This window comes from Pogonomyrmex barbatus, unplaced genomic scaffold, assembly GCF_055798465.1.
Source record: "Pogonomyrmex barbatus isolate J1 unplaced genomic scaffold, ASM5579846v1 scaffold7, whole genome shotgun sequence".
Classification (NCBI taxonomy): domain Eukaryota; kingdom Metazoa; phylum Arthropoda; class Insecta; order Hymenoptera; family Formicidae; genus Pogonomyrmex; species Pogonomyrmex barbatus.
The window spans coordinates 148,260-220,348 of NW_028297171.1; the positions used below are offsets into that span (position 1 = coordinate 148,260).

Consider the following 72,089-nt stretch of genomic DNA (forward strand, 5'->3'; position numbering starts at 1 on the left):
TTTACATGTGGCAGATGTTGGAAGTGAATATGGCAGCAGTTGTCATAAAAATGGAGAAAGACGAATTCCGTGCAGTGATTAAACATTTTTATTTAAAGAAGTGGACGGTTGCGCAGATTAAAACCGAATTGGAGAACGAAGTTCACGGAGCCAGCGTTAAAGATCGTTTATTTTGTAATTAATGAATTCAAAAGAAGCCAGACATCAACCAAAAATGAAGCACATTCCGGACGTCCAGTGAAGTCACTACGCCAGAAATGATTTAAAAAATCCATCGTGATGGAAGATCGCCGAATGAAGGTGCGTGACATAGCTGAGATTGTATCTCAGTAGATAGAGTGCATAATATTGTGGCGGTCACTGCTTCGCGAACACACCATCGACACACCGTCGCGCGCAGTCCCGCGCCGGATGGTGGTTCGTGCGCCCGCCACTAGATGGCAAGTCGAGAAATCATTTTCTCGTGTTTGAAACGCTACAGCGGACACTATATAAGAGCGGTACTCGGCATCGCTCTTCGCCTCAGTCGCCTCGAATCAAGTCACTGGTAAGAGCTACACTGCGACACCCTCCGAGCTCTGGAGGCCAGCCTTGGCCTTATTGCTCGATAAACGGCAGTTTTTCCTGCTGGCAATTACCGACCTATATTCGGTCGTACTCCCCGCGGCAGTTAACGCCGCGGTTACCTCTCCGGGCTTAAGTCTGACGGCCGTGAACGCCGCCAAATCGGCCTTGCCCTTGACGGCCGTGAACGCCGCCACTTCCTTCTGGCCCACGTCTGACGGCCGTGAACGCCGCCAAACCGGCCACACCTCTGACGGCCGTGAACGCTGCCAAGTCCTTCCGGCTCTGCCTCTGACGGCCGTGAACGCCGCCACCTTCCTGGCCTGGCCTCTGACGGCCGTGAATGCCGCCAGCGTCCCAGCCGTGCCTCTGACGGCCGTGAACGCCGCCATATCCATCTCGCCGCTCTCCTACGGAGGAGGTCCTACCAGCTGTGAACACCACAGCCACATCACGTCCCGGAGGGTCTCTCGCGGCCAGCGACGCTGCCCAATCCGCCCGTGTCCGGGCGACCTGCTACAGGCCGCAGCCGCGGCCTGCCATTCTCCATCAGCCCGGGGAGCCGCTGTTCACCCGGAGGGCCTCCGCCGGCGCATCTCATCTCCAGGGGCCGCCCACGACGCCTCGCCATCTCCGAGGCCACCGTCGCTGTCCACCATCCAGGAGGCGCCAGCACCACAACGCTCGCCGCCGTTGACTGCGCGGCCAGGACACACACCTCCCGCACCGCGCACCGGCCAGGAACGAGTCACCGGGCGACGAGCCAAGAGCTCACCCGAGCGCAGGCAGCAACTCCTGGACCTGTTCGGCTCGGCTTCCTCCTCCGAGAACAGTCTGCCTCGGCCGCCGACTCCGCCCGCAGGGGACGCGACCAGTCCCTCGGCTTCCTCAAGCGTCTCCACACCAGAGCGACCACCGACGCCTGGCCGTTCATTGGGGCTCGGCGCGCAACCGGACAGGCCGTGGCAGCTCTGCACAATTGAGCTCGGCCACGTGCAGCATCGACCGCCGCGCCGTGACACTCGCCGGTTTTTCGCCGAGGCCGCCACGCAGACCACCGGATTGCCTCCGACACCGGTCAAGCCCGCATCGCTCACCCCCCGGCCGCGCCGAAGAGGAGCCGGAGCTCGCGAAAGACGTAGGAAGAGGCTCCAGGAACTGGCGCGCGCACGCGCAGAAACAGACGCGACCGACTCGCCTACGCGCTTTTCCCGCGGGACCCAGACTGAGTCCCGCCTGCATATGTAGCATTTCTTTTGTTTCCTTTTTCTAAAATATAATGGCTTTTATTTAACTCCGCATTCCATGATTGTTAGCGTGCATGCAACCTTCCATATCCTTCAGCTTGCGCTCCTATTATCCAACGCATCGCGATACTTGGCTGCTACCCTTCCGCATTGATTGGTGCTGACACTCACATCGCTGGTCCGCCACACCGCTGGTCGAGGACAGATATCCTCCACGGACCGAGGACCAGTTTCCACGGCCGATTGCGAGCGTCGCAGTGCAGCAGGCCACACTCAAGCGCGAGACGCGCCACACGCACTCGCAATCGCCATCCACGCCACCAAGTGTCACACCACACCACAAATTCGCGACAATAACGGGCGATACACGCATCCACCTTCCCCATAATATCATGCACAAAGAATTAGAAATAAAAAAACTTTATGCACGATGGGTGCCGCGATTACTGACTATCGATCAAAAACGCATGCGAAAAGACATTTCGCAACAGTGTTTGTCAATGCTTAAGCGCAATCCACAAAATTTTTGGCATCGATTCGTGACCGTAGACGAGACTTCTATCACTATACACTCGAGTCAAAACAGCAGTCGAAGCAATGGACAGCGCCTGGTGAATGTGCATCGAAGAAGGCGAAGACTGTTTTGTCGGCCGGGAAGATAATGACCACTGTTTTTTGGGATTCCCAAGGAATCATCTTCATGACTACTTACAGAAGAGTCAAACAGTCACAGGAGCATATTATTCTACACTTCTAAATCGTTTGTACGAAGAGTTGCGAAACCGAGATTAGCGCGCAAAAAAGTCATCTTTCACTATGACAATGCTCCGACTCACATCTCCACAGTCGCAATGGCAAAATTGCATGAATTAAGATTCAAATAGCTGCCCCATCCATCCGATTCTCCTGATTTGGTCACTTATGACTTCTTTCTATTCCCAAACCTCAAGATCTGGCTCGGGGGAAAGAAATTTTCATTCGATGAGGAGGTCATCGCTGCTGTAGATGCGTATTTTGAAGGTCTCGAGACTTCCTACTTTTCTGAAAGGATTTGAAAGGAAAGGAAAGGAAAAATTGGAACATCGCTGGACTAAGTATGTAGAGCTCCAAGGAGACTACGTCGAAAAGTGACAAAAGAATTTTCCGGAAAATAGGTGATTTTATTGCTTTTTTATTTGACTTATCAAACGACTCTCGTACATAGATAAATGTTTCAAATTAGAAATTGGAATAGATACTCCACACCGTGTTCAACTAATAATTGCGATATGTAGGCAATATTTAACAATAAGAATGTTTTCATACTCGAATAAATTGAATAAGGAAATTACTTCAATTAGTCAACATTGATTGAAACTCATTTTATTTTATAACAATTAATTTTTTAAATTTTTGTAATAATTTTTATTTTTTTAATATTTTGCTTATTTCTTATTTCTTTTTTTATTATGTTAAACTACATTTCTTTATGTTCTGCACTCTTCATGACAACAAATGTTCCATAGCTTTTTGTGTTTTTTTTATATTATAAATATATATATAATGTTAGCGTGATATATAATTTTAATACATGTTAAGTTTAATGTATGTTTTTCAGATATTATTTACTTTTCACAATTAATTGGGCTTTTTGATTACTTAATAATTAAAATAAATATTATTTTTGTAATTTACACAATTTGTTTGAGTGAAACAATAATTATTACAAAACTTTAGTGAATATCACACGCAATAATTATTTTAAATATGTGGCGGCAGCAGCCATTTTCTCGCATACACCGGAAACTCTGTCAGACGCAAGCCACGCTATCTCGATAATGACATGTTAGCTATCTAGTTTAGTATAGGATGATTAGGACAAATGATAAGATCTCTGATCGGATAAAGCAGTGGCACTCAACTAGACTTTCGAAATTTCCCTAGACTAATCCGGATCTCTGTGATCTCTGTCTCAGCATTGATTGGATCAATCATCGTGGACCAACGAAGCATAAAAGCATTTTTGTTGAAAGGTAATCCTCTCTTTATTGTTTTTATATGAAATATTAAATAATTTTACGAAATATAAAATAAAATTCGTAATAAATTTGAATGTATGTATTGTAATGTTTTTTGTAAACTAAACATTTCTTTCTGTGAAAATCCATTTCAAAGCTTGAAGTTATATTGAAAAAGTGCAAAGTCGCGCAAAGTTAATAAAAAAATATCTTATTAAAAAATTGTTAAATAAAAAATAGTAATAAAAATAAAAACACCAAGTTAAATGTGCAACGCGTACTCTTGCAATACCCAAGTTTTTATCATTTTTTGTAATTTTAATTGTTACATGTGATCTTCTTACAGCAAATTAACACACGTTTTTATTTTATAGAAATGTCCAATAATACTTTTGTTTATCTATTCTTTTTTTTAAATTGAAAGTATCTTTTTAATCTTCTCACATTATTTTTTTTACAGCAAAATTTAAATTTTATGCTATACCTTTGCAGAATATAACAAATGGATGTTATGTTATTAGTATGGAATATTTTTTTTAAAACGATGAAGATTAATAATGACAAGTATGACTGGGAAATAACATGCCATAAAGAACAATATCTAAAAATCAATAATTTCTTTGAAGATATTGTTGTTTTTTATTCTTTAACAGATAATAATAAAACTGTATGCATTATTATAACTTTTATTTATATTATCTTATAATTTAATAACATAACATCCATTTGTTATATTCTGCAAAGGTATAGCATAAAATAGTTAAATTTTGCTGTAAAAAAAATAATGTGAGAAGACTAAGAAGATTACTTTCAATTTAAAAAAAAAGAATAGATAAACAAAAGTATTATTGGACATTTCTATAAAATAAAAACGTGTGTTAATTTGCTATAAGAAGATCATGTAACAATTAAAATTACAAAAAATGATAAAAACTTGGGTATTGCAAGAGTACGCGTTGCATATTTAACTTGATGTTTTTATTTTTATGGCTATTTTTTATTTAACAATTTTTTAATAAGATATTTTTTTATTAACTTTGCGCGACTTTGCACTTTTACAATATAACTTCAAGCTTTGTGTTACGTCCGTGGTTCTGGATGAAAGATAATATCTCTCGTCAGGAGGAGGAGAACTCGGGTGGACACACGGAACCTCTTCTGTTCTCACGGAACGACGTCGTGAAGTCGATCCGCGAGTCGAACGCGCAGGGGACAGGGATCGGGTCAGCGTCGGTGACGTTATTACCCTTACCTGCGCCCGCGCTATCGGTGATCCGTTTTTAGGTCAGAGAACCGAATCTCTTTTACCAGGGATGGACCTAGTGCGATTCTCAGGGAGCCGGGAATGGCCCGGGGGCAAATTTTAGGGTAAAGAAATTAAGACGGAATTCGGATTAACTAATTTAATAATAATAATAATAATATGAATTACAATGTTTTCTTAGTGTACATTAAAAGGGTTGAGATACTGGTTACAAAAAGAAAAGAAAAAATTTTATACATACAATTTTGAAATATAATAAATGACAACAGAGAAAGGAAAATCTGAATTTATATACCCAATTGTTCCAATTGGGGTAAAAAATTGGTGATCGCGAGCATGTCGATGGGATCGGGTTGCAGGTGTGGCGGGGGATCAGGGTGCGCGCTGCGGAAAGCCTTGACTGGAACGAGGTAGGGAAGAGGATCACGGGAAATATACATAAGGATGGTATCAGTGATTTGAGTGATTTTAGTGTTTTGAGATCTGATCCCAAAACTGGCTGTCGGGTTTGAACTTTCTTTTGATGAAGAAGGTGCCAGAAGGTGGATGGGTGGGAGAGCGAGGAAATTGGCGGACGAGATTAAAGAACTTCTCCACGTCGAAGTTCTCTGGAGTGCACTGTTTTTCGAATTCGGCCGCGGAGTGGAGGGCGGTGGCGTATTGGTGTAGCGAGATGTTGGCTAGCCCCGGTTCTATTTTTATCAATTGCTCCGCGAGTTCTTCGGCGTGGCAGGTTTCGCGACGAATCCGCTTATTCGACTTCTCCCGACGGTGTCGCAATGCCCATTTCGTTCGTCTATTCGGGATGGCGTTCGTTTGGTTCACTATGTAAAAGAGAGTTAGATGAAAGAGAAATTGAGGAATCGAGATAAGGCAGCTTCACCGAATCAATCGGCGGCTTGCCAGGTTGGAATGTTGTGGAATCGGGGGAGGCAGCTTCACCGAGTTAATCGGCGGCTTACCAAGTCGGAGTGTGAAGAAATCGGGGAAGGCAGCTTCACCGAGTTAATCGGCGGCTTGCCAATTTGGAATGTTGGAGTGTTTTAATGAGACAAATATGTAGAGGTCGCGAACCAAACTGGCAGTTACCGCGGGAAAAAGTGAGGGAGTAAAGTTGGATTTACTTTTATTGTAGCGGACGCCGGTGATGGTCGAGAAGTGTAATGGCTAGGCTGGATCACACGAAAATATAAGAATCGCGCACAGATTCTAACTGATAAAAGAGATTAGTTAACAACTTCGGATGGTCCCGACCGTGAAGGCGTGGAGCGATGAGAAGCGGGAAGAGAGCGATCCGCTCCAAGTCGCGATTTTTAAAGGGTTCCGAAGGGGTGGGAATATCTGAGGGCGTGATGGATTTCCGCGTTGGCTTGTCGAATGATAGGAAAATTGTGAATATAGAGGAAGGAAGAGAGCGGTGTTCTGTGAATTGTGGTTGTTTTTATATTTCCAGATTTCCTAGCGAATGATGGAATTAGTTAGTAAAAATTTTCCCGCCAGTCCACACCCTCAATCGTTCATTGGTGTGGCCGCCAACGGCCACTAATCGTTTCTTCTTGACTGGCGTTTTTTTTTAGTTTCTCCACCAATTTGAGTGTCACTCTCGAACGATCCGACGCGTTTCTTATTCGTTAGGAATTTGCTTTTGTTAATGTTAATTTTTTATTGGTAGGTCATAAACTTGTCGGTGTCGACAAAGCTGTTTATCCTAATTTTTTTTGATAGTGAGACATCTCGAGAGGAAATTTTGTTTATTTAGGGTTCCCTTAGATCGTTCGAAGCGCTTCATTTATAGACTAGCAGCCGTTGTTTTTTCTTCCCGAAAGAGAAGAATTCGTGAAGTCCCCCGGACGTAACACTTTGAAATGGATTATTTTCACAGAAAGAAATGTTTAGTTTACAAAAAACATTACAATACATAAATTCAAATTTATTACGAATTTTATTTTATATTTCGTAAAATTATTTAATATTTCATATAAAAAAAGTAAAGAGAGGATTATCTTTCAATAAAAATGCTTCTATGCTTCCAACGGGTCCACGATGATTGATCCAATCAATGCTGAGACAGAGATCACTGATCCGGATTAGTTATCAAGGATTATTAAGGAAATTTAGAGAGTCTATTGGTTGAGTGCCACTGCTTTGTCCGATCAGAGATCTTATCATTTGTTCTACACACCCATAGACATCTGTGGGTCTATCTGACGACACCTTGGCTGCGTTCCGTAACTTATTGGCAGTACTGCCAGCATGACGTCATTATAATATGCTATGCAAGCGTTCCGTTTTTACTAGTTCACTATCGCTGTACTGTGAAATTGTGGAAACGGAATGGGATTGAACAGTACTGCATATGTGGTGGACGATGCGTTGCCAATCTATAGTTTAGGATGAGGCTGCCAACTCTGCCAGGAATGTAAGACAGCTGGTCTCTGAAAGTCGAAGAGGTAGGAGAAATTCTAGGCAAATTGAATTTATTACCACAATTTGATGTTCGACCGTCGCCAGCAACGATTCGCGAAGTTCTGACTCGGTCTCGTTTATTTCGAACAGACAACGGATAGAAAATCTAGAACATTCAACTGATTAACAAACAAAACGTGAATGCGATGTTTACACTTAATATCTTACAGTTAATATCACGAAGCAAAGAAAGCTCGGAAACATATAATGCCAGCAAGGGCACTGCGGACTATGGTGGAAGGAATACATGATGTGTGCAGTTTGGCCAAACCACGCCCACTTTCGCTCTAAACAGTCTATAATAGGAAAATGCTACCAACTGTGAAAAATAAAAGTAGTTTAGTGTTATCAAATTGATGTTGGATCTACTGTCCTTGTTTCACGCACTTTCTTCGAGCAGTTTCTTTTTCTATCTGTTTTTGTGTGTACACACTACTTCGTTTTGCACGTGGACGATAAATGTAAACGCTTACGTCTCGTTCTCTGTCATCAGCCTAATATTATAAAATGGTGTAATATTGTATAGTGAGTGGTTGCAACAGCAGTTCTGATAAATGTGGTAAACAGTTTTTTTATAAGTTTTTTTAATTGCCGACAAACCAAATTATGTGTGAAGCTTGACTGCAAAGAATCGGAGAAAACCGCACACATTATAACGAAAAATTTGATAAGTTTATTCTCAATTCATTATATTATTTAAATATTTAAAACATCAACTGTCCTGTATATCATTCCAAAATAAATACGAAATAATACGGTGGCTTTTGCTCACTCTTTGCTGTTGAAAGTTGCCTTCATAATTAATTGTAGCATGTATTGTATGCATTTACATTCTTTTAAGTAAGTCCCCCTCATACGCGGCCGTAACAGCGGGCACAACGGTGACGAAGAGGTCGTCGCCGGTCACCAGCGGTGCCCGCGGATCGGCCGCCACAAGGAAGGCCGTGCCCTGCCTATCACCAACGTCCGGAGGAGAAACCGCTGCGAGAAGGACGAGGACGACGACCGCCGCTTCAACAAGTAAGTGTCGAGTGTTGTTGGTAGATAAGATAGACGCGCTCATCCGCATGGCCACCATCACCACTAGCGCGGCGCCCGCGGTGCCCAGTGCATCGCGGTCGACCGCGCGCGGCCAGCCAACCACAGCGCGGCCCGCGGTGCAAGGGGCACCGCGAGCGAAGACGCGCGTGGTGGCCAAACCGCCGCCCGCGACAAGGTCGACGCGCGTCCCTTCCCAAACTTCACCACCATCCGGAGCAGACAGCGACGCCAACTCCAGCGGCGAATTATTCGCGTTTGGGAGGGGGAGCAGCGAGGAAGAGGCCGCCCGTGACCCGCAGTCCACCTCAACAGGCACGGGCGGCAGGCGCGTCGACCGAGAAGAGCGGCTCCGCGCCCAGGCTGAGACCATCCCCCCCTGTCCTCCGCAAGAAGGTGGCTCAAACTCCACCCTTGAGCGGGGGAACATCCACGTTCGGCGGTGAGGGGGGGCCACGCAACATCAGCCTGCAGCGATCACCCGGCATAACACCACCGATGGCCAGGACATCTCCACCGGTGAGAAGGACGCCAACAACATCCGCGGCGGTGGCAGAAATGGCAGCAACGACAGCAGTAGCGATTAGCCGGGTGATCGCGGTCTCGGTCGAGAAGATCGCGGAAATAACGCAGCGGGAGATGGGCGGCGTGACGTCGCGAAGCGCGGGGGGACCTGTGCAGAGGACACCCCCGGAGAGACCCTCCGCGCGGGTCCCCAGCCTGCCGCAGACCATCCGCGGCAGTCCAACGGGGACCCCACCATTGGCCTACCCCGCGACGTCGATACCGGCAACACTGACGACATGCACGGTGACAACGTCGGTGTGCGGCAGACCGATGATGTCCGCCGCCGGGGAGTGGCACACACCACCCATACGTCACTCCCCTCCCCAGCCTACAAGGGGAACGTCACCGTGCACGGCGGTCGTGCGAAGGACGCTCCCACCAGTGCCAACATCACTGGCCGAGGGGGCAGCAGCGAGACGGCAGCGGGGTGCGGCCGCCACAGCGCCACCACCAGCAACCGGTGAAGGGGACCAGCTGGGTGGCGAGTGGAGGGTGCACCTGGGGAGAAGAGCGGGGAAGCGCCGCTCAAGCGGCAGTTATGTCGGCTCCGTGTCACCGGCGACATCGGGGCCGCGTGAGTCGCGAGTCATACCGCCACCAGCGTCGGCCACAGACGGCAACAACAATGTGAGGACGGCCCACAAAACTCCACTATCGACAAATGAGGCGGCAATTTGTTACGGGACATCGCCGGCAGAGCGTGAGGGAGATATCCGGGACGGTACTGGAGTTGAGATGAGTGTCATACATCCGTGTGCTCCCGTAAATGTCCGCGGTGTTATGGCTCGGCGACGCGCACAGGCGTCCGTCGTGGCACTCCGTGAGGAAGGCGGGGCGTCTCCGGCCTCTGCCGGTGGAAGGGGGGGGTGGGCGACGGGGTCGCGAGCCGCGGCGCGCCGACGTCGCGGGCGGTCAGCCGTCGCGCCGTCAACCGGTGCCTGCTCCCGCAGCGATGTGGGTCAGGCGTGGGCGGTTGGCTGTGCGCGACGAGCTGGCCGCCCGGGCGCCGGCGTTCGCTACGTGCGCCGAACTGGAGGCGTTCGCGGTGAAAGTCGCAGCGTTCTTCGGGGAGGTCGTTGCGGACATCCTGTCGGTGGCACACGCCTTCCGTATGCTTACGGCTGGCGATGCCACCGTCAGGCGTCTCACCTGGGAGTCGCTGATGAAGGTGATTCAACGCAAGATCGGCCACACCCCTAGCTGCGAGGATATCGCCGCCTTCCTTTCTGGCTCGCAAGGAAGGCTGAAGGGCGGAAGGGAAAAATCCCTCTGGTCGAGGGCGCGGAATGCCGCGCGAAGGCTGTCCGAGCGATTGTCTCTGCGGTGGTGATGGGTGCTGGAGACCAAGGAGATGATCGTCGAGTGCCGATGGCCCAGAGGTGCCGCGGTTAAAATCCCACCTGGAGCGCGTAACCAGGTGGTGAATCGGTTGCGCTCAGCTGTAGCCGAGTACTACGCGGAGCGTTTGCTCAACAAACCGGACCAAGGTAAGGTCTTCGAGGTGTCGTTGCGAGTGCCAGTGAGCAATCACTTCGTTCGCGACGGCAGCTTCACCCGCTTCGCCGACTGGCGCTTTATACATCGAGCCCGTCTCGATGTCCTTCCCCTCAACGGCGCGCGGCGTTGGAGGGACGGCGACAAGCGCTGTCGGCGTTGCGGGGGGGTATCGGAGACCTTACCACATGTCGGTCACTGCGGCGTCCATGCTGCCGCAATACAGCTGAGGCACAATGCATTTGTGCACAATGCCTTTTTATTGCACCGCCTCTGAAAGACTTGCCGTCTGCCCGGTGACAAACGGGTCAACCAGCGGATTGAGGGCATCGACGGGGAACTTGGAGGGCTACGACCTGATCTTGTGATCAGGCACGAGCTCTCCAAGAGTGTCGTCATATGCGTCATATCACGGTGCCCTTCGAAAACCGCTGGATGTCTTTCGAGGAAGCCAGGGGAAGGAAAATCGCCAAGTATTCTCCCCTGGCTGAGGAGCTCCAGCGGCGGGAGTACCGTGTCCTCATGACGGCCTTCGTCGTCGGTGCTCTCGGGTCGTGAAATCCGAGAAACGAGGCTGTCCTAAGGGTGCTGCGGATTGGCGGTCCGTAGGCCTCGATGATGCGGCGGTTGATCGTCTCGGATACCATCCACTGGTCTAGGGACATTTACGTGGAGCACGTGTCCGGCGTCCGCCAGTAAGCTCCCTCTCGCCCCGCTGGCGATGGAATGCTCGCGACGCCGCCTCGAACCGTCCGCCGGCGCTGGGCCGTCGCTGAGGAAGAAGTTGCGACGCGCCGCGTATCTCCGTGAGTATGAATGTCGCGTAATTTATTCTTGTCTTTGTCTTGGTCCCCCCTTCTTATCCAAGCAGGCAGGAGCGGTCGATGTCCACATCTCAGTATTATAATCTTTCTAATTTAGTTTTTTTATTTATTTATACATATTTTCTCTTAGTATTTTAATTTTTTAATTTTGTATTATTTTTTCTTTTTTATTATTTTATTACTCTTTTTTTTCGAGCTATGTAGACAGGGCTCCTGCCTGCCTCACACTAGTCTCAGGACACTTTCCTATTTTTTGTATATTTATTTCGCTAATTTTATTGTCCGGACCGTTGTTATTTATATTTCTATTTATTTCTATTTATTTATTTTCATTTTTATTTTTATTTATTTTTATTTACTTCTATTTATTCATTTTTATTTTTATCTATGTTTATTTATTTTTATTTATTTTATTTTATTTTCTTTTCTGTGGGGCCATGAATGTTCGAGTGTGAGTGTCGCGAAAACTTTATTGTATTTTAAGCGAGTGTGAATGTGCCACATTGACCATCATCTATCTATCTATCTATCTATCTATTTTATTTTTTATTAATTAATCTTTTATTAATGTCGCGCGCGCGCCCTCGGGGTCTTTTATCGTTTAACTTACTTATCTGTGATACATCCCGAGTGCCGCCAATTATTACTTGCATCATCCCTCCAGCACGCGAGCTGGGGGGATCATTTAATTTTAATTTGCGCACGCTGGCGGGGAGCGACCCCGCCAGCTACACTAGTTTTAATGCCCACAAGGCGGGGGGGCTATTGTCCCCCGCCCATACATTATTCTAATTTGCGCGCGGCCTAGCCGCTTCTCTTTTGTATCTACCCCGGGGAGTGAGATGCCTTCCGGGGAACATTAATTTTAAATAAAGTGAGCTAATCTGTATTGTATGCATTTACATTCTTTTAATTAAGAATACAACCATTTTTTTTGCATTATTTCAACCATTCTTTTGCAGGTGGTGTTAGATATGTAAATGTACCTTAAATACTTTCCTCCTTGTAAGCGCGTAACATGCACGATGTACACGGGAGAGCTCTCGGGAGAGAGAGAAGAAGGAACAAGAGTATGAAAGTAAGCGTACTAATAAAGAATGAATGTATCCATAAGTATTAAATAAATAGTTAAGCATTAAATTCTTCCTACAGTATTATTTCATACAAAATTACTTATTTACATACATAATATAAAATGGCGACGAGGATGGTCGAAATTCTGCAGTAATCTTACAAAAATTCTACAAGGAGGTTATGATACATGCACGTGTTCAAGAAAAATACTTCTACAGAAATAATACGAAAATAATTAATACAAGCTAAGTACAGATTTACAGTTTACAAATCAAAAGTACAAAAATGTCCAAAATTACATTAAATTTGGAAAATTTAAATCCCGATGTTGCAAAATAATAAATAGATACAAAGATTAGGATAGATTAAGATAGATGGATACAAAGATTTAAAGGTGCAATCAAAATTATGGATGTAAAAGACGATAACAAGGTAAATTATCTATTACATTATTGGTATGCCAGTAAGACGATAACAAGGTAAATTATCTATTACATTATTGGTATGCCAGTATTCGAAAAATTGAGTGATCAGTTAAACGCAGTAGATCCATATACAAAGGAATACAATACGTTGAAAGCTAGTTTAAAAGTTTTATATGCACCAGTAGCTTTAGAAATTGCTGAAGCAGTAAAATTTCATTTACGCAAACAAAAATCTGGGGAAAGCTATCACGATTACGCTACAGAATTAAATAAGTTAAGTCAAACATGTAACTTTGATACATTTCAACAAACTGCATTACGTAACCAGTTTGTAGCAGGATTGCATAATAAAAGAATACAGACTAGATTGCTCGAAGTAGATAAATTAACCTATGAAAAAGTTACAGTCTGCTATGACAATAGGGGTATCTGAAAAAGAATCTAGTAATATATACAAAAATAATTCAGCAAATGTTGATTACATACAGGCTAGCAATAAGAAGCAGCACAATAATAGTAAAAATAAAGCATACCATAATAAAAAGAAAATACAAAATGTACAAAATGAAACTAAACGTCACACAGTAAATAATATTAATACAAATATAAAGTGTTATAGGTGTGGTAGTCCACATTTAGCAAATAAATATCAACTAAGTCATAAAATTACGTGCAATTTCTGTAGTCAAAGAGGACATACAAGTGCAGTATGCTTCAAGAAAAATAAAGATGATACGCAAATCTTGGATGAATACAAATTTTACATGAATCAAGTAGAAGAAATCTCAGTCGTCGATACAAAAGGAATGTTGTCAGGACATATCGATAACAGAGAAAAATTTACGACATTCGTGATGGTCGATGAAAAAGGGATTGAATTGGAAGTCGACAGTAGAGCAGCAGTTTCTTTCATTGCTGAAGAAGACGCACATATATGGTTCCACAGGAAGAAGATTCAAGATACAAACTTGAAACTAGTAACTTATTGTAAACTGTATTAAGCGTAGTAGGATATCTTATTGTAAATGTCAAGTACATGAATTGTAATTTTACGTTAAATTTATATATTACAAAGGTGCAGCGCAAACCAATTATCTTATTAGATGAAGAATGGATACGTAGCTTTATGCAAAAGAAAAGTTTAAATGCATTATTTCTTCCTGTTTCTCAATTTCTACAAATTGAGTGCAATAAAATTGATACTAAAGTTGCTTTAGATCAATTATTACATAAATACAAAAATATTACACAACAAAATTTAAACAAAATTGTTGGATTTCAAGGTAGGTTAACCTTAAAAGCAGATGTAAAATCTATTTTTAAAGACTAGGCAAGTTCCATTCAAATTAATACCATTGATCGATGAGGAACTCAATTTCTTAGAAAGGGAAGGAGTAATTGAAAAAGTCGATATATCAAAGTAGTGGTAGATTTAAGTACTGGTAGATAGGCTACGCCTATCGTACTTAAAAAGTACTTAAAAAGAATAATAAAATAAGAATATGTGGTGATTACAGCGTCACTGTCAATCCACAATTAATTGTCGATGCACATCCTTCACCAACCGTTGATGAATTATTTGCAACAATGGCTGGGACAATTTTTGCCAAAATTGATTTAGTGCAAGCATTTTTACAGCTTGAAGTGGATGACAGTAGCGCTATTGTATTTACACTGAATACGCACAAGGGTTTATACAAAGTGAAACATCTTATGCAGGGTATAGTCTCAGCGCCTGCTATTTGGCAAAAGAATATTGAAATTATACTACAGGGCATACCTGGCGTTGCTATTTTTAGACGACATTAAAGTAGCTGGTAAATCTTACAGTGAACTTCTACAAAGATTAGAATTAATATTTGAAAGATTAAATAAGTATAGAAAGATTAAATAAATAACAATATTAAGATAAATTTAGAGAAAAGTGAATTCTTCAAAGATAAAATAAAGTATTGCGGATATGTGATAGACAAATGTGACATACATAAAGACAAAGTAAAAATGGAAGCAATTAACAGAACGCCCTACAAATAAATCAGAAGTTAGAGCTTTCATTAGTATGATCAATTATTACAGTCATAGAGAATACAAGTCTGATTTTAAAGCCTTTAAATGATTTATTACATAAAAATAACAAGTTTGTATGGTCTAGCAAATGTGAAGAGGCATTCATGAAAGCAAAGCAAGCTTTTCAAGTTGATAAGTGTTTAGCACACTATGACACGAAGATTCCTTTAGTGTTAGCAACTGATGCTAGTCCTTACGGAGTGGGAGCTGTACTGTCACACAGATACAGTGACGGTAATGAAAGAGTTTTACAATACATTTATACAATTACAATACATATTTCATACACTTAATGCAATGCAACAAAAATATTCACAAATAGATAGAGAGGCTTATGCTATAACATACGCGATTAAAATCAATTATACGCGATTATATCAATATTTATATGGTAATACATTTATTTTAATTACGGATAATCGAGCTTTAATGCAAATATTTGATAAAAATAAAAGCCTCCCTGTCTATAGTGCGATGCGAATGCAGTACTATGCTATATTTTTACAGGGGTTTAATTTTAAGATAGAGTTTAGAAAAAGCGAAAGTAATGCGAACGCTGATTGTCTTTCAAGATTACCTGTAAATAATGTAAAAGATAGTATAGATGTTGTAGATTTGTATTATACAGAGATTATAGAAATTTTTCCTACTACTGCACATGAGATTAGTATAGATAGTAAAAACGATACAGAATTATACAAAGTAATACAAGCCTTACAGATAGAAAAGAGTTTGAATGCGAAAAATACATGGAATGTAAATCCAAATGAATTTAGAGCAAAATGTATTAATACGAGAGCCCAGAATTGTCATTCCTAAGTCATTACGTGGTAAGATTTTAAAAGAACTACATGTAGGACACTTTGATGTTGTAAAAATGAAGAGATTGACCAGAGGATACTGTTGGTAGTATCTCCAATATGCATACTGATATTGAAGAATTAGCAAGAAATTGTATAGAGTGTCAAACTTATAAAAACAATCAATAAAAGTTAAAAAACATGCATAGGAAACACCAGCAGCATCCTTTGAAAGAATCCATGTGGATTTCGTTGGGCCATTCATAAACAAAATGTTTTTCATAGCAATAGATGCATTCTCCAAATGGTCTGAAATATTTATAGTCAAAGATATTACAAGTGAAACCACAATACAAAAACTTCAAGAAATTTTTTCACGATTTGGAATTCCTAAAGTTATAGTTTCCGATAATGGAAGAAGTTTTACATCTGAGATTTTTATAAACTTTTTAAAAATACATGGAATAACACATAAACTTACAGCTCCATTCAACCCAACCACAAATGGCCAAGCTGAACGGCACGTCCAAATCATGAAGAACTCCTTGAAAAGAATTGCGGATAGCGCAAATGTACAAACCGAATTACATAAAATGTTATTACAGTACAGAAACATGCCTCATACAGTTACAGGCATATCGCCTTTTGAATTAGTTTTCAATAGAAAAATTAAAATTAAATTAGACTTAATAAGGCCTGCAAAAGAAAATTTAAATAAAAATAATACATTCAAAGATACTAAAGGCACGTATTTTCCTATAAACCAAAGAGTAGCTGTTAGAAATTACAGTGGAAAGGAAAAATGGTTATTTGGAAAAGTGAACAAAAGATCAGGAAATTTACATTATGAAATACAACTAGACAATAATAAAATTTGGAAAAGATGTAAATCAGATGAGAAAAATTGGCAATAAAAATTGCAAGGAGAAGACGTTACATAATAATAATAAAAATTACAATTACAGAAATTGTAATGAAAACTATAATTACAATAACAGTGAACTTGATTATCATGTAGATTTAAAAAATCAAATGGATGTTTTACGAAAATCAAACTCGTCTGAATCTGCAACCAACCAAACTAAAACAGACACATCTTCAGGATCATCAAGTTCAAGTGTTAAATTAGAGACAAGTACAGACAGAGGCAGACCTGTAAGAATAGTTCAATTACCTCTAAGATTACAAAATGATTATGAAATTAATATCGATTAAACTAAAAATTTATAAAACTACAATTTATAATACAAGTTTTGAAATTACAAGGGGGAGTGTTAGATATGTAAATGTACCCTAAATACTTTCCTCCTTGTAAGCATGCGCGTAACATGCACAATGTACACGGGAGAACTCTCGGAAGGGATTGAAGAAGGAACAAGAGTATAGAAGTAAGCGTACTAATAAAGAGGTGAATTGTATCCATAAGTATTAAATAAATAATTAAGCATCGAATTCTTCCTACTGCATTAATTCATACAAAATTACCTATTTACATACATAACAGGTGGAATCATATCAAAATGGATTAAAACTGTCTCCAAAAGTTACCTCACCAATCCTTCAGCTCCTAAATACGACCAAAATTGTTGAAAAATATTTTCCCTATTAGCACTCGTCTATTTTGAAAACGTTCCACGAGATATTATATAAGTACATTCGAGATATTCTCCGAAATACGTACTGCGATATATTGTGGAATGTATTTAGATCGTTACTATCGTTCACTAATTTAATCTCTAGTATGTACTGGAGAATATCCCGCAGTATGGTCATAGGATGGTTTAGAAAATGGTTTAAAAACAATATATTATGTAGGGCATACATAAGAGTATCCCAGACAGTCATATAGATCGTGAAAATTTATAATATACGTGACACCTTTTATGGAAAATAAGTGAAAAAAATGAAAAAAAGTAATGAAACATTTTTTATCTTGTATCATTGGCATGTTTCTAAAACAGTCACCCATTCTTCTTGGGATCCTGCTCGATGCTGCTTAACTTCTATAATGGGATGAAACTTGCAACTGAAATGATGATATAAGTGAATATGGAAGTTTGACATAAAATATGATAGATCCAGTTAATGAATGTTGTCATATAAATGGTTTCAATATTAAAATTTCGATTGCACATGTAATTCTTAAGTAGATAATTTAATTATATATTTAGAGCCATGAACTTATATTATGTTAAATGAGAATTATTTTTCTTATGAAAATTGTTTACAAATTGTTGTATATATTTTATTTACTTTTTTAAGAATTTGTTAATAATTGTATTAAATATGACAAATATTTTGTTTATTTATATATTATAGTTAATTAAAAAAGATAATAATTAATAATTTTATTATTTTATTATTATTTAAAATTATTTTATTATTTATTTAAAATTATTTAAAAATGATGATATGATGATATTTATGACGATAATATTTTGCGACAAAGGTTACGTTTATTTTACGTCATTATTTTACACAACGTCAAATTTATGACAAAAAATAACTTCGAATCATCGTCATAACATTCAGTATAAATACAGAATATTCGTATATCATATACTGTTAAAGTATTAGGTGTACAAAAAAGTTCTGAGCTTTTTTTGTAAAATTCAATCTTTATTCAAAAATAAACAAAAAAAATATTAATCAGCGAAATATTTCCCGTTTGCATCAACGACCTTTTACCATCTTTCGGGTAGCTTGCGAATTCCTTGACGATAGAAGCTCACCGGCTTGGAAGCGATAAAGTCATCAATGCATTTTCATATCTCTTCAAATCTCACGAAATGTGTATCAGCCAAATGATGCTGCAGCGACCGGAATAGGTAGTAATCGGAAGGCGCCATGTCTGGACTATACGCCGCGTGCGGGAGAAGTTCCCAGCCTAACGCAGATATGGTCCTGAGTCGCTTTCGTAACATGTGCTCGAGTATTGTCATGAAGCAAGATCACTTTACGACGTCCTTGGCCAGTAAATGGCCTCTTTTCTTCTAATGCATCGCTCAAATTGGTCAATTGTTGTTGGTAACAGTCTGCCGTGATTGTTTCACCCGGTTGTAACAAGTCGTAATACAACACACCTTTCCAATCCCATCAGATACAGAGCAAAACCTTCTTGGATGTTGAGGCTCTGTGGATATTGGGCTTATTTAAAATCTTATTTAAAATAATTTAATTCCCCAAATAAGAATAGACGGTGTGCATCACGGCGAGACCCGACCACGAACCAGTCGTGAAAACTCGTAATTATTTTGCGAAAAAATATCACCTCAGCCAGGAATCGAACCTGGATCTCCTGTTTACCGGGCAGGCATCTTATCCTTTCGACTACCAGGCATGTGATGATATTTATCGCAATAACGTGTTTAGAACAACAAGTCAACAATACAATGACATACACACATATACAGGGTTATCATAAAAAATCCAGTTTTCATCGCCTGTAATGATTTTGTGCAGAAAATTTTCCGGAACTTTGAAAGCAAAGTGAATGCAGTGTCACGCCGACGATTTTTGTTATCTTCGGACAATTCATGCGGAATCTGCCTTCCTTCTGAACCTATCCCATCGTATGTAAACGTACGGAAATGGTTTGCTGCGTAACGTCAAGCTGTTCTGCAAGCTCCTTTTCAGTATGGGCAGAGATTATATCCAATAGTGCTTGCAATTCGTCCGTTTCAATCTTTTGAGGGCGTCTAGCACGCGGTTCATCTTCAAGACTGAAATCTCCTTGATGAAATTTTTGATACCATTTTTTACATGTAGTATGACTTACAGCGTTCTCTCTATATGCAGCACAAATCATTGTAGTGGCTTCAGCAGCATTTTTTTTAGATGAAACGCGAAGTGGATGGAAAATCGAATATGTTCTTTTGTTATTGACATCATGAACATTACTGATTTTTGATGTTATGTGCATCAAACGCCAAACCGTATGGCATTTTAGAAGGCCAAATGTCAACGCTTTAAAACCGCAAAAGGGCGGGAAGATATATAAAATTTAAATTGTTATCTCGGTTGCATGAAATCTAAAGCTCAGAACTTTTTTGTACACCTAATATATTCTGAAGATGGGTTTAAGAATATACGAGAAATGATATGTCATCAAGATGTCATGTTGAATGTTCTCTAATATATTAGGCAATAGTATGATCACAGTACTTTCAGTACGAGTGTAGAATATTCGAATCATGTGCTATTAGGGTTCATTAACTAGATCTATCATATTCACTAGATCATATTTTATATCAAACTTCCGTGTTCATTTATATCATCATTTCAAGTTTCATCTCATTATAGAAGTTAAGCAGCATCGAGCAGGATCCCAAGAAGGATAGGTGACCGTTTTAGAAACATTCCAATGATACAAGATAAAAAATGTTTCATTACTTTCTTTCATTTTTTTCACTTTATTTTCCGTAAGAGGTGTCACGTATAGATTTTCATATCTATATGGCTGTCTGGGTTACTCTTGCATGCCCTACATGATATATTATTTTTAACCATTTTCGTCCTATGACCATACTGCGGGATATTCTCCAGTACATACTAGGGATTAGGTTAATGAACGGTACTAACGATCTAAGTACATTCCACGGTATATCGCAGTACATATTTCGAATGTTCGGAGAATATCTCGAATATATTTGTATGATATCCCGTGGAACGTTCTCAGAATAGACGAGTGTTATTAGAGTATATAAGAGTTCGAGAGATAAATAGACGATTAATAAAGGATACAAAGAAAAAAACAGAAAAAAATGAAAAAAATCATTTCAAGTACAATTAAACAAAAATTATAGAATATATGTTGTACACGATATATGTTGTATAATAAATCTATATAATAAATTTCATTTGTTCTTTCATATTCTTGTATTTTGTATTTTGTACTTTGTATTTTGTACTTTTATGTTTCAAGTTAGTGTTAATACTTTTATAAATATTGCATAAATGTATGTTATTTTTGTTTTTTTTAATGCAAATTTTCTTTATTCTCAGCAAAATGGCCACAGAATACATGTGAATTCCAAAATACTCCAAATGTTTATCGGAGTCATGCTGTTTTAGAAAAAAAAACCGTTTAAAATGTCATAAAAAAAAGTTTATTGTAATTTTTGTAATTATTACATATAGTATTTTAAGATTTATTGTTATTATTTACACGCAAAGTATCAAAATATTTATTTAATCTGTAATCATTTTTTTCATGCATATCATAAAGATTTGAAGTTCGAAAGAATGATCATTCGGCTGAAAATTCTCCCAAGATTATAAATTATTCTATATTGGTTATCAACACTGTCATTGTTTATTTAATTTTTTATTCAATATTTAATTTAAGACAGAAATCAGGAAGATTAGAAAGAGAAACTACGATGCATTATAAAGTGTGTGAAACAAGAAGAGATTCAGCATACCACCTTTTCGGCGCGAAATATATTCGCGTTTCATAATTGATAGCTGTTGCCTACTACAAGTCGTCAATAGACGGAGAGCGCAGATATTTAGAAAGAAATACTGTCGAACTGCGCACATCATGTATTCCTTCCATCATGCCGCAGATGCGAAGGAACGTTCGAGATTAGAAACGATGAAGAAAGCAGAAAAAACGCTGAAACGATCGCTCGCAAGAAAAGGCGGAGCATCGGAAAACGCACGCTGCGTGGCCACGCAGAACGCTCGCGAAACGCAAGAGATCGCGGGCAGCTGCTGCATGCAGAATGCAATGTGATAAAAGTAATGCACGCAGATAGGACCAGAGAGACGCAGACGAATGACGAGACATAACACGGACGAGAATAAAGCGCGGACGCGGATAAAACGGAGCGCACGCGAAAGAGAAACGCAGAACACGCAGATTAAGACTAAACAGAACGGATGTAGGACACGGATAAAAGGTGTCGCGGATGATGCAATCGCTCACGAGCGAGAGGGAACTATATGGCCGATCGCACGCGAGCGAGAGAGAGCGAGAAATCAACCGGACACACGCGAGCGAGAGAGAAGGAACGGGTGCTGCACTCGCGTCTCGCACACAGGCGAGAGAGGTGGAATCGCACGGAGAGCGAGAAGAACGGCGGACACTCTGCGCAACAAGTGCGGAACGCCGCACGTGGTCGCACGATGCCGACAAGACTGAATTCGCGATACAGCACAGAACTCGGCACGGACGCGGCACTTGACACTGCATTGAGCACGGTCACGCATTTGCACAACACAGTGACGACGATGATACCTCTCTCTCTCTCTCTCTCTCTCTCTCTCTCTCTCTCTCTCTTTCCGCTAGACGTGTGGCTGTCTTCGTGTTCCGATGGCTGGCACGAAGAGACACGTAATGGCCGCTCGATGCAATGTGGCCGATGGAGAAGAAGGTTACCACTCTGATCGTGGTATAAGCGTATGCTTCCTCGGTGAACAGCGCGCCAAGCGACAGAGCAGAAGTGGATGGCAAGGGCGCCACACATACAATTGCATATGACGCTGTCATATAATAATATAAGAAAATGGAAAAAGTTTTTATAATTAATAATATTGCACATATAATGAAATCAAGTAACGGTGAATCTGATAGTGACTCTGATACAATGGAGAAAATATTAATAATATTAAAGAAAAGTAGATCAAATTTTATATCTAAAATACGTTGTAGAAGATGTAATATCTCGATATACAAACAAAGAATTTAAAATTCACTTTCGGTATATTTTTATAATTTTTTATTCTTTGTAGATACGATAAACTGTTTCTGTAATTTTACTAAAATATATTTATTTTAGATTACATCGGAATACATTTTTTTTATATTGGAATTAATAGGGCCAATCTTAGAAAGGGATGGAAAATCAGGTAGAGGCATGATTTCTCTTGAAAAACAATTAAAGCAATAATTTTGTATATAATAATGTTTATACAAACTTGGTGTAGCGCGAATGATCGAATCTGCTACAATATATCAAATTTTATTTTTATTTCGCAATGCTTTTTGTGCATTTTCTTTATTTATTATTATTTTATATTGAATATTTGTTTCTGCACCGAGTAGGGTTAACTCTTCTTTCTCGAACGTCGCCATTTTGTACTATAACTGTTGAGTCTTTTTAGCTACAGTAGCCGCAGCAGGAAGTGACGACAAAATTTATGACGTCATTATTCTATCGTAGTGCTATCGCAGCACACTGGAATGAATTTCGGAACGGCATTACAGTACTGTCAGTACTGGCAGTGAGTTACGGAATGCAGCCCAAGTTTCCTTACACCATGGGTGTAAATGAGTAGGCTTATTTCTGCTGATTCTTATATAATTGTAATTATTTTAATAACTCACAAGACCTTTTAATGACACTTCATAATTTCTTTATACAAAATACAAACAATTCCATATGAAAGCATTGTCTAACTTATCTTCGATTAATTCCTTGGGCTAAGTACATGATATAAAAATGAATTAATTACAATTAACTGAAAGACTCAAACGTTTCAAATACTTAAAAACTCACGTACTTATTCAAGTACTTAAAAACTCTTCATACGAAATACAAACAATCTAAAATAATAATTCTTTAAACCGATATACTTCTCGGGTCAAGTACATACGAATGTGTCGGACAGTGTTACACTGTGTCATCTGTGTATCTTGTTGGAAAACAGCCTTAATGTATAAATTTTAATTGTGAAAAGGGATTTCCAAAATCTATAAAAATAATACGTTGATAAAGAATATCGCAATTTATTGTTAATATAGACAAGTTTAATATCCCTTCAATTAAGAATGATTTTTTTTTATCTTCTAGTCAAATCAGCTGAATTGTTATGTCAACCAAGTATTCGTAGTCAACGATATTGATGACATGCTTGCAATTTTGCTTTACAATTGATCGAACTGATTTGCGCTTTTTCACGATCTATTTTCATAATTTTTCAAAAGATTATGTCTTCCGCGATCATTTCCACAATCTTTCGGAAGACTTTTTGCGACTTTTGCAATTTCATAGTTTTCAATTTCGCATGGCATGATTGTTGTGCTTTCGTATCGTTTTAATTACGAACTACACTAATGCTCGATTTCATTAATGTAGATTAATTTTAATCTCGATTCAACTTACTCTTCTTTTTCTAGTTTTAAGAATTAGAAAAAGATGAAGAATAAGTTAAACCAAAATTAAAGTAAATCTACATTGGTGGAATCGGGCATAAATCTTATAGGACCTGTTTAAAATCTCCTTTGTCAACACGAATACAAATTTTAACTTATCATTAACTCTCGAATGCTGTTATCTTCGAAGTATTATGGATTGTTTCACAGCCTTCAATAATAATTTCATATATTTATTTACTCACAATTTCACAATGTTTCCGAAATAACTCTGCAAAAAATATTTCTAAAACCTATATTCACACTTTTATCCTAAAGTATGAGGAATAGGTCCCCAAAGTTTTGTCATACATTTTAGTTACTTCTCATATTATACAATTGAAATATATTTTTAGTAAAATCGCATTGCTCTAAGGATATGATTTTTTCAAAGAACTTCATAACATAATATTTCAGAGAATTTATCCTTGTAATCATGTAAGAAAGCACATTGGTTAAAGTATGATCTTTTTAGAGGTTTCAACCAATTTTCTATTGAAATTTCAATTAATAAAGTTTTAAAAGTTGTTTCAATTGATGGACGAGTGACAAGAAGTGTTCCTGGTTTCATCACAGTTTTCAGAAATTTCCATATATCTATTTGTATGTCTTTAGATAAATAAAATTCGAATGCATTATTAATGATAATAACATCGCTTTGTTTGACTATCTCTGGAACTTCTTCTATTCTTCTATGGAAAATAGATATACGATCATTCATTTTGAATTTATGTATAATTTCATTCTGAAGATTGCAAAATTCTTCATTCATTTCGACGCCAATAATTTTGTTAGCATCTGTATATACATATGCCTAAAAAATACGAAAATTATTATAAAAATTATTGCTATAAACAAAAGATTTCTTTTTTCAATGATTTATAATGTTAATGTCAGCTAATGTCAACTATATAATAAATATATATTGTCAATTAATATTCTTACCCCATAAAGAACTGCACCTAATCTTGATCCTATATCAAGCACTGTTTTATTTTTCAAAGTAGGTAATAGAATATTAAATATAAAGTATAATCCATCTTGTGACATAGAATGTGATATATAAACTAAAATTATGAATATGAAACAGTATGCTTACAAAATATTACAATTATGAAAAATAGAAGAAAAATAATTATATTTTAATTTTACTTACTCAATGGCTGTATATTTCTTGATCCACAATCAACACAATAGTGTCTTTGTAATTGATCATCTGTAAATTCATTAATATCTTCATCGCTATAAAGAAATTCATCAATATGCAACGTAATTTCAGGATCACAATCCGAATTCTAAAAAATGAAATATATTTAATGTTATTTAAAAGAAAACAAACAAAATAATTGTCTTTATATTTATTTCTGATATGACATACCTCTCCTGTTAAAGGAGTTATAATATTTTCAGATGACAATATAGCATCAAATGGAATTTTTCGTTTAATATCAGAAGCAATGGTATTTAAAATAAATATTGATTGATTCCTTATTTTTTTATTATTACATGCATCATCTCCTATAAACAATTATTTATTATACATTATTTAAATGAGAAAAATTACTTTGCTTTAATTACAAAATTATTATCAAATAATTAGATAAATTAATTGCATAATTAGATTAATTAATCAAATTTATTTGTAATAAAATTTAGTTATAAAATATTTATCTTTTTTAGATAATTGATAGAGGTAGAAATTAACAGACTTAAGAAAAATATAGTTCATTTATCTTTCTCTCTCTTTTCTATTCATTTTATAAAAAATAATGTATAAGTACATTAAATAAAATATAACATACCTGAATTATAATCCACAGATGATTCAAATTTCCATTCCTCTATAATAAATGTTAACAATTTTTGTTGATCAGTTTTGTTCAATGAACGCATTAATTTAACAAAGCTTTGTTTCGCTTCATTTAAATTAACTGACGTTTCCCCATTCATTTTTTGTTTTACAAAGAAAAAATAAATTTTATCGGTATATTTATATATAAAAATTTAATAATAATTTGCATACGCAGAATTTACATCCAAAAAATTTACATTATTTTAAAAAAACTTTTTATGCATACATATCTTATAAATAAAACACATAATATCTTATGGATTATTTATAAGATTTAATCTTCTTTTTTTAATATCGATCTTTTAAATTTCCATCCAAGGTAATAATAAAATATCACGCTTTAGATTAGACCAAAATGCAGTTGATATCATCCTGAGGAATAAAGTAACTAGGACTATTTATTTCTTTTCATGAGAATTTTCATATGAATTATCAATATGAAGAAGTATTTCATGTATCCTCATTCAATTAGATAATCTTTGCAATAATGAAGCTTGAGAGTCAGCGGCCATTCAAATTTATCTGGTCTGATAGGATTGGACCTAAGGAAAAAATAATTCCAAAAATTTGACTCATCAAATAAAAAGAAAAAAATCATATTTATATTAAAAATTTATATTAAAAATATAAAAAATATATTTAATAATATTAATTATATTATAGAAATATACATATTATACAGATACTATAATTATTAACAAATGACAGAAAAGAAAAGCTAGAAGACCAAAAAAGAAAAATGACACCAATAAACTAACTATTAACTAATTAAAAATTAAAATAATTAATAAATTTAATCAGGCATTAGTAATATTAGCATTCCAATTAACTATCTTGTAAACACAGAATATAATTGCTATACAGAATGTCCGGTAATAATCATATCACCTCTTGTAGATAGAGCGAACTATATTGAATCAAAAAGTTTTTTACCATTTTGCAAGTTTCACAATAATTAAAAAGTTATTTATTTATAAAGATTCGTGAATAAACATGCGTTCTATGAGAAAGCATAGCCCAGCGTCTCGCGCATTTACGATTGCAAGTCAGTGAAAGGAGAGCTCTATAAACAGCAATGGCTAATTATGAAAATATAATAATAATGTCTTCCTCGATTTCTTTAAGAAAATATTGTTTCTAGAATTAAAAAAAATTATTTTTATAAATTTTCTTTTCGGAAAACTATGCGGATTTATTTTAAATTTTGTACACATAGTGATACATATTTTATCTATTATTAATAATGTTTGCAAATAAACGTAACGAAAATTATAATAGTTAAATATTAAAGGAATTCGCGTGTCCGAGCGCATATTATTTTATGGCTCCCATGAAACCTAAAATCTCAGATTTGAAACGAAAAAATGAATAACATTATTAATTCACAGATGTTCGATTCGATATCATCGTTTGAATTAAAATTGAAAAAACTATTTTTTCAATAATTTTGATGAAGATATGAAAAAATTGTATTTAAATAATTATATTTTAAAATTGCTAGAAGAGTCGATCATTTACATTAGTAGTTTACATTAAAAATAAAATAAAAAATTAATATTTTAATTTCGTTAGTTTCAGTGATAATTGAGCATCTATATATATTAATAATCATATTTACTTTTTTAGATCATCTGAGTGTTCAGATTTTATAGGAACTATAAAATAATATGCCCTTGGACATGTCGTGCGAATATTTTTATAATTATTAAAATTTCCATTATTTTTACTTATAAACATTATTAAGATAAAATATGTACAATTATTATATATATACAAAATTTAAAATAAATCGTCCACATAGTTTCTAAAAGAAAAATTGATAAAAATAGTTTTTCTTTTAATCCTTGAAATAATCTTCTTTATTCTTCTTTAAAAAAAACAAGGAAGCCATCATTATATTTTCATAATTATTCCGTGGATGTTAGAGCTCTCCTTCCATTAACTCGCCGCACACCTAGCAATTGCAAACGCTGGGCTGAGCTTTTCCATAAAACGCACGTTCATGCGAATTTTTATAAATTAATAATTCTTTAATCTTGCGAAACTTGCAAAATGATAAAAGACTTTTCAATTCGTATAGTCCGTTCTATCTGCCTACGAGAGGTGATATCGTTATTGGTATTATCGGACACCCTGTACAACTCCTATAAAAATAACATGTGATATGTATAATAGATAATATATCTTACTCAGTCAGCAAAATCTGTTCAAATAAATTTTGCCAAACTTGTTACAAATTTTTGTTAGCAGAAAAATTACAAATTGTATACAAAATCATATTAAATAGTGATAGCAAAATGTCAATAGTAATGTTACAAAATCTATTGACATAATTTAACAGAAAATCGGTAACAGAAATTGATTTATTAAGATTTATTTAGAATTACATTAAATTGGTAGAAACTGCGCAAAGTTTAATGTTAGATTGGTGACAGAAATCAAGCAGGATTTGCATAATGTAATTTGACAACAGATAACAGCAGAAATCGAGTAAATTCTGCACAATCATTAAATACAATATATAATTGCACAATATATAATTGCAACACGAAGTTGCGTTTGCTTCTTATATATAAAATTTGTCAGATTCTCTATGTATTAAAATCATTATAATTAAAATTCAAATGTGATATTATTTATGTATCTTTTATGTATGCACTTGATGCAAAATGATTATATATATATATATATATATATATTTACAACAAAGAAGTTAATGGATATAGTAAAATCAGTGTACATATAAAACCTAAAGCCATGGCATCTAAAAAAAAATGCATAATTTATTTATACTATATATTAGAATATATTAATTTTTCTATAAGATAGTTAAAAATTCTTTTCAAATAAAAAATTAAAAAAATAAGTAAATCTAGTAATCGTAATAGAAGTAATAAATAGATAATTTTCAAGATTAGAACTAATAATGTCACAATTTAAATAATCACAAAAGTTTATTTGATTTCTGCTATCAATTTGCTGATAGGCCAATCAAGGCCAATTCGTCATATCAGCAAGTTCTACTTGGTTTCTACTACCAATCTATGTTTGGATGTATTTTTCAGATTCTATAGAATAATTATATAACATGTTATATAATTATTTGATATCATACGTGATTTTATGCCAATTACAATTCCAATTTCTTACCGCTTGTGAATATAATTTCAGATAGCTAAGTTTATTAAAAACAGATCACATCAAATATTTGTTATTATCACTTACTATTATTATATTGTCTGCAAAAAGGCTACAGCAATTGGTACAGAAATTATTATACTAAGTATACTATTACTAAATTGACAGATTGATGCTAAAAACTAAACAGAGCCTGCAGAATAAATTGGTGGTAGAAACCGAGCAGGATTTGTTAATATGATTTGATAACAGATTATTGGCAGAAATCAAACATAATCTGCAAGCGCAGAATTTGATGACAGATTGGCAGTAAAAACCGTGTGAAACATTTTAATGCTACTACATTTTGCTACTGATATAAAACAGTGCATTTAAATGAATAAAAAGTTTTGATGTTATTTTTGTAAGTAATATCAGCAATGAAATGTGTTAAAATTATATTTATCATAAGTAAAAATTATACAGATTAAAATAAAAGACATAATTATGAAATTTCACTCATGTTCTAATGAAACATTTTGAAGATTAGCCATCATTCAACATTTTATCTAACAAATATTTTTTGTACATAATATAATAAAAACCAATTTTATTATCTCAAGATTGATTGATCATTTTCAGATCACATACTCATAAATATACATCACTTTTGTTGTCACCAGAAATTTATGTTAGTTACATGATAATGGTGTATCAATCATTTTTCAAATACCAGTTATGACATTGCTAATGACTGTATTCAAGTCAAAAAACAATTTTGCAACTGTTGTAAGATTATTTAGTATGATTGATTATTATTCTTACTTCCTTGCCTTCTAAATATATAAATCATATTATATTAAAGAAACTTATAACAGTTGCAAAGCTGCTTTCTCTGCTGAACTCAATATAACATGTGACAAATCATAGTACTTGCCACGTACGACGCCAACAAGGTTTGCACTAACAAATGCACTATTTTAAATGATAAAAGCTGCAGACATATAGACCTATAGAGTTTGTGCAGTTTTTGCCAAATCTGTTGTCAAATTATGTGCATACAAATCTTGCTTGGTTTCTATCAACATCAAGCCATATCTTGTATACCATACCAAATCTTGTTTGATTTGCATTGCCAATCTGTTATCAGATTGCGTGAGCAGGCTCTGCTAATAATTTATAAGCTTAATGTGGACATGCTAATTTTCTAGCAATAAATCTGTTGTCTATCTGCTAGTATATTGGATATTTTATTTACTGGAATACGTCAATAAGTCATAATACAAGATTCATAGTAGATAAATTCTGATAACATAGAATAATTGTTATCAGAAATAATTTTTTTTCATTGTATTGAACATTATATAAAGTAATGGAAAAATATTCCTTATATGACTTATATAATATTTGTTAAGTTTAGGCAAGTTTATTAGTTCATTGATTGATTAATTGCATAATGCTTAAATGCTGCTTTTATAGAGTTGCATTTGCACATAACGTGATTTATTAATCAATAAATTAAAAAACTCGCCTTACTTTTGATAAGTTACTTTGATAAAATTATTTTGTTTATAAATTTAAAATTATTCTTGATTGCAAAAATTATATTAAATGTACAGCGTTCATTTTCTAAAAGAGCTAATGATATGAGTTAGATTTTTTTTGGCATTTACAATTCATATTTGTTATAAAGTTTTTATAAACAATGATAATCTTATACTTCGGCAAAAACGGAGTGATTCAAAATCAAAGATTCTGTTAACTTCTTTCTATATAAAGTTTTCTTATATGTCCAAAAGATATAATTAAGTCCTTATAATTAACAATCACATGCACAAGTAAGTAAATTTGGAATATTAATTTTGAAGAGAACTTTACAAGAAGAGAATTTTACATTCGTAAAAGAATAATTCGTAATTATTCTAATAAGCTTACACAAATTTTTCCTTTTAAAAATTATTTCCTCAAACAAAAAAGGCAACGCCAGAAACCAGCTCCATAGAAACAACATGATATAAGAATTTCCAGGCTGCGTTCAGAAATTCCACCCGAGTGCACTATGAGTGCGTTCAGGGAGCTCGCTACCGTGCTACCAACGCAAACGCTACCAAAGACTGTTCGTGGACCACAGAATATATACTAAAAGAAATGAAAGCTCATAAAATGGACAACAATACAGCACTACAATCAGGGGATCGATCATGTAATTTTTCCCCTAGGGCGGAAACGTGAAAAGTGAAAAATTTCACGTGAACTTACGATCATATATTTTGCGGAATCATGTAACTCTCTCAAACGTGAAAATATGAAATTTTTCACATGAATTTTTCGCCATGTACCTTGGCGGAGGAAAGGCGGAAAGCTAGGGAATTAATAAATATGCTTCGGAATTAGAAAAGATTAGGCCGCGTTAGGATTAAGTATATGTAGTACATATACAATTGGTTATTAAAAGATATATATAATACTGTACCAATAAAATAATTTTCATTAGCTATAAAATCTATGAAATTATGTTTCATGATTTCACTTTCCATGCATTCAAGCTACATACATAATTGCTGTACGTGAAAAGTCAAGTTTCACGTGAAATGTCAAGGTGTGAAAAATGAAAAGTAAAAAGTGAAAAATGAAAAGTGAAAAATTTCACATAAAGTTACATGATTGACCCCTAGAGGAGTGACACCGTTTGATCACGTCCTGATTGACCACTAGTCACTTACAGCGCTTGAACAGTGGAAAAATTCTAGGCGCCAGCCCCTGTAAGTAGCTAGTGATCAATCGGGACGTGGTCAAACGGGTGTCACCCCAATCAGAAACTGGCCATGATTCTGATCCGCCAATCAGAAACTCTGATTTGCCATGTTTTGATTAAATCCTACGAGAAAGAAAGAAATATACATCTCACTCCAGCCAATAACGTGTTTTGGTTAGAGTGAAAGAAATATACACCATCTCATTCTAACCAATAGCGATATTTTTTTGCATGTGCATTGATTTAAGTGTATTGTGCATGTGTATTAAACATGTGGAAAGCCTGATAATATATTATTAAATAATAGAAATACTAAAATTACAAAATATAGTCATAAATTAATTAATTGTGATAAATATAAAAAAATGGATGTTCATTTTTTTACTTAAATTTTATTTTATATTGTAATAAAATTTATTTATAATAATAACAAATATGTACAATAATCCTTTCTAAAAAAAGGCATGACATTGATATTTGCATTTTCCTCGAAGTTTATTGTTGATGCTTTTCCGCGATGAGTTCTCTCGCTGCGCTATCTTTGTGAATAGCTGTCATCGTATTAATTTCACAGAGGATCGTTTTGACAATTGTGTATCAAAAAGTTAAAAATATTATAGTATAACAATAGTATAATAGTATTATATTAAATTTTGCTCTTGTGTTGAAAAAGATAAATAACAAAAAAAATAAATAAATAAATTTAAAATCGTAAAAATTAAAGGATATATATTAATCAATTGGTAATATAATTATGTAAAATAAAGTTTTATAAATATACATATTTTATTACCTTTAAAACGCTTATGTTTTTAAATTATAATATTATAATTTAAGATTAATGTAGTTAATATATTTGAAAATAGTGGGAATAGCCAAAAGATGGCGGCCCAATCAAAAGTTGCTTTTTCGTGGCCAGCCTCTGATTATAGTGTCTCTCGGCAACAATAGAAGATAATATAGAAGATATTAAAGAGACCCTTTAATAAGAGTCTGGCCATCAAAAACTCGATTTTGAAGCGTTTTGATTGCCATTTTTTTTCTAATTTAAGAGAGATAGCTTCAGCGCAAGCTGAAGTGATGAAACATATATAACCTCAGAAAAATTTAGGAAACATTCGAATATTATTCAGGCAGATTTTATTTTTCGTAGATTATGACACAATTTTTTTTCTTTAATAAAATCTTAATAAAATTATTTTTAGATTTGTAACGTATGTCTTTATAAAAATCGAATACTGAAAGGTAGTGATTGATTACTCAACTTCAATATTGTAAGAAGTTCCCAAGGCAATCGATGGCGCCAAAAGTACTGTTCTTCGGCGTCAAGTACGGTACGCGAGCGACCTTAGCGCTAGAGTTTGTCAGCTAGATTCATCTGCTCGATTTTGATATGTTACGCAGACCGCTGATGCAACTTATGTTTGTCTAGGAACCATCTAGCTCCGTTTTTCGGAGCAGCGGCGAGCCGATACTGGTGCTGCAACAAGGAGAATTTGATGTTATATAGAGTGATGTGACACAGAGAGGCACTGTAAGACACAGTTATAGAGTTTAATTGAAACGGGTGACACCCGTTTAACTACGTCCCGAGTGACCACTAACAGCGCTTGAACAGCGGAAAAATTTTAAGCGCCAGTCCTTGTGAGTGACTAGTGATCGGGAGGTGGTCACTTGGTGGTCAATTGGAACACATAAATTACTAAACACGCTCACTAGAGAGCGTAAAAGACTGTGACGTAGGAGAAGACAATCGCACAAACATGAACGCAGATTCGACTATAGTAGCTATATAAGACCGGTTCTAACTCGAGAGCTCCGAGGGGGGTAGAGAGGCAGAGGGGGGGTTCCGCGACGCGGGGTACTCTATAAGCGATGGATGCGGGGTCCACGAGGCAAGGGAGGGGAGAAATGCGTCACTAGGCGCGGGTCTGCGAAGCGAGGGGTGACGTCACCGATGCGGGGTCCGCCGTCGCCGCCGCCGCCGCTGTCATCATGTTCTCTCTCTTACCATTTTTTCTTCTCTCTTCCTTCCTCTTCTCTCTTCCTTCCTCTTTTCTTAAGTTCTCTCTTTTTCCACCAAGGTATCTCGTTTTGTCTTGATATTTTTTTGTAATTTTAATTTTTTAAATTAATTATTTTATTTAAAATTAATTATTTATTTAAAATTAATTATTTTTTTAAAGGAGATTTTTTTAAATATTACTTAGTAATTTAAATTTATTATTATGATATTATTAGTGATAAATTTATTATTAGTGATATTATTATTCGCGACAAGATGCGTCGCGAACGCGACTCATTATCGCAGCGCAACCTGAAACCGCTGAATTGAAAGGAAGAATGGAGAATAAATCGAGTAATATTTATCATAATATACATTTATTGGTCATGTAATGCATAGTGTACAATATTATCTATTGCGTATGCTAATGATTCACAATCTATAATTGAAGTTTTGTTCTTAATTTTATGGTTGATATTATTTATTTTTTATCTACTTTATATATCATTTGATACACTCCGAAATTAGATATTACATGCGAAAATATTCCACATAGGTCGACGGTATGAAATATATATCTTTAAAACGGTAAGATCATTTTATCGGACACGTGTTAAAAATTACAAACTTGCAATTTTACGTAGGTCAATGAAATATATTTTATTAAACATAAATAACATAACGAAACATAACGAAATATAAAAAACATTAATTTAAGAATGTAATATGATAGAATACAACATGTACAATATGTTAGAAAATAAATTCTAAAATACTGAAATTTTAAAATATAACATATAAAATGTAAGAAATATTATAAAATATTATTTAGTAACTTAAATTTAATTTTCTTCGTCTTGTAATATATCTATCTCATCTAACCAATAATATTTTTCATTATTAATTATAAACTCTTTAATACACTCGCGACAATCTGAAGCTACATTATATTCCATTAAAAGTTTATGACAAATAAAACATTTTCTTTTTAATTCATAATTTTCTGGCACTACTTTACATAATGTGTGCCAGTTTGTTATTGCTCGAACACGATTAAAGTCTTGCACTTCTGCATGAAAGCAGTCTTCGTATATTCTTCGAAAAGGAGCGTCATCTTCTCTGTAGATGACACTGGCAGAGTTTATAGCTTTTACGCATGTTCCCAGCAGAAGTGGCTCGTAAGTTTCCGAATACTCTTCCGGGATGACTCCGTCTACTGCTTTCACGCTTTCTTGGCTCGTTGGCGGTTTCATCTTTTGATTTTATTTCACAATTAATATTATATTTTATTTAACTCACAAATTTTTTTCTCTTATAATATTTACCTTATAAATTACTCGCACGCACTTAGTATTTAGTCAATAGAACTTGCACTTAATACTTGATGAATCGAGTCTGAACGTCTACTGACGGTTAAGGATGACACTCCTTCGTCTTGTCGCTGATACATGATACGCTTTGCATCTTTCTTATCTTTTAGAAATACGGATTGACGTCGCGAGATTTATGTTAATGTCTTCTTTTTTCACTGACTATAACAAATAAAAACAAAGAAGTTATTTAAAATTTAAAAATTTATTGTAAATTTAAAATAAATATTCGTACCTTTATAATTTATATGTAGCATTTATGTGCTCTATAGTTTTAATTTACACATATAGAACACATAACATTATTTGATATAGCGGAGTTCTACACTCGGTACAAAATACTCCTTCCATTGTGCCAAAAGAGTCAATTTCGTGTATACGAAGAACATTAATGTACGAATACAAGTCTCTAATTCTCACAAAATATTCTGTACAAAATCTCGAATTAGAATTTCCAGCTGAATAGTAAAATGTAACGCGGCACATTCTTCTTAGTTCATTTACTGCATTAATTTCACGTTGATTCAAGAGTTTATGTTTGAAACTCATATTAAAGTCAGTATCATCACTGTCATAATCAAAGTGTTCGAGCACTTCTTTATCAATATTCATTGCATCATCGTCGTCATCACTATCATCATCACCATCATCAATGTCATCAACAACATTATTATCATCGTCATTTTCATCTTCAATGTCCATAACTTCATCCTCAATATTATCTTCATCTACTAAATCAATCACTTCAATTTCTTCTTGATCTGCTACTATCACTTCTTCATTCACTAAATCTATCACTTCGATTTCGTTTTGATTATTTGCCACTACTTCTTCATCATTAATTAATATAACATTATTATCAGCCATAATATCTTTAATTTCTAACAGTAGATTCAGAAGTCTCGTTCTCTCTTCCGTTTATATATCTCAATTACTGACAAAAGTCTCGGTTTCTTTCGTTTATATATCTCAATTTCATATATTATATATCTCAATTTCATATATTATATATCTCAATTTCATATGTTATATATGTGTATGTACTATCATTTGTGTCAAGCTAGCAGTTTTTGCATTTATACTTATATTTAGCATCTAAACTACAATATATACATGGATAGGGTAAAGGAATACAACACATTAATGTTTAAATATTTTTTATTTTAAAAATTTTTCTTTCTGGCGTTGTAACCACTAGTTAAATATTTTAAATACATTTTGTAACGCGCAATGTTTCGAATGTTTTACACATCGAAAAGTATTGTTAACATCTAGATTATTCAACGATTCTAAATCTTTATAATCAATATCCAAGGTTTCGATGATGACATCATTCCTCGCATCGCTATCGAGCATATTTGTCAACCATTCTTTCTTCTGACATCCTTTAAGGTATATGAGAGCTTCATCTTCTATGTCAATCACAGGTATTGTAATCAAACGTTCCGCCATGCTATATGGAATCATTCCGTCTTCCCATCGCAAGCCATGGTGATTTACAATCAACCAGGAAGCACAAGATTTATCGGATTTTGTAAGGAGATGCCACGGTATAGGACTTGCAAAAATATAATGAGAGAGAATTGTCCCCTTTCTCAACACAGCCACTTCCTTCACGACAAATCTTCCGACGACGAATCCTTGCAGATCCGCAAACTTTGGAACGATCATGACGAAAAAACAATTCCTTTGAGACTACGCTTCATCGACAAATACATCGGATTTTTATTCCTTTCTTATATTAAAAAAGACGGGATATTTGCAAACATTGCAGTTACATAATCTTGAGCACTACATTGGATAATGGGCAATACTCAATAACGCGATCGTGAAAGATGAGACAATAAGCGGTAGTATTCAGCGGTACATTTTCTTTACAATCAAATTCTATTCGTACATCTACAGTAGCGCTCTTGATGGACTCGTTTTGTCGCGAGCAGTCAATGACCACAATAGGTCCTTTTGTCAAAAATGTTCCTACGGTGAAAAGCGTAACAATCGTATCCGTAATATGATTTACGAAAATGTGCATACATGTCAAAGAAGATGGTGTATCTATTTTTGTTAAAATCTAGATTTAAGTCGTCGTACGGATAAAATTCGGAATTTAAATAAAGTTTCACATTGGTCAATTTACAGTCATCGAATATCATAACATCTTTAGACACGTTATTCTTTCGGCCCGCCTGCAGAGCAAAGATAACATACCACGGTTTCTCTAGCTAAGTCGACGTTTTTACAGCCCACGAATGTTTGGTTGTACTTTATAATAAAGGATACTCGTATAAATCCCACGAGCGAAAATTCATGCTCAGATATCACCCACTTTCCAAAGCTCGCAACAAAGATAGTTTATTGATTTCATTCAACATTACATGAGGCATTCGCCACTGTACTTTGAATAATTCTATTTTCGGTTCCATCGTCGAAACTTCCATACAGTTGTTGTCGCTGCGCGCTCGTATCAGTATCAATTCATGACGAGTGTTAACAACCACACGTTTGTAATTTTCGCAAAAGCCAAACAACAGATTGAGTGGTACGCAAAAATTAATCCTTCCGATATGGTCGATAAAATATCCCATCCTGCGTTTCGCAAAATTAGCGCCTTGTCATATGTCAGCGATACATAATTCTTGATTGTACTGGTTATTCCGACGTTTCTGTTGCGATTAACCTCCACACCATTGAGTTCGTATCGAATTTCATCAAATATAAATGCTACACAATTGTTTCCAAGAGTTGTCACTGATTCATTATTTTTCTTCTTTATCGTCAATTTTCCTTTGACATTGAGAAAGCTTTCGCATGGCAAGATGTATAAATCTTGCTGTTGTATAGGTATTCTTATTTCATCGTTATGTCCAAACATCGTGTTTGCGTACGGATTGTACGTGTGAGTCTCAATCTTGATGACGCAATCATCAAAAACCACTTCCAATATTTAAGATATCAATCATTTCGAAGGATGAATCTTAATGATCTTAAAAATTTAATGTTGGATATGTTAAGTTTCTTTTTACCGTATGATTTAGTACTCTTAGTCGTCGCCTCAAAAATTGTGTCCTTTATTTGTTTCACCTGCTCGTTCAACACTAGCATTTCATTCAACACCCTTGTTATCGCTGTCGTTTGCGTATATGCAATCTAACGATGATTTCCTCTCCGCGAAAATCGAGCAATCGGTCATCTTGATCCACAATGCGTATCGTTAAATCTGTAATGCTCCGTGCGATGATCGGAAGGTAAATGATTTGCGTCGGTGTTTCCGATATTTTATATCCTGACGGCACGCTCGGTGAAAACTCATGTATCGTATGTACGCACTTGTCGTTGCTGTACGCACCAGCAGTCATATTACATTCTATGCGAATGATATTTACGTTGACGATCGGTACGTCTGATTCGTGCCATTGTTGCGGCTCCAGCATACGATTCGACGAAAATCCAAGCAGCGATTCAATGTTGTCAGGTTTGACGAAATTTATTCGATAAGCGCACTTGATCTCGCTCTTCATCGTATTGTTATTAGTTCGAATAATCAGTGGACACTCGTTCCCTTCATCTTCTCTTTCGAGCATCTTTTTCACAACATCGTTGAGACGAGGATATTGTTGCACGTTTTAAATATCTGCTTATGTCATGCAGTTCGTACTATCCTTCGGGAATGACAATTTTTTTGTCGTCTTGGTAAAAATAAAATTTGTTATTAGACAATGTTACATTCGGTATCGCGTGGTACGTCAAAATCTGCCAGACCGAGTTCGTAATCACCATCGCTCAAATCTATGGCTGGAAAGTAGCTTACCGAGAGCAGACTACTCTTACTGTCAACGTAAACGTTAGTGACATGTTTGATCGAATACTGACTTTATACAACGCAATGTCGTTTCTTAAATTGATTGTCAACTCTCTTCAGAAACTGCAGGCATAGTTGTTCACAATTGCTTTGATCATACCGTTGATATGCTGTGCGATTATATTCGATGTATGTCTTTTCTAGATATCGTACCAATTCCTTCGGTAGTTAAAGATTGCCAAAACTATCAAAATAAATAACTCGATCCCCTCCTCTTTGCATACGCTACTCAATGAGTACCTGGTCCCTCAGCATTATCTAAATTCAAGATACCGCTCTCGTTTCGATGTACTCCTGTAGGTAGTACGCATAAAAACACCTCTAAAATACTGAATGCGCATACGCGTTGCCAATTGTTGTAGTTGTATGTTGGTAGTTATACCTTTAGGAATTTTTAACGTCTCTTTGACGTTTTTTTTTTTTTCTTGAAGAGGCACCTCGTCCACGCTTGTACGGAGCGAGATAAAGTCCATGACCTTCCATAGCACGATTATGACGTTTCAATTCTTCTAGTTGACGTTGTGCAGCTTTGTTATCGTTCACTGCCTTGGCAACTCCCGCCGCTCCACCAACCAATGAACCGAGAACTCCCAACAATGGCAGGATAGATAGGATACCACCGCGTTTCGCTACTGGAAGTATTCTTTTATTCATGGCTTCTTCTTCATTTTCAAACCCATGCCGATTTTTGTCTTGGCCTTCATGGCCGCCCAGACAGCTGCGGCGGCAGCTCTTTCACCCAGAGTCAAATCTCTCGCGGTGATACGTTTTCGCGCTTTTGCGGCGAGTATATTGTCGGCTACGTGTCGTTTAGCGAAATCGTTGCTTTGTGAGTAAGCTATACCGTGTTCGCGGCACGCAGCATCCAATATATTAATTCCTCGATCCTCCAGCCAACTGCTTTTTTAAATGCGTTCCAGGACCGCAAAATTGATATCCGGAGATATGCAATTCGAAAGGAAGCGCATTTATCGCTCGATTTAACAGACCTCTGCCTCTCGCTGACATTCGTCACAATTCTTTATCAACGGTGTCGGACCGTCGATGTGTGTGCGTTGCCACAGTTATAATGTTCAACGCAGCGACGATAGGTTCAAACCTCCAAATCCTTCTTTATATGCTCGGGCAGCTTGTCCCACAAGAGATCTATGCAGTTTTAAAATTCTCGTAATAAAACAACTTTCGGTATATATTGTAACTGTTCGGATGTTATATTGTAAATATCGCAGCTATCTGACACGATAAGAAACATTTTGATTACTGCGCGGTTTCGCTCCATACTCCTCTATAAATAGATCCGCTTTTTCTACACCGTTTTCAGTTATTGTCGTTGTAGGGAGACAAAATGCAATTCGTGCGACAATCACAGACGATCAGAGTGATTAATTTAGACGACAAAGTACAACTTGGAAGGAAAACACGCAAACATGGAAACATGCTTCCTATTTTTATACGTGGTATCATATGTGGACCATCAAATTGTGGCAAAACAAACGTGTTGATAAGTTTGCTGGAGAGTCCACACGGTGTGCGCTTTGAAAACGTGTACATATATTCTAAATCACTGCAGCAACCGAAATATCGATACTTGGAAAATTTATTAACATCGATAGAAGAAATTGGTTATTTTACATTCTCCAATAATAGCAACGTCATTCCATCGAGCGAAGCGCTTCCATCTTTATCTTTGATGACGTGGCGTGCGACAAGCAAGATACAGTAAGAGAGTATTTTGCAATGGGCCGTCATGCTGACGTCGATTGCTTTTATCTCTGTCAGACGTATGCAAAGATACCCAAGCATCTTATATGCGACAACGCAAATCTGTTGATTCTATTTAAACAAGATGATACCAATCTAAAACATGTATACAACGATCACGTAAACACTGATATGTCCTACGAAGATTTCTGTGAATTGTGTCGCAGTTGTTGGCAACAAAAATATGGTTTCGTAGTGATAGACAAAGACAGAACGCTTGCTAATGGACGATACAGAAAAGAATTTAACGATTTTGCGATACTATAATGTTGTTATTGATACGTTAGTTGTTATTGATACGTCGACTAGACAATGTTTACGAACATGGATAATAACGAGGAGATTAGAGATCGCGAGAAGATAGTAAAGCAGATTGCGAAAATGAGCGATTCAATTCGCAAGAAGTATCGCGCCTTAAAAACGGGTAAGATGGAAGAGGCTATTGCTGTGGAAAGACAGTTCAAATTGATTGTCGAACCTTTGATTCAAATTGTTGAAAATACCGGCGGTGAAGAACCTAACTATAAGATGGAGTCTAACGTGACAAGGCAGACAAAACGAAAACGATCGCAAAATTTAGATGATTCACTGATAACTTCTATTCCACGAAAACGATCAAACGCTTTATCGGATGTATCAGTGATGACCTCTATTCCGATTAATGTCACACATCATGCAACACCATATGAACAGCCTTCGAACAATATTTTGTCGAAGATGTTTTCAAAACTACCAACGAGTCACTGGTGATATCTGTTCGACGTCAGTTACAAACCTCGGAAGGTCTAGAAACGTTGCAAAATCATTTCGGTCCACTAGGACAAAAATACATGGGAGTTGTTTTAATCGGAAACAAGGATATAGATAACGTTTATGGTGTTTATTTCACCAACGATGGATTGATGCTTGGTGATAAGTGTTTCGATGTAAGCAAAGATGACAATATATTTATAAATGGAATAAGATACTTGGGAACGGAAGGTCTTTACGAGTTAATTTTTAAAAAAGTACCTGACGATGAATTGTACACTGAAGAAGATAAACAGAAATACAAAGATTTTGCTACTGACAAACGCGAATAGACGTAATCATAATATGCTTAATCCAGTTATGGATAATAAAGGATACAAATACAAGTATGTAATCGCACCCCTTCTATCCCAAAAAGTCGGAAGAAGTATACCACGTGTCATGACACTAAACGATAATGCCATCGATTACGTGCATTGGGATGATCCAAATGAACTTGTAGATCGTCTCCGATTACTCGAGGCTTCGCGCCAAGCTGGACACAACGCTCACGACAACGAGATATAGTCAATTATCGAGGAACTTGTTGAAGCTGATCTCATTATAAATTGAACCGCGTGTCAAGGAAATGAGTCATTTAACAAGTGTCGAAATGCCAATCAACAAGTTTGGATCACTTGGAAGAAGCGGAGCGGAATCATACTACCAATGGAGTGGATTAGTTAGAAATTACGTGCGCGATAACGCTCTTTGCGTGGTCGCAACCGACTTTGATGCAAAGTCACGCAAAATTCGACGTGTAGCGTTACCGGTAGATGATGGCGACGTTGTAAATAAACGGTACGTGGAACATAGTGTACAAATTTTGAAGGATCGACAGAATGAAATCGAGAAGAAATTGATTGCGTTCCAAAAGGACATGCAGATTATTTTAAACGAGCTTCGACAAATGATGATTACTCATCGCACCGAGAATACGTAGATAAGAATATATACCAAATTTTGTGTTATTTGCGTGTCATGATGTTCGAGAAGAAGAAAAATTCTGAGAAGCAGTGGCTAGTGCAGAGGAACTGCACGCTCCGGTGAGAAGAAATTTTCCACGAAGACGTGTCATAGTACGCGGATACGATGATGCAGGCAGATGTAGTCGAAATGCGACTTTATACGCGCACACCCTCCCTTCTTATTTGTAGACCGACAGAGGAAAGGAATTTTATAATGCAAAATACAAAAAGTCATAAAGAGACACGATATTAATCACTATTCGATATTAATCACATATTCTGTAATGAAAGCATCAATCGTCGAACGGTTCAATTGTTGAAAAATGACATGTGGAAGATGTTTACTCATAATGGTAATTATAGATGGCTCGACTTGTTACCACGTCTCGTCTCGGCGTATAATACGCGAAAGCATCGAACTATCGATATGCGACCCATCGATGTTACTCCCGCAATCGCAGACAAACTCTTGACCACAGTGTATAATCACATAAAAATTGCTGCACCCGCACGATTCAAAGTAGGTAATTCGGTACGTGTGAGTAAATTCAAGACAATATTTGAAAAAGATTATATACCAAATTGAACCACGAAGGTGTTTAAGATCATCAAAGTTCAGAAAACTAATCCCGTGGCATATCTATTGCAAGATTCATGTGGAAAATCAATCGCTGGAGGATTCTACGAATACGAATTGCATCGCGTTGTAAATCCCGTGTATCTCGTTGAAAAAGTATTAGGCAAAAGGAGAACGAGGTTTATGTTAAATGGTTGGGATTTGATAATTCGCACAATTCATGGATACATAAAAGTAACGTGTTGTAAAATAAATTTAATACAAATTTCTTTATACATGTATTACAATTTATTATAGAAGTAAAATGAATTTTTATTTACAATATATAAATATATATTATACAAAATAAATGAGTTTTTTATTTATAAGATACGTATTATAACAATATTTTATAATGTCCCCATGGCAGTGTGTCGGTAGAGTCGGGTACAATGTATCGCTTATCATCGAACTTAGAGCAATTTTTGTTTCGGATATCGTATACACTTTATGCAATTTTGATTTTATACAAGACTGCTGTCGTGTTATTTCAATCTCGTCTCGCAAACACTGTGTGTAATCATCAAATGTTATCAATTTTGTTACTACGTTATTCTTGATGCCTTTCACTTTTTTCGTATCATTTTTTTCATCAACACGCACATTTTTGCTCTAAGCCCTACGAATTCAGTCATAATTGCATCATTGTTTTCGTTCTTCATCAAACCTGGTATCTTTTTATTAGCAAGTGGAATACCGTATACATTATCAACCGCATAATCACTTGTGTTGAATCTTTCAATATCACGTTTCATAATATCGTAGACGTAGTCGCACTCGATGTGATAAATTAAACTATCGGTATCCGTGTACATTACTTTACATTTCTCGCCATACAATGGCGACATGTAATCGTAATGAAATTCATACAAACATGTCGAGGATGCACATACCTACATAGATTGGTTTGTCGAACTTCACCTCGAGTTTACGCAATTCGATCGCGATCAAGTTCTCTGAAAAAACGCTTTGAATTGTGGAAATTTGATTTCGCGATTATTGCCTCCGCGCCATATTTTCCCTCTCATTTTGTTAAAAGTTTAACGTTGACATGATTGCGCACATTCTCCATGGTTTTGCCAAAGACCACGTTGTTCATCAATTTATATAAATTTTTCTCGAAATCATTTTTAGCGAGTGTTCTAAATTTCGTATTGAATTCGATATACTCTCGAAGCCATGAAGATTGCGAAAATTGCAATACGCGATGTATTTATGTAACGCGAAGACCGTGACGAATACATTGCTGTAGGTTGTGATAATGTATGACATAACGTTTGTTATCGTATAAGGTTGCGAGGAGTTTGTCCTGTTGCTTACCGGGTGGTTTATCACGCGTTGGACAAAACGGTAGGTTAATGTACGCGTCGTGAAGATGTTCCGGGTACTCTAAATCTACCTCGAGAATGTAACCGATAGGCGAATCCAGTAGCGTTTACGTTAAAATTGGACACGTCGACGATTCATCGAAAATTTGCGTAAAGCAATGGTTGACACATTGCCCAATCGTACAAGTTGTTAACGTCAAAGTACATAAGATACGACGATAGTTTCGATGGATCGTATGACTGCGTATACTTGTTGTTGGCTCGCGCGTATCGGTTGGAACATTGACTTAGACCACCGCGTATACCGCGTTCGATGAACATGATCATGTCGATGTCGGTGAGCAGTTCGAAATTGACGCGAGTATGCTTCAACATTGCGTCTCACATAAAACCCGGTAGGGTATAATAGTACGCAGGATCGAGTCCATAACTTGCGATGCAACTATCACGAAAATTTTCAAAGATATCAGCCAACAACAAGATGTCAGTCTTGAGATATAAATCACTGTATTCGCCGAGCGTTCGGATGGAGAATCGCTGCCATACATTGCCGGCGTGCGCGTAATCGCTCTCGGACACGGTGTCACCTGTCAATGAACTGTAAAATGACTCGTGTGATGGTAAACGTAACTCCTCCAACTTTTCGCAGTCAATGTACTCGCACGGAAGATACCTTTTCGCGTCAGTAAATTAAAATCTTGTGTCGATAAATTTTGAAACTCGCATTGCAATATTCGTAGCTTATCTTTATTCAAGAAGGATGCCAATTTGTCGAGACTGGTATTGAGAAATTTGAATGAATCAATAAATCGTAATTTAACACAATTTTTCTGATCATTTTTGTCTTCCGTATCTTTGACATTTTTTGTAAACGAAATATATTTTTCTTTTGTTATCGGAAGTAATTTTATTCGTCCTTCATATGCCGTAGCTATTTCCGTAATGATAAAATGCGCGTCATAGCCGGATAAATTGTGAAAAACTATGGGAATGCAATGCGAGTCTTTGTAATTTAAATTACAATTTGAATGCGCGGGACCTCTAAATCGATCAGTTAGATGGCAATGATCGCGTACCCGCATGTCATCTAGAGCGAACGGTTTTTCGCACACGTGACAGTACGTAGCGTTATTAAATTTTTCTCAATCTTCTCGCGTAAAATTTGCCATAGGGACATTAGCAGACAAAATAGTTTTTACGCGATGCGCTAAACTTCTGAGTTCCTCGGCAAACCACACGACGCAATCCTTATCGCGACGAAACCGATATGTGGATAGTGAGTTATCATACGAGCAACGTACATAATATCCTATGCTAAATATCTGATGGTGCTGGTACGCATAGCTTGATGTTTTCGGATATTCATTTTCCGTCTTCTCCAGAGTGCATTCCAAGTCCGCGTACATGATAAACGGAAACGGAACTCGTTCTTTCCTGTTATAATTGTTGAAATTGAACCACTTGTTGTCCTCACTCGGTAATCTGATGGCACAGTCGTTCATCTCTGTACAGTCTATAATGTGAGCCTCCAATTTTTCACTCATGCTAAAATAGTGTAAACATCTGCAAGAAACATAATTATTTTAGTTTTTTTTAAACGAGTATAAAATATTTCTCAACTTATTAAAATATGTATACTTACCGGTCACAAAAAAATTTCCTGTGTTCTTTTTGTTGAGTTGCGAGCCTATGAGGCGGGACAGATTCTTGATCCACACGAAATGTCCCGCGTTATCATCCCGCGGATCCTGCACGTACAGCAAATTGACATGCTTTTCCTTCTTCGTATTGGTAAGACGTGTCGGAAGGATCGAAAGTTCTTTCTTCTTTTCGATGCAGTATACATTTATGGATATGTTGTTGAAAAATTCAAACTTTTTAATTTGTTCCAACGTCATCGGAAACTCAATGTTTTGAAAATTGAGTACCGACGTATAATGTGGATACGAGGATTCTCGTTCTGTGTTTCTTTCAATTGGATGCAGAGCCGCGACCATTGACCATGCAAAACACGCAATGTCCGTAGACTGTACGTTGATCACCGCTCTCTTTATCATAATTTCCTGCGGTAACTGAATTTAACATCCCGCGTGCAGAGGATTGTGTTTGTTTATATTAACAGTTAAATTGAGTATACGCGACAATGCCCACCCGCTATCGTGCTCCTGAAATTCTTCTAGGGATGCCAAGGTAGGCTCAATAACGCGCAACTCGTACCACTCGTGTAAATTGGACGAACGAAAGAGTTTATAGTTTCTCGTGTTGACACTTTTATTTGCACGTTTGTTATTCGCAACAAATTCACCATTAAATACTGTATTCATTTTGATATTATTATGTTTCTGCATGATATTTTGCACTAATGATAGAACGTGTCACAGTCTTTTCATTATATCTTACTAATGATGGTTGTATCTCCTTTAGAATATTTTCGCATGTGACATTTAGTTTCAGAGTGTATCAAATGATATATAAAGATTTTATTCTTGATTTATGTGAAAATACAACAATTGCGTTTTTAACACAATGATCTCATCGCAGGACACATTGTGACGTGCCCGTTGTTCTTAATATCATATTTCATACCATTAACCTACGTGAAATTGCAAGTTTGTAATTTTAACACATGTCCGATCTCATCGCGAAAAACATCAATTGTTCTTAAAAAATATATATTTTGTACCGTTGACTTACGTGGATTTGCAAATTTGCAATTTTAATACATGAGGTAATCTCATTGTGACATGATAAAGATATTTACGCGAAATTCATCGTAGCAGCCATATATTGGCGCTAATATTACTGCAAATGTTGCAGTGTCTACAGTTACATCATATATCGAATGATGTACGAAAACGTGCCTAAAGTAAATTTATTCTGTATAATCTCATCGCAGCTGCCATTCGTCGGCGCTTATGCAAAAATGCAAAATTGTAATTTTAATGAGAGTTATATTTCACATCTCACGTAGTAAACCGTCGAAAAAAGAATAGAGGAGTATACAAATTAAAAAGAACTTCAACAATTATTATTGTATTAATCGCTGTGTGAAAGACAGACAGTCTATACTTCTATAAAGAAACAGCTCTTGAAAAAATGTACAAAGGAAGCTCTGTGAATTATTACACTTCGATTCAACAGAATGAGGCGTACAAAAAACAGTAAGTTTCATTACCACAAATCTTTCTTATATATTTTATATATTTTAATATATTAGTAGCTTACTTATATGTATTCTTCTCCTTACAGTATATCTTCTCATAATTCATCATCTACGGAACCTTGTACATCTCGTATCTTGGGAAGAAGATTTGCCTTAATATCCACAACTTATAAATATTTGGATATTGGAATCAACGTGGAACCTGTATCCTATGTGGAATTACGTATTGGTGATAATCGAGGCAATCAAATATTATTGTCTTATGCAATGTGGAAAACCCTCATCGAGAAACGTGTGGATATCGAGCAGCTTGTGCAATCAATTGCTCCTTCATCATTGTCGATTCATGATCTAATTATAGAACTTGTTCAAATGCGAAATACAAATATTGTAAAGTTTACATTGCGCGATACATGCTTGTACATGAAGCCGTCAACCATATTTTTTCTATTTGAACTTGAACATTGCGTCGAACATGTATATTACAGGCTCTATGAGAATATATATGGTGTCAGCGAAAAATTTAAACAATTTATAAACTTTTTACGGCGGAATTGTATCACAGATAAACATATTGCAATAAAAACTTTGCGCGAGAGCGACATTTTTGACAAAATTTCGGTTATAGATTGTGAATTATTAGCGTACGCAATAGATAATGTTGTACACTATGCATTACATGACCAATAAATATATATTATGATAAATATTACTCGGTTTATTCTCCATTCTTCCTTACAATTCAGCGGTTTCAGGTTGCGCTGCGATAACCAGTCGCGTGCCGATGCATTTTGTCGCGAATAATAATATCATTCATAATAATAATAAATTACTAAGTAATATTTTAAAAAATCTCCTTTAAAAAAATAATTAATTTAAAAAATTAAAATTACAAAAAAATATCAAGACAAAACGAGATACCTTGGTGGAAAGAGAGAGAACTTAAGAAAAGAGGAAGGAAGAGAGAAGAGGAAGGAAGAGAGAAGAAAAAATGGTAAGAGAGAGAATATGATGACAGCGGCGGTGGCGGCGGTGGCGGCGGTGGCGGCGGCGGCGGCGGCGGCGGCGGCGGACCCCGCATTGTGTGACGTCACCCCTCGCTTCGCGGACCCCCGCGCCATATTCCACTTCCTCGCCCCGCGCATCCCGCGTTTAGTGACGCACTTCCCCCCTCCCTTGCCCCGCGGATCCCGCATCCATCACTTATGGAGTGTCTCGCGTCGCGGAACCCCTCTGCCCCTCTACCCCCCTCGGAGCTCCCGAGTTAGAACCGGCCTTATATAGTTACTTATGTATTATATAATGTATTATGTATTATATAAATTATATAGTTACTTATGTATTATATAATGTATTATGTATTATATAAATTATATGTATAAAGTGAGATTATTTATTATTAAAAACTAATTTCAAATGTAAAAATAATACATTTGCAACACAAAACTTAAGTTACTTAAATTACTTTCTTTGTGATTTTTTTTACCGAAATATTTAACTTTTCGTGAGATGCGAGAAAATCATAAGCGTATCCAAACTTTTGGTCGGCAGAATATGTATAAAAGTATAAATATGCAGAAATGCATTAATGTGAAAAAAGAACATGTCAAATTGTGACATAAAAAGTGGTAAGTGTACACATGTATAAAAATACGAGAAATCGTATGTATGAATGTATAAAAGAAAAGTATAAATATGTAGACGTAAAAATTAACGTGAAAAAAAAGATATATTAAATTGCTCAGATGGAGTGGTAAGTATATACATGTGTAAAAGTACGAGAAAACGTATATATGTGTGGAACAGAGGCATGTATGTATGCATATATGTATAAATGTATTTTCACTTTCAGTTTTGAAACATAATATCTTCGCCTGTGGGTCATGTAGAATAGGAAAAAAAATAAAAAGACTTTGTAATTCGAATCCAATTGAATATATTAATAAATTAATCAGTCGTTTCTGAGATCTGATAGTCTCAGATACTTGCAACTGAGGAGCTCACGTAAAGGTTCACATTCGATCTCGCGCGTATATGACGCGCTGACTTATTTTTATTTTCAATACGATTGACTTGGCTACATTATGTCGTATAGCTTTTAATCCAACTTTAATCCAACTTATGACCAACTTGGCTATTATGTGATATAGCGAAGAAAAAAATCGAAATTTTAAACCGTTTATAATGGGAAGTAGACCCTATATCATTGTGATTAACAGCCGTCACTGAAATCGGCCGATGAATCGAGTTAGAAATGACAGCGCTCGATCGAGGAAATAACTCGCGAGCCACGCTTTGCCACCTCTGATTTAAAATATTTAATAATATTCTTTTTTTATTAAATAAAAAGTTCGCTATAGTATACTGGAATAGTTGAAGCGATTACAATTCTTTTCTCTTGCGTTATGAATATATATCTTATAACTTATACTTAATAAAAAGTTAAAGTTGAAACCAATATTCTTATGAGAGAATATATATATATATATATATATATATATATATATATATATATATATATATATATGAGAGAAAATATTATTAATAATCTTTTTGGGGAAAGAAAAGAATTGTGGAGTCCACTGGATGTAACATTGGAATAAAATGCAATAAAAACATATATATACATGTAAAATGATTTCACTTTCGCGCAGGGATAACTTCTTAGTCGGACAGCCAAGTGAGGAAGTGAGAGCGACAGAAGTTGGAGTAACAATAATTCTTCTATTGATGTCTGCGATGGAGTGCGACAATGATTAAAATAAATATGTACAACGATCGAGTCGACTATTTTGCGAGATATCTATAATATTTCTTACGCGGTGTATAGTGCGGGACGCGAGTGCTGCGTGACGCGGGGTGGGTGACATGCGGTCGATGCGCGATCAGCTAGGCTTCGGAGCACGCGGTGATGCGCGTGATGAATTCTGCGGCTGTTTTGGAAACAGCTGATTTTGACAGGAAGATTGTCTCCGAGGTGCCGTCACTTTGACGGTGGGAATTGAGAGCGATTCGCCTGTTAACCCGTGGACTCAAGTGGAGGAGTGTCGGGTGACCCGACGAGACAAGAAGTACTCTGGTGCTCGGAGTTGTCGTCGAGAGTGCTCGACGCCACCGGTGTTTCGTCGGTTATCACCTGACAAATGTATCGAGTGACGGTATCGAGGCGCTCCTCGACACGTCTTTCTCGCAAGATATTCGGAGATGAAATAGTAAATCGAGCGCACTCGGCCGTGTTGGAGTGCTCCCCAGTACTGTCACGATTAACTTGCTCGGTTTCAGATTTGGAAAGGCTTCTCGACTTTTCTTCGCACGATGCTGTGCTCGGAAACGGGACAGGTGCTCTCCGTGAAAAGTGAGCCCCTTTTATCCGAGATCGTATTTCGGTACGGAGCGGTTTCGAATTAGCCGATCTCGGGGTTGGGCTCCCCTTCCATGGACAGATAGGAGATCTTGAGAGGAGAAATCGGAAACGAAGCATGAGCCTTGTTCAGTGGCGCGGTACGGAGAGACGCAACGATTTCACGGCGCGGCATTCAACGGCGGCGCGGGTGGTGTGCTCCGCGAAGCTGAGCACGTGTTCGCCGAATGCCGGCGTGGATTCTTCGAGATACCTTGGAAAATCTTATGTTCGTATGATTAAAAAATGGGCGCAATGCGCCGGTTTGTGACGATAAGTGGCACTCTCCCCGGTGATCGACGGTCCTCAACAGATGATAGGACGAGGGAAGTCGGAGCATGAAGCTAGGGGGAGTCGCTTCGTTACACACGTTTTAATAATAAACTATTATTTTTTATTAAACAATTATTAAACATATATTTGTTTATATATTTGAGAAATTTGTTTGCATAGATTTTTAAAATAATATTTACATAATTAATGCAAGAAGATATGTTAATGTTATGCAATAAGAATATAATAGAGTACAGTAAAAGTTTGTACGGATTTTAATGCGACCCGGGCGTGCCAAGTTTTTGTACGTCTGTTTGATTTTAAGATCGCTCTATATTTAAACTATATCGTTCTATTTATTAAAATACACAGCAAAAAGCGTAGCAGAATAGTATAGTTACATATATCGTGCAATATTTAAACTATTTTGGAATTTTAATATTTATTAGTTAAGAAAATGTATTTAATGAAACGTTGCTATTAATATGGAGCATCAAATTATAATTTTATAATTATTAATCTTATTTTTTGAAACTTTGAAATTCTGTCACGTGGTTTTTTTTTTTAAACAGTTGTACATTGAACCTTCGAGATGATAACGATAACTTGGCGCTATTTTTTTATATCAAATTTTTTATACAAATGATACTTATTAGAGTTGAGTATTATCTTACATATTGTTTGAATTACATAATATTACATAAGATTACGTAACTTTGTAATATAATACTTGAATTAAAATAGAAAAATTCTTGAAAAGATATGTGTCGAATTTTATTTTTATTTTTTTAAAAAGATTGAACTTTCCAGATAATATAACTATAGCTAACTTGGCACTACTTTATTGATATCAAATCTTTTACACAAATGATATATGTTATTAGAAATGAATAGTATATATTATGTATATTATCATTGAACATCAGTATAATGACGTAATTTTATAATATTTGGATTGAAATAGAAATACTCTTGAATGTAAAGATATGTACTTGAGTTTTATTTTTATTAAGTTTTATTTTTTTAAGAAGATATAACTGGCGCCGGATATAATTGATGAAAAGCTTTTAATATTTTGATATTTATCATAAGTTTTATATTTTAAAAGCAATTGTATATTGAACTTCCGAATGTAACTATAACTTGGCGCCACTTCTTTGATATCAAATCTTTTATACAAATTAGAATTGAACATTATATACTATTCGACCATTAGACATAAGATTGCATAATGTTGTAAATATAAACTTGCATAAAATAAAAAGATCTCGGGTGGAAAAATATGAATCTTAAATTTTATCTATTTTTTTTTTTAAGAAAATATAATTGCGTTAGTAATTGAAGAACTTTTTTTCATTAAAAAGTAACTCTTTAATGGAACTTTTACATAATAATCTTTCACATACACACTGCGCGTATACTTAGCTACTTCTTTATTTTTTTTATAAAAAATAAGTTTGTTGTGATATCATTTATTTTATTGTGTTTGATTATAATATGATGATATAATATGATGATTTTAATATGATATATTTTGTATATGATATATCTTGTATGTACAACTGTAAAAGTAAAAAGTTCTCGAGTGCAAAGATATGAATCTTGAGTTTCATTTTTATTTTTTTAAGAAGATATCATTTGCGTCAGTAATTGAATAGTAATGAAAGCTTTTTTTCCAATAAAAAGTAACACTTTTATATAATAATCTTTCATATACACGCTGCGCGTACACTTGGCGATTTTCTTACTTTTTTCTAAAAAATAAGTTTGTTGCGATATCATTTATTTTGTTGCGTTAAGTATTTTATAAATAATATATATATTTCCATAGTAAATCTTTACATTAGGGGACACAGTTCCGATGATCTTGATCTTGATATATGTAATGAAGGTGAACTTTCATATAAATGTTAGTAAATTTTTACATTAGGGGACTTAGCTCCGATAATCTTGACTCAAATATATATTATTAAGGACTGCTGAGTAACAATCAAAAAGTTTTAACCAGTAGTTATTGTTTATTAAAAAGTTATATACAGAAAAGTTTGAAAAATATGTTAATTTTTATCAGTGTATCATCATATAGATTTGAATTGTACTTTGTGCGGAAAGTTGTAAATCCATGTGGAACCTCGCTTCGCATTGAAATATACGTTTGAAGACTATATGTTCCCTCCCATGGAGAAAGGCTCCACTACTAAAAGATCTAATCCAACCCGTATTAGATCAATTAAATAATTTAGCAATTTATCTTTATCATCGATAACGTTGAGAAATTCGTGAAGACGCATGTTGACGATACAAACGACGCACGATTAATATCTAACAAATAAACTGAAAGATACCATCACAATATAAATATTATCTTGAAATAATATATATATGTTATTGTATGTACATGTATGTATGTACACTATCCATCATATACAAGGTATCATATAAACAGAATAATAACATTTCAAAGTTAAGCTTTGTGTAACTATATCTCGAAAACTAAATGAGACCGTCGATTAATTTATAAGGAAAAGTTGATAAGTACCTTATCTCTATAACATATATCAAGCCCAAGATCATCGGAGCTGTGTCCTCTAATGTAAAGAAATATCATTTCCATTTTTTGCCACATAATTATAACATGATAATATATCTTGTACAACTGTAAAAATACAACTGTAAAAAATAGAAGTTTCTCGGGTGCAAAGATATGAATCTTGAGTTTTATTTCTATTTTTTTTAAGAAGATATAATTTGCGTCAGTAATTGAAAACTTTTTTCAATTAAAAAGTAATACTTTTATATAATAATCTTTCACATACACTGCGCGTACACTTGGCGACTTTTTTACTTCTTATGGAAAGTAAGTTTGTTATGATATTATTATCTTTACTATTTACAGTTTCTTATCCACTTCGATTAGTTACATATATACGTAACATATTTAAAATATTATAGATAAAATATTATACAGATATTTAAAATTTAAGAAAGAATCGTTCCTTGCCAATGCGTCGTTGTTTATGATTATTGATTAATTGATTGAGTTGATTTGATGGAGATTTGTACAGGACGGTTTTTTTGAGAAGTTTAAAGATTGATAAAACAAGCTGTGTAATAGTTATGAGCTTATTAAAGTTCTGTTTTTATAAACGGCCTCTATTTTCGCCAGTCGCGTGAGTTGTGCGAGTGACCGCAGCGGAAGTGTAACAATATGTAATATTCTTAAATAATACAATATATAATATTCTTAATTTTTGAACTAAAAATAATAACAATTTTAACAAATTTTAAAAGAATAAATAATTTTTATTAATTATAAAATTCTTTTAATGTCTAAAAGTTATTTAAATTTAATACGCTTATGAATTTATGAATCAATTAATCAAATGAAGTTAAATATTTATAATTCGGTAAAAAGTGGTTAAAATTTTTAATTAAAATGATAAAGAGAACTATAGAAATTTACTTTAAAATTTATATGTTCTTAATTGTTTACAATTTTATAATTACTTTAAAGTTACTATCATACTTAAATACAGATTTAAAGCATAATATTGAAGATATTAAGAAAATTATGTAATCTTTAAATAAAATATGAACAAATACATGTATTAACAATATTATTAATAGATTAATTTTATATATTTTAAAAAATTTTATACATTTCAGTTAAATTATTAACAATAATTTACCTCTAATTTAATTTCAATTAAACTAAATTAATCTAATTCCTAAATATTTGTAAGTTAAGAATTTAGAGATTAAGAAGTCAAAATTACATAGTAATTTTTTACATTAAGTGTATTAATAATCAGTATTAAATAAGTTAATTACTCTATAAATGTATGTACTCTGAGTTTCAATAAAATCGGCGAATTATTAGGTGTACAAAAAAGTTCTGAGCTTTAGATTTCATACAACCGAAATAACAATTTAAATTTTATATATCTTCCCGCCCTTTTGCGGTTTTAAAGCGTTGACATTTGGCCTTCTAAAATGCTATACGGTTTGGCGTTTGATGCACATAACCTCAAAAATCAGTAGTGTTCACGATGGCAATAACAAAAGAGCATTCGATTTTCCATCTACTTCGCGTTTCATCTGAAGAAAAATGCTGCTGAAGCCACTGCAATGATTTGTGCTGCATATGGAGACAACGCTGTAAGTCATACTACATGTACAAGATGGTATCAAAAATTTCGCCAAGGAGATTTCAGTCTTGAAGATGAATCGCGTGTTGGACGCCCTCAAAAGATTGAAACGGACGAATTGCAAGCACTGCTGGATATAAACTCTGCGCAAATTGAAAAGGAGCTTGTAGAACAGTTTGGCGTTACGCAGCAAACCATTTCCGTACGTTTACATATGATGGGAAAGATTCAGAAGGAAGGCAGATGGGTTCCGCATGAATTGTCCGAAGGCAACAAAAATCGCCGGCGTGACACTGCACTCACTTTGCTTTCAAAGTTCCGGAAAAAAGATTTTCTGCACAAAATCATTACAGGCGATGAAAAGTGGATTCTTTATGATAATCCTAAACGTGGAAAATCATGGGTTGACCCTGGTCAACCTTCGATATCGACGCCAAAGCCCAATATCCAGGCCAAGAAGGTTTTGCTCTGTATCTGATGAGATTGGAAAGGTGTGTTGTATTACGAGTTGTTACAACCGGATGAAACAATCACGGCAGACCGCTACTAACAACAATTGACCAATTTGAGCGATGCATTAGAAGAAAAGAAGCCATTTACTGGCCAAGGACGTCGTAAAGTGATCTTGCTTCATGACAATGCTCGACCACATGTTGCGAAAGCGACTCAAGACCATATCTTTGCGTTAGGCTGGGAACTTCTCCCGCACGTGACATATAGCCCAGACATGGCTTCCGATTACTACCTATTCCTGTCGCTGCAGCATCATTTGGCTGATACACATTTCGTGAGATTTGAAGAGATACGAAAATGCATTGATGACTTTATCGCTTCGAAGCCGGTGAGCTTCTATCATCAAGGAATTCGCAAGCTACCCGAAAGATGGCAAAAGGTCATTGATGCAACGGGAATATTTCGCTGATTAATATTTTTTTGTTTGTTTTTGAATAAAGATTGAATTTTACAAAAAAAGCTCAGAACTTTTTTGTACACCTAATAGTAATTACGACTTTGTTAAATGAATGATTATCCTCTCAATTTTATCTTTGATAGTATCCAAAGTATTCGAAACTAAAAATTTTATTCAGACGAGAAGATAGATCATGAATGTCAAATGCAACAGTGCAATCACAAGAAACAAAATGGTTCACTCTACCCTTTGTCTCGAAAATTACGATTAAACTCAAAAAAATTGTCGATGATTTTAACGCAAAACTCGCATACTTCAGTATGAATAAATTGAGAAGCAGGATTCATAAGGACGCTCAGTACATTCCAAAAGGAGTGTAGTGTATAAGATCTGCTGCGGCAGCTGTGCGTGCTATGTCGGACAGACAATGAGACAATTAAAAACGAGACTGCATGAACACCAGAGTCATATATGTAGAAACACGAACACACATTCAGTCATTACTGAACATAGATTGGATTACAATCATGAATTTAACAGTGAAAGTATTAGACTGTGAACGTAATTTGCAGAAACGGCTCTCAGAGATGTTTTTTATTAAGAGACAGAATAATTGTTTAAACTCATAGTCTGATATTAAATTCTTGCACCATACGTTTCTGTCTTGAGGAGGCTGTAACATTGGTTTTATTTTGATGACAAGTTGTTGATGATTTGTAGAATCATCGCGTTCAGTCACTGTCTGGAGCTTTAGACGTACGCGTTGTTGGTGTGCTGCTCGGTGCGAACCGCGTCGCACTCCTGTGCATACTTTGTATGAGCCGTGTCCATCCGATTGACAATCCTTAAAGACTGTCTTATCTCTTTAAGGATGCCACGGCGCGATCATAATAATTCCAGTCAGCGAAATTAACGTTAGTGAGCACGGATGAATACATTTTATCTTTATTTTTTGTATACACTGAGAATGACTCAAACTAGAGTTGAAACGTATGTTATACATTTTTAAATTGTAATAAAGAATATAAATTGCGCACCATAAACAACGCTGATTCTCATTGTCCTTTTACTACATCATTATAATTCCTTCGTTGAAATATTATGCACAGACGCGCATCGCTAATCACTCGAGATTCGCGCTAACTATCTTTGTTTTATAAAATACGCTGCAATCGTTACTATCATAGTTAGTTATCTAAATTGTTCATTTAAATTATTTATCTGAATAAATAATTAATATTAAGAATGTGGCGGTACGCCTGGCGATACGCCACAAGCGCACACTCAATATGAGCGTAGTGCGCGGCGCCACCGCTATGCGGCGCAGGAAGACAAGCACTTTCTCGTGACTAAGATAAGGTCATGAGCAGTATATAAAGACACGAAAACAAGCTCTCAGCACGCTCTTCTCACTTCTCGGACTGTGCTCACTAGGTCTCCGAGAAGACAAGACTGTGCTCCCTGGGCCTCTTGAAGTACAAACGGCTCTTTTCAGAGCCAACGTACTAGCCTTTTTGCGGTGTAGAGTGAGCTCTCCGGGCCTCTGTACACTACCACAGAGTGAGCTCCCCGGGCCTCTGAACCGGGTTTTTCTCAGAGCCACACCAATAGCCGCCCGCGGTAATTGCTCTGCCGCGGAAACATCGAGGTCAAAAAGGGTCTCCACCAACAGTCGTGACTATCCAAACGAGTCCACAGCCTCCGTCGCCAACTCGGCCTGCAACTCCGTCACGGCCGATATCTACATCGGACGTTTCCGTGACGCCAACATCTTGTCCATGGACGCCGGGCAGGAAAAGGAGGAGCTTTTCGGGACAAATTCCGCGTAGAGGCCACGAGATCCGTGTTCGTTTGGAGGAGCTTTTCGGGACAAATTCCTCCGAGTGATCTCCAACAACAGAGACCCCAGGCTTTTCGAAGCCACAATCCAACAAAGATTAATTTGCTGTAAAACACTGACATCAAAAACACCTGTATTATTAGCCGTAATAAACATAATTATAAGATATTGTAATTCCAAAAAAGTGGAAACATTAATCTCATAACCACAAAGAACATTACATTCGTCTTGCCGTCTTTTGCACCCCGAGTCCGGACAAATCGACAAACGTATATATAAAACTTTAAAACTCGCGTTCCCGTGCGGATAATGGTCAGTCGGTTACCAGATGGGAAGCGAGGACATTGGAAACAGAGTTACAGAGTTAGAGAGTTATAGTTAGATCGTATATGTGGTTATAACTTAACAACAATTTATTAAAAAACAATAAAAAGGAAGAAATAATAAATAGTGCCGGATGTAATTGCACAGAATAATATAATGGAATGTGAACAGAATTGAGCTCTTAATAGCTGGCCATGATCGGATAGAAACGGCGTTTGGCGCGTGTTTATGTGCGTTTTTTATAAATGAGGTATCGCTCCGGCGGTCGGCACGATACTGAGCTCGCTATGGGTGATTCGATGATGCGGGCGCGCGCGATATGAAGCGGTAGCGTACGTGTCTTCCGTGAACTGTCAATGCGGCTCTTTAAATCGCGTTTGTGAATTTAGAATTACGATCGGCGGGTTTAATTCGCGAGGATGGATGATCGCAGCGACGATTTGTGTCCACTCATGGGTCATGGAAAATGGGTACTCATTCTCTTCTTAGTTCTCGCCGTCCGTTTCTCGAATGGATGTGCGGTGGAATTGCGAGGGTCTGGATTGCCGAGCGCACTCGGCCGGCTGGGGCGCGCCCCAGTCCTGACAGAAGGGTTTCGGAGTGCCGAGCATATTCGGCCAGCTGGGGTATATCCCAGTACTCAGAATCAGTCGGACGGATGTGCGGTCGTATCGGAGGGTGCTCCGATACTTGGAGTTCGGTGGCGGCGGAGTCGGATCGAGCGGACGCACACCTTCCCTTCTTATTCGCAGGCTCCAGCCATGCTTGATGCAATCTCTCCTGTCGTGCTCCAGGAGGATTATTTGTATATTTGCCAATGGCGTTGGAGGGTGTCGCCGTTGCAGTCCGACCTGCATCCATCGAGAAAATAAGACTGTCATCTCTTTGGAGTACCGGTCGTAGGGATTCGAGAGAATACATGTATATATGTATATTATAATATACGTATATATGTATATCATTGTATTGTTGACGTGTTATTCTAAACATGTTATTATTTGCGATAAATATCATTACATGCCTTAATAGTCGAAGGGATAAGATGCTTGTCCGGTAAGCAGGAGATGCAGATTCGATTCCTGGCTGATGGTATTTTTTCGCAAAATAATTACGAGTTTTCACGACTGGTTCGTGGTCGGATCCCACCGTGACGCATCCTCTCTTCTTATTTGGAGAGGAGAGTCCCCAGCAACTCTCGGCTTGCCATGGAAGCCTCGGAGATTATTCGGCCCGGCCAAGCGTACTTGGCGCGTTGGGGAGACCCTCAATAAATCTCAGCCTTTCAATCCGGAATCGGGTTGGGATGCTCGCTTCTATCGAGACGTACTTTTAAGAGTCGAGTGTGGAACAGAATGAGTTTCTGTGGAGAGTGACGCCTTTTTATACCCGGGATTGACCTCGGTATTTTTCGGTCGGATCGGTCGGATTGATCGATTTCGGGAGTAGCGTCTCCCTCCACAGGAGCGAAAAAAAGGAAATCATTTAATTGGATTTTTGCCAAGATAAGGGATCGAAGCGGGGATGTCGAGGAGTAGAAAAAGGACTTCAGTAATAAGGTAACGGCGCGAAGTGGGAATCGTTACGTCGTTTGTAGACGCGGTCGTGGCGCGGTGCGGGGTGCTCGCTCGCGTTCGTGGCGCGGTGTCGGCGCGGGGAGCATTAGCGCTTGATGATACGGCGCAGCGCGTGGTGCGGTGCGGGGGGACTACCACAAAAACAATCATGGACGCGGTATTCCTACGCTATAACTCCGACGTTCGGAGTTCGTGAGATTAATACAATTAAAAAATAAACGTAAATGCCTTTCTGCGATCACTGCCGCACTCTGCCATTCAGCGGTCTTCGACGGATAGTCGGTCGGGGGAAAGTAAGAACGGGAACAGAGCGGAGGGCGCCGTTACAACTTAAAAGCCATGCATCGGCAAAAAGGCGCGTTTTAACTTTATAGGATTAAAAATATGCGCCATTTTTTGATATCTATATTTTTTTGTAGAAATAATAAAACGACTTTTCAAATAAAAATGAAGTACAAAATAAAATGTATTTTACTGTAAAGTTCTTTTTGTTTTGTTAAATTAGAAATTGGCGCCAGTTCTCTGATATTACATCTTTTGTACCAATGTAAAATTTATTACTAAAAAGGCTTTTGTAGGTGGAAATTTTTGTATAAATAATTTCTTTTACATAAATAAGAAAAGAGATCCGCGAATTTGGTGTTATTTTTTATTTTTTTTTAAAGATAACTTTGTAAAATTAGACCGAAATAAATTAAAACGCAAACGCTGTTGTTTAAAACATAGTAGCTAGTACTTTTTTGACATGTCATTTCGGTTAATATAGATTAGAAGCATCGTACAGTTGTCCAAAATTTAAAAATTTAATTAGATAAAACAGAGTCACAATTGTATGTCTTGAATCCAATGAAGTTGAAATAAAATTGTTTTTTAACGGTTGAGTCACAGCACATATCAGCAATAAATAACTCACAAATATAATAAAAAAACTATTTTAGCCTTCTATACGTGAGGAATATCTCTTCCGGTCGATCGCTAAAAAACATAATTTTGTAATGACGTTTTCACATTGTCTAATACACTGAAGGCATACTTAACTACGAGCAACCGAGATAAATTAGATTATATTGTATGTCTTGTTGCGATGTGATTTATAGAATTAGCTATAACAGTTGTGATGTTACATATGTTGGACAAACGGAAAGACGATTAAAGACCAGAGTTCACAAACATAACAGATATTAATAAAAAAGATGAATCTCCGTCCGCTTTGTCCATGCATCAACTTTCAGAAAATCATGCCTTTCATTGAGATAATGTGGAAATTTTGGAGTGAATCTTCTTTTATCAAAAGATTGGTATTCGAAATGTTATAAATTAAAAAACAGCATCGTAAGCTTAACAAATAATATGGAACTGTTCTCAAAGTTTTACCTACCGATCCTCAACTCTCTCCCTCTCCGCTAATTTTTGTTCCTTATCATCCCATGTTATAATATAATTTTTCTCCCTTCTTTTTGACATACTTCTTTTCTTTAATCCTTCTCTCTATAATCACATTCCTATCGCTCTTAAGATATTTTACCTCGAATTGATTATCTTCATTTCTATCGAGCCATTTCACTGCTACTTTTTTACAATTTCTCCATTCTTTATACTTATTTTTTTATTTTATTGTTATACATTAGATAATGTAACTTATTAATTTTTGTTATTATTATCACTTTGTTATTACAGATATGTTTATTTATGGCGTCCCTGATTTAACCATCAAAAAATGATTTTATCAATTCAATCAAGGACAGGTATGATTGTGACTCTCTTCTCGATTAATTAAATTTTTATATTCCGAACTACCATAAGACGCTTTCAATATATTGAATATGACATGTCACAAGAATAACAGCATTTTAACTTATTTCGATCTAATTTTGTTTCTTATTAATTGTTTTTCGCACTGAAGATGACCACATTGAAGGTTAAAACGTTTGCGTTACAAATGAATTTTTTTTGTAAACAATAACACTTATCAAAATATATTTAGCACTGTTATCGAGCTTTGGTTTGAATAGTCCTTTATTCACATTCTTGATTAAAGAAAAGAAGATGTGCGTTACAGCAGGGGCTGACTATGAACCAGTCGTGAAAATTCGTAATTATTATTTTTCAGAAAAACATCACCTTAGCCAGGAATCAAACCTGGATCTCCTGCTTACCAGATAGGTTTATCCTTTTGATCACAGAGGCAATGTAATGATATTTATCGCAATAACGTGTTTAGAACAACATGTTAAACAATTCAAAGTCATACACATATGTATTAGGTGTATAAAAAAGTTCTGAGCTTTTTTTTGTAAAATTCAATCTTTATTCAAAAACAAACAAAAAAATATTAATCAGCAAAATATTCTCCGTTTGCATTAACGACCTTTTGCCATCTTTCGGATAGCTTGCGAATTTCTTAACGATAGAAGCTCACCGGCTTCGAAGCGATAAAGTCATCAATGCATTTTCGTATCTCTTCAAATCTCACGAAATGTGTATCAGCCAAATGATGCTGCAGCGACCGGAATAGGTAGTAATCGGAAGGCGCCATGTCTGGGCTATACGCCGCGTGCGGGAGAAGTTCCCAGCCTAACGCAAAGATATGGTCCTGAATCGCTTTCGCAACATGTGGTCGAGCATTGTCATGAAACAAGATCACTTTACGACGTCCTTGGGCAGTAAATGACCTCTTTTCTTCTAATGCATCGCTCAAATTGGTTAATTGTTGTTGGTAGCGATCTGCCGTGATTGTTTCACCCGGTTGTAACAACTCGTAATACAACACACCTTTCCAATCTCATCAGATACAGAGCAAAACCTTCTTGGCGTGGATTTTTGGGCTTTGGCGTCGATGTCGAAGGTTGACCAGGGTCAACCCATAATTTTCTACGTTTAGGGTTATTATAAAGAATCCACTTTTCATCGCCTGTAATGATTTTGTGCAGAAAATCTTTTTTCCGGAACTTTGAAAGCAAAGTGAGTGCAGTGTCACACCGACGATTTTTGTTGTCTTCGGACAATTCATGCGGAACTCATCTGCCTTCCTTCTGAACCTTTCCCATCGTATGTAAACGTACGGAAATGATTTGCTGCGTAACGCCAAACTGTTCTGCAAGCTCCTTTTCAGTTTGCGCAGAGTTTATATCCAACAGTGCTTGCAATTCGTCCGTTTCAATCTTTTGAGGGCGTCCAGCACGCGATTCATCTTCAAGACTGAAATCTCCTTGGCGAAATTTTTGATACCATCTTTTACATGTAGTATGACTTACAGCGTTCTCTCCATATGCAGCAAATCATTGCAGTGGCTTCAGCAGCATTTTTCTTCAGATGAAACGCGAAAAAACGAATATGCTTTTTTGTTAAAGCCATCGTGAACACTACTGATTTTTGAGATTATGTGCATCAAACATCAAACCGTATGGCATTTTAGAAGGCCAAATGTCAACGCTTTAAAACCGCAAAAGGGCGGCAAGATATATAAAATTTAAATTGTTATTTCGGTTGTATGAAATCTAAAGCTCAGAACTTTTTTGTACACCTAATACATACATATATTACAATATACGAGGGTAATCTGAAAAGTTTTGAGCTTTAATATGAAGATGACGTTACTCGTCAAAACCATTCTACTACTACAATAGTATATGCTTTGAAAGACTTTTGTGAAAATTTCAGCCATTTTGGACGCTCAGTTGTTGTTTGACAGTCGTTTGTGTCAGTCGATGTCAGTGTTTTTGTAAAAATGGAAAAAATTGAATATCGTGCCGTGATTAAATTTTTACATTTGAAAGGCAATACGCCTGCGCAAATTAAAATCGAGTTGGATGCTGTTTATGGAGACTCTGCGTATTTCGTATCTCTTCAAATCCATCATTTTCCACCGTAAAAAAATGGGCAGCTGAATTTAAACGTGATCGTACCAGCTTGGCTGATGATGAGCGTTCGGGACAGTCAAAAACTGCGACCACTGCTGATCGAAAATGTTCACCAAATGGTACTGGACGACCGTCGAATCAAGGTTAGAGAGATAGCAGAGGCTATGGGCATATCGAAAGAATGCGTTTGTCATATATTGACTGAAGAATTGGATATGCGCAAGCTATCCGCGCGTTGGGTGCCGCGCTTGCTCACTTTGGACCAAAAACGAATTCGAATGAACATTTCCAAGGCCCTGTTGGAGCGGTTCAAGCGAAACGAGTCAGATTTTTTGCGTCGATTCATAACTGTAGATGAAACTTGGATCCACCACTACACTCCAGAGACAAAAGAACAGTCAAAACAGTGGACTGCAAAGGGTGAACCTGTTTCGAAAAAAGTGAAGACGGTTCCATCAGCTGAGGAGGTAATGGCGACTGTTTTTTGGGATAATCACGGAATTGTGTGTATCGACTATCTTGAAAAAGATAAAACAATAACGGGAGCGTATTACGCATCATTACTTGATAAGCTGAAGGCAGGAATTGCAAAAAAACGGCCGCATTTGAAGAAGAAGAAAGTGCTGTTCCATCAAGACAACGCACCTGCTCACACTTCGGCGGTCGCCATGGCCAAAATTCACAAACTGCACTTCGAATTGGTTGACCACTCACCGTATTCACCACATCTGGCCCCCAGCGACTTTTTTCTGTTTCCTAAGCTTAAAGTTTCGCTTGGAGGACAGAGATTTTCATCGAACGAAGAGGTCATCGCATACGTAAACGCCTATTTTGCGGAGCAAGCCGCCAACTACTATTTGGAGGGGTTAAAGAGGTTAGAGTATCGATGGGAAAAGTGTATTGATTTAAAAGGAGATTATGTTGAAAAATAAAACTATATTTGACCGAAAAAATACTTGTTTCTATGTTAGGCTCAAAACTTTTCAGACTACCCTCGTACATGTTCTCGAAATCCTCACGACCGGTACTCCTGAGCAATGTTGGCCTCTCACTCGATGGATGCAGATCGGACTGTAGCGGTGACATCCTCCAACGCCACTGGCAAAACAATACAAATAATTCTCCTGGTGCGGCAGAAGAGATTGGCTCGAGCCCCCAAATAAAAAGGGAAGATATGCATCACGACAGAAATCCGGCCACAAACTAGTCATGAAAATTCGTAATTATTATTTTTGTGAAAAATATCACCTCAGCCAGAAATCGAACTTGAATTCCCTACTTACTAGGCAGGTATTTTAGCCTTTCGACTACTGAAACACATGATAATATTTATTGCAGTAACGAGTTTAGAACATCATGTTTAATATAACGTCATATACATATATATATATGTATTATAACACACACACACACATACACACACACACACACACACACACACACACACACACACACATGTGCGCGAGCGTGCCTCTGAATCTTCACGACCGATACCCCAGAAAGATGATGGTTTTATTCTCTCAATGCGGGTCAAACTGCACTGACATCCTTTAATGCCACTGGAAAATATACTAAAAATCCTTCTAGAACGCAGCAGGAGATATTGCGCGAGGCACGGTTCGAGCTTCCAAGAGTCGTTTACTTACGAATTCGAAAAACATATGAGTCGAACGATATGTCTAACTCTTCCAATAATATCTTAATAATTATTAAAAAATTGCCTGGCTGGCGTAATATTCTTTACAATAAAAATTTCTTACACATTTCTAATTATTATTAGAATATTATTGGGAGAGTAAATGTATAAGTATATTTACATCTAGATGTACTTATTTGTAATAATTAACTTTTTTATAAGATAACAAAAAATGAACATTTTTAAAATCAAATTTCAAAATTGATATAGCATCAATATTAGAATTCAAATCCTATAGAAAGAATAAATAATAAACAAGATTAATAAATTAAGTTTATTTTTCTTTTGCTATATTGTAAAACACAAATAAGCGTAATCATAAAGGTTACATTAAGTTAAGTTACTGTATTTTATAGTACCTCACTAATAGCTAAGTATCGGTTTATGTTACTTTCCGATTTTAATTTTTATTTAAAATTACATTATAAGAAAAATAAAAAAGAGAAAAATATAAATAAGATAATTTTCAAAAGCAATAAACATGTAAAATGATTTAATATTATAAAATGAAATTTTTACAATTTTCTTTAGCAAATTGTGTAGTTTATACAATAATATACTCGTTATTAGATAAACTATGCAATTTTCAAAAGAAAATTATAAGAATTTTATTTTCGCATTTGAAGATTCTGTTTTTAATTGATTTTATGTAGAAACAAGCTATAAATATATGAATTATGGATTTTTATTTCTTTAATCATCTAAACAAATTATGTTTTGAATATTTTTGCTATCAGCACATAAAACGGATATATTGGATTCCGTGAGAAACTTCGTGTTTATTACCATTAAAAGAACGAATACATAAGAAAATGCCGAAGACGATAACGAAAAGTTTATATTTTTCAATGTCGATAGTTCTGGGTTATATTATTTGTGCAATATGATCGTTTTTTCATATCTTCTCATTTATGACTCCAATGTAAAATTCACGAACATTCGATAAGTCAGTTCGATACGAATAATCCAATATGAGCAACCTAATACGAACAGTTTAACACAAACGATCTCAATATTCAGACAAAAATAAATGAGTTTTGAATAAATCTTGATGACGATCGTAATAATAAATTGTCGAATTAATTGTGAAAGTCATTGTCGAATCTTACTACTCAGCACTACTATACACTATATTATATCAAATTGTTATCATCATGTTCGAAATACTATGTGATGTGTTTTTCATCCTAATATTTCATCCAACGAATAAATCATGTTTACATTCTTATTAATATATATAAAGTGTAATTTTTAATTTCTGGGAAAGAAAGAAATTTTTCTTTATGAGATCTATGTCATTATTCGTGACTTTCTATGAATAACTTTAATGATAATTGTTATGTTAATTAATGATATACACAATCCGAATGTATATAATCAAATTAATGAGAGTCATAATGTAGAAAAAATCTTCTGTCTCTCTCACTCACTCTCTCTCTCTCTCTCTCTCTCTCTCTATATATATATATATATATATATATATATATACAATATACACATACATATACACATACAATATACATATACAATATATACATACAAAAAAATTAAAATTTAATTATTAGGTACAAAAAAGTTCTGAGCTTTAGATTTCATATAACCGAAATAACAATTTAAATTTTATATATCTTCCCGCCATTTTGTGGTTTTAAAGCGTTGATATTTGGCCTTCTAAAATGCCATACGGCTTGGCGTTTGATGCACATAACCTCAAAAATCAGTAGTGTTCACGATAGCTTTAACAAAAGAACATATTCGATTTTCCATCCACTTCGCGTTTCATTTGAAGAAAAATGCTGCTGAAGCCACTGCAATGATTTGTGCTGCATATGGAGACAACGCTGTAAGTCATACTACATGTAAAAGATGGTATCAAAAATTTCGCCAAGGAGTTTTCAGTCTTGAAGATGAATCGCGTGCTGGACGCCCTCAAAAGATTGAAACGGACGAATTGCAAGCACTGCTGGATATAAACTCTGCGCAAATTGAAAAGGAGCTTGTAGAACAACTTGGCGTTACGCAGCAAACCATTTCCGTACGTTTACATACGATGGGAAAGGTTCAGAAGGAAGGCAGATGGGCATGAATTGTCCGAAGGCAACAAAAATCGCCGGCGTGACACTGCACTCACTTTGCTTTCAAAGTTCCGGAAAAAAGATTTTCTGCACAAAATCATTATAGGCGATGAAAAGTGGATTCTTTATGATAACCCCAAACGTAGAAAATGACCCTGGTCAATCTTCGACATCGACGCCAAAGCCCATATCCATGCCAAGAAGGTTTTGTTTTGTATCTGGTGGGATTGGAAAGGTGTGTTGTATTACGAGTTGTTACAACCGGATGAAACAATCACGGCAGACCGCTACTAACAACAATTGACCAATTTGAGCGATGCATTAGAAGAAAAGAAGCCATTTACTGGCCAAGGACGTCGTAAAATGATCTTGCTTCATGACAATGCTCGACCACATGTTGCGAAAGCGACTCAAGACTATATCTTTGCGTTAGGCTGGGAACTTCTCCCGCACGTGACGTATAGCCCAGACATGGGGCTTCCGATTACTACCTATTCCTGTCGCTGCAGCATCATTTGGCTGATACACATTTCGTGAGATTTGAAGAGATACGAAAATGCATTGATGACTTTATCGCTTCGAAGCCGGTGAGCTTCTATCGTCAAGGAATTCGCAAGCTACCCGAAAGATGGCAAAAGGTCGTTGATGCAAACGGGGAATATTTCACTGATTAATATTTTTTTGTTTGTTTTTGAATAAAGATTGAATTTTACAAAAAAGGCTCAGAACTTTTTTGTACACCTAATAAAATATACTATATTAAACTATGTAAAAGTGACATTTTGTTAGTTTTATATCGGATAGAACATGTAAAATAAGATTGTTAATTGAATAAAATTAGGTTCAGTAAATTATTAATTGAAGTTAAAAGTAAAAATTTTAAATAAAAACAATTGTTAATTAAATTAATTTTATTTTACATAATAATATAATATATATTTAACATAATAATATAATAAGTAAATATTTTCTAGATTAGAAAGAAAAAGTAGAATAGGCAAGAATCGAACTCGGGTCAACAGATTAGTACAGAGCCGAGCTCTCGAGCTACCCGACCTTGGCGATAATGAGCTTAACGCGGCCGGTATATAAAGGTGCTATAAACTTTAAACTGGTTTTTCTTGAAAACAGCTGAATATGGCGTTCTATCCTATTAAGTATTCTTCTAGTAGAGTATTTTAATATATACAAGCCTTTTCAAAATTGGTGACCTCAAGTCCGTGTTCTTCCCTTGTAAATTCGGAAATATCATTCGAGTGCTCCATCATTTTATTCTTGTTTAACATTCGGTGAAAAACAAAGATAAAATACATGGAGTACTTAAATGTTTTCAAACATACCCTAAAAGCTGTGAGAAGTAGGTTGTCGATGCTATTGGCTGTATTCAATTCAAACAGCTTTGCAACTGTGTAAGATTCTTAAATGTGGTTAGTTTATACATTTAAATCCTTGAGAAACTAAGTGAGAAACTAACAAAAATCCATCACATCAAAGATTTTTATAACAGTTCCAAAATTACTTTTTCTGCTAAATATAGTCATTTTATCATTAAATATAAAACAAGGATAGAATGGCACAATAGCGTTAAATGACAAATAAATTTGAAATATATAAACAATGAAAGTAATTATTAAATTAGTTACTAAAAAAATGTAATTAAGTTAACAGTTATAAATGGAAAAAAGACACGAAGTTATAGTTATCGAAAAAAAGTAACTCTGTTAGTAACTCTGTTAGTAAAAGTAACTTTGTTACAAATAATGAGTTACTTCCCAACCCTGGTATATATATATATATATATATATATATATATATATATATATCTTTCGTACATAATATATATTAAATAAAAAAATAATACTTGTATATACATATACACACACACACACACACACACACACACACACACACGCGCGCGCGTAATATATATTACGTACGAAAGATTTCGTGCATTATAAATCTCATTAATTTTTAAATTTTATAATTAGCAAGCGCAAAATGTAAAATATATAAAATACTGTGATTAAATCATCAAAAGTTTTGTATACAAAATTGTTTATTTCATAAGCAGTAAAAGTAGCTTGTTTATTGGTCAATTAAATAGTTCATTTATTGTTCTGTTTTTGTTCAATAAATAAATTTAAATTTTGCATATCTTTTGTGTGCAATAACTGTAGGCAAGAACAGCTTTATATCTTGATTGAGATTCCAAATAATTTTACTTCTTAATTACTAGATAAAAATTAATTGTTCAATAATCTTTTCTAAAGAAAGGTAAGACATCGATACTCGCATATCTAGAAATTTTCTCGAAGTTTATTGTTGATTTTCCGCGATGCTGATTGGTTCTTTCTTGCTTGTGGATCTGTAGAAATTTCATGTATTTTTTTAGCAATTAGACATTACAAACACGTGCTGCGCTAATTTCGTAAATAACTGTCATTGATCTCACAGCGAGGATCGTTTTGACAATTGTGTATCAAGAGGTTAAAAATATTATAGTGTAACAGTAGTATAATATTATTATATTAATTTTGCTATTGAAAAAGATAAATAGCGCGTGCACAGCACGTGTTTGTAATGTCTAATTGCTAAAAAAAATGCATGAAATTTTTACAAATCCACAAACAAATTTTTTCACAGTTTTATGTTCTTAGTAAGCAATAGAATCTTTTTATCTTTTATTTAATATGTGCGTGTATTTTAATTGTTAAGTTGTGTGAAAAGAGCATATAATTAAGAGTTTATCATTTCCTTAAAAGTATTATTTTATTTAAATCTCGACTCTTTCGGGCAGCCATATCGGCTGTCACAGTTGCTCGAGCATGGCTGAAGAATGATTCATTACTTCAGAAATTATTTCACACTTCTATATGACAGGTCGGAAGTATGTTTCAGTTTGCTGCAGTTTGCTATTTCACAAGTTTCAGGATCACGAAGTTATTATGTTTTTAAGAGAAAACTGAAAAATAAGGCTGTACGTAAAATATATAGATAATTCTAGACTGTTATCAATATTGAGTCTTAAAACAATATAAGGTTGTTTATAAACAACGTTGTTTAAAAGTTTTGTTGTTTATATTTTTTTAAATAGAGAATGTAAGCATGATGTAGAAACTCAATGTTGGATTGTAAACTTAAACAGTTTCTTTGAAGTTTAATATTAAATACTTCAAAGATTTTTTTTTACTTAAAAATCTTCCATTTTGTAATATTTTTATGTTCTCTTAGTCAAATTCATGACTGAAATACATCCAAAATTTGATTGATTTTATAAATAATCTTTTTTGCTGAGATATTTTAATTTCTTGTTAATCTCTTTCCTACACTCTGTCTCGCAAAAAAGAGACATAATAATGAGATTAATAAATAAAATTTTTTTATTGTCTCATCTGAAGTTCCATATCAAAAATTTCAATTTTATTATTAAAATATTTTTAAACAAGTCTTTTTAAATTTATTTTTGATGATTAACGTTTGTTTCAAATATCCTATAAATGAACAAATTTAAAAAAACAAAAACAGTGAAATAGATTAACAAGGACTTGTCACAACTGTCCGAAACCGATTTCGTTCTCCTTGAAATATGTTATTAAAAATTTAAGAGATAGATATACTTTTATATCGTCTAATTCGAGTTTTAAGGAGTAATCCCTCAAAGGTACAAATATTTGATTCCCATTAATGCATATATTTGATTCCCATTAATTATCAATGAAATGGCGAGATATATAAAAAAATGTTTTAGACAAAATTTTTAAAGTTTCTAATGTACTTCATAATTGTGTATTTAGACTCTTCAAAAATTTCATATTTTTCAAAATACGCCTAAGTCCCTTTATTATGTTTGCGAAACTTGAATTTTTTTCTAAGAACAAAAATTAAGGGAAATTTGAAGCCAAATTCAACCACCCAAGAAAATTATTTTATGAAATTGCATCTTTCAGAAATAATCTAAAAACGTTACTATATACTACATACGTTTGTGCTTCTGTATAGCATTTGCATGGCAAACTTGCTCTTTGCATTATGTATTATAAATAATAATAACAATAATAATAATTTTTGGTTTTCCTTAATACATGTATAAAAACATTTACTTCTTCAATCATTTTTTACATATTATATTATATTATAATGGTATTTTAAGTTTAAAATTATTTTTATTCGCTCTTATTTTTTTATATCAGGAGACATGGTAGTGTCTCGGGTGTCAAGTCAACCGAGAACACTGCCGTGTGACTTTACGCGAGTCGTCGAGGTTCGAGCATCTGAAATTATCGAATCTCAATAACGGCTATACTGATCAAGTTCTAAGTAGGCTTGATAGCTTGAGTCCGACTTGCATAATAAAAGTATTTTTATTTTTCTGCTACGTGCCCTACAAGCAGAGATATTGCTACATAAAGTCCGATTTGGAAATTTTTACTTTAAGAAACGTC

At 35.8% G+C, this 72,089-nt stretch overlaps 2 protein-coding genes, 1 long non-coding RNA gene and 4 pseudogenes across 3 annotated transcripts; 3 read left to right on the forward strand and 4 right to left on the reverse strand.

Annotated features, from left to right (window-relative positions):
• Positions 1–21,427: 21,427 nt before the first annotated feature.
• Positions 21,428–23,218, forward strand: LOC105424356 (uncharacterized). The gene is made up of 2 exons (XR_967522.3): positions 21,428–22,531; positions 22,610–23,218. It is a non-coding gene; the product is annotated as an uncharacterized LOC105424356 (long non-coding RNA).
• A 325-nt stretch (positions 23,219–23,543) lies between these two features.
• LOC105424357 (uncharacterized) lies at positions 23,544–31,027 on the reverse strand. Its single transcript, XM_011634547.3, has 6 exons — positions 30,869–31,027; positions 25,767–26,358; positions 25,343–25,482; positions 25,121–25,259; positions 24,910–25,031; positions 23,544–24,778 (listed from the first exon to the last, which is right to left on the reverse strand). The coding sequence occupies exons 2-6, from the start codon at positions 25,912–25,914 to the stop codon at positions 24,353–24,355; spliced, it is 975 nt and encodes a 324-aa protein (XP_011632849.2). The 5' UTR covers positions 25,915–26,358; positions 30,869–31,027; the 3' UTR covers positions 23,544–24,352.
• Positions 31,028–34,053: 3,026 nt separating this feature from the next.
• On the reverse strand, positions 34,054–36,734 carry LOC148934802 (uncharacterized; annotated as a pseudogene).
• A 3,060-nt stretch (positions 36,735–39,794) lies between these two features.
• Positions 39,795–42,757, forward strand: LOC148934803 (uncharacterized; annotated as a pseudogene).
• A 122-nt stretch (positions 42,758–42,879) lies between these two features.
• LOC148934804 (uncharacterized) lies at positions 42,880–45,916 on the reverse strand (annotated as a pseudogene).
• Positions 45,917–46,022: 106 nt separating this feature from the next.
• Positions 46,023–46,732, reverse strand: LOC148934805 (uncharacterized; annotated as a pseudogene).
• Positions 46,632–48,790, forward strand: LOC105431236 (uncharacterized). The gene is made up of 2 exons (XM_011645295.2): positions 46,632–47,545; positions 47,634–48,790. Exons 1-2 carry the CDS (start codon positions 47,481–47,483, stop codon positions 48,235–48,237), a joined length of 669 nt encoding a protein of 222 aa, XP_011643597.2. The 5' UTR covers positions 46,632–47,480; the 3' UTR covers positions 48,238–48,790.
• The last annotated feature ends 23,299 nt before the right edge of the window (positions 48,791–72,089 follow it).

Coding starts and splice junctions, on each gene's coding strand:
- LOC105424357 (XM_011634547.3), bottom strand. CDS start 25,914: ATGAATGGGGAAACGTCAGTTAATTTAAATGAAGCGAAACAAAGCTTT. Junction 25,483..25,766: donor ATCTGTGGATTATAATTCAG/GTATGTTATATT, acceptor AATTGTTTATAG/GAGATGATGCATGTAATAAT. Junction 25,032..25,120: donor AAGAAATATACAGCCATTGA/GTAAGTAAAATT, acceptor TCATAATTTTAG/TTTATATATCACATTCTATG.
- LOC105431236 (XM_011645295.2), top strand. CDS start 47,481: ATGTACAAAGGAAGCTCTGTGAATTATTACACTTCGATTCAACAGAAT. Junction 47,546..47,633: donor AATGAGGCGTACAAAAAACA/GTAAGTTTCATT, acceptor TTCTCCTTACAG/TATATCTTCTCATAATTCAT.